Source organism: Bidens hawaiensis, unplaced genomic scaffold (assembly GCF_021521415.1).
Source record: "Bidens hawaiensis isolate Kalapana, Puna unplaced genomic scaffold, B.hawaiensis_p1.1 tig00006068_1, whole genome shotgun sequence".
In the NCBI taxonomy this organism is placed as follows: domain Eukaryota; kingdom Viridiplantae; phylum Streptophyta; class Magnoliopsida; order Asterales; family Asteraceae; genus Bidens; species Bidens hawaiensis.
In genome coordinates, this window is record NW_027491401.1 from 987,465 (window position 1) to 1,059,553 (window position 72,089).

General features: G+C 34.1%; 4 protein-coding genes and 1 pseudogene across 5 annotated transcripts; 2 read left to right on the top strand and 3 right to left on the bottom strand.

Moving 5' to 3' along the window:
* Window positions 1-2,702: 2,702 nt before the first annotated feature.
* LOC143631408 (kinesin-like protein KIN-12C) lies at window positions 2,703-15,495 on the top strand. The gene is made up of 28 exons (XM_077100177.1): window positions 2,703-2,870; window positions 4,798-5,464; window positions 5,559-5,798; window positions 5,876-5,995; window positions 6,087-6,200; window positions 6,281-6,373; window positions 6,444-6,604; window positions 6,694-6,768; window positions 7,379-7,466; window positions 7,547-7,605; window positions 7,686-7,749; window positions 7,833-7,898; window positions 8,005-8,133; window positions 8,718-9,058; window positions 9,131-9,200; window positions 9,286-9,336; window positions 9,434-9,478; window positions 10,052-10,131; window positions 10,220-10,301; window positions 10,400-10,987; window positions 11,088-11,468; window positions 11,575-12,360; window positions 13,212-13,709; window positions 14,212-14,538; window positions 14,618-14,716; window positions 14,840-14,959; window positions 15,222-15,383; window positions 15,420-15,495. The coding sequence occupies exons 2-28, from the start codon at window positions 4,826-4,828 to the stop codon at window positions 15,459-15,461; spliced, it is 5,520 nt and encodes a 1,839-aa protein (XP_076956292.1). The 5' UTR covers window positions 2,703-2,870; window positions 4,798-4,825; the 3' UTR covers window positions 15,462-15,495.
* A 1,248-nt stretch (window positions 15,496-16,743) lies between these two features.
* LOC143631393 (CCG-binding protein 1 pseudogene) lies at window positions 16,744-19,163 on the bottom strand (annotated as a pseudogene). The gene is made up of 3 exons (XR_013153345.1): window positions 18,974-19,163; window positions 17,817-17,890; window positions 16,744-17,262 (listed from the first exon to the last, which is right to left on the bottom strand). The product of XR_013153345.1 is annotated as a CCG-binding protein 1 pseudogene (transcript).
* A 1,728-nt stretch (window positions 19,164-20,891) lies between these two features.
* Window positions 20,892-31,174, bottom strand: LOC143631409 (uncharacterized). The gene is made up of 13 exons (XM_077100178.1): window positions 31,077-31,174; window positions 27,453-27,855; window positions 26,346-26,523; window positions 25,837-25,976; window positions 25,348-25,753; window positions 24,109-24,177; window positions 23,982-24,027; window positions 22,884-23,149; window positions 22,036-22,115; window positions 21,804-21,939; window positions 21,547-21,724; window positions 21,164-21,246; window positions 20,892-21,084 (listed from the first exon to the last, which is right to left on the bottom strand). Exons 1-13 carry the CDS (start codon window positions 31,165-31,167, stop codon window positions 20,962-20,964), a joined length of 2,199 nt encoding a protein of 732 aa, XP_076956293.1. The 5' UTR covers window positions 31,168-31,174; the 3' UTR covers window positions 20,892-20,961.
* A 3,866-nt stretch (window positions 31,175-35,040) lies between these two features.
* On the top strand, window positions 35,041-35,711 carry LOC143631394 (uncharacterized). Its single transcript, XM_077100168.1, has one exon. The coding sequence runs from the start codon at window positions 35,202-35,204 to the stop codon at window positions 35,562-35,564; it is 363 nt and encodes a 120-aa protein (XP_076956283.1). The 5' UTR covers window positions 35,041-35,201; the 3' UTR covers window positions 35,565-35,711.
* An 8,620-nt stretch (window positions 35,712-44,331) lies between these two features.
* LOC143631395 (uncharacterized) lies at window positions 44,332-45,416 on the bottom strand. The gene has a single exon (XM_077100169.1). The coding sequence runs from the start codon at window positions 45,331-45,333 to the stop codon at window positions 44,446-44,448; it is 888 nt and encodes a 295-aa protein (XP_076956284.1). The 5' UTR covers window positions 45,334-45,416; the 3' UTR covers window positions 44,332-44,445.
* Between the last annotated feature and the right edge of the window lie 26,673 nt (window positions 45,417-72,089).

Genomic DNA, 72,089 nt, shown 5'->3' on the forward strand with positions numbered 1-72,089 from the left:
AAAATTTCCCAAAAAGCACAAACCTCAAACATGCTGATCACTAAAAGTCCCTTATATAAATAAAGTCTGCAAAAAATATGTACAACTTAATCACCCCCTAATCATCAAAATACAGCCTAAAATCCCTTAGTAAATAAGAAATTATATCATGAAAGTTACAATAAAGCACAATCAACCTTGGGTTATAACATTATTAAGCAAAGACATGCATATTTGATAAAAATGGCTAGAGAAACAGTACTTACCATCAACTTCGGCGAAATGAAGCGAAGAAGAATAAATCGCCATACCAAATGAAAGGCAAATCATCACCGATCTAAACTGACAACTAAAGAGAAATCGCCGACCTCGGAACTGATTCGAAATCAAGATTTTTAATTTCACGAAATCTAAAGTACTTATTCTTCCTTGATTTTGATTGATATTTTAAAGATCCCAATTACAGCTTGTTGAAATACAAAGGTGTGAATGTCGATTGCAGTTTAGTTAAATTAATTATCCATATTTTTATATACTGTGGAAGTAAATTAACAATTTTAATAACAAACATTGAATTAAAAATAATAATGGTACCATGTTGGGACAATAGTGGACATACGTAAACGAACACGAAAATGAACATGTTTGTTTGTTAAAAAATCTAAACGAACGCAAACAAACACAAACATAGGAGCATAAACGAACGTAAACATACATAAACAAAGACGAAAATAGGAGTGTTTATATTTGTTCATTAAACTTTAACCGAACACGAACAACTAAGCAAATAAATTGTTTATTATAAAAGAAAATTACTTTTAAAATGACCCATTTTTTACATGTATTCAATCCTACCACTATGGGACTATCAAAATTAGTACATGGTTGACCCGACCCGCCTAACTTTTATTTTTCAGTTTGATTTTAATTAATTTGACTTTTAATTATCCATGCTTCATATGACCGGAAAACAAATTAGAAAACATAAAAAGCAAAAATTACAATAATCCTTCTAATATCTTAAATGAAATAATTTAGGAGACCGTTTGACCTGACCTGGCCTGGCCTGGCCCGTTTCATAGACCAACCGAACCCATCATTTCTTTTTAAAGCAAATTAAACTTGAATAATTAAGAACTTTTTATTTAAACAAAAAAATAAAGATTAATGGAGCTGCTAGGGAAAAAAGCTTCTCTAGCATCTCATTTAGTACTCAAATCAACTTCTTCTAGTAACAAAGAACAAACAAAATCATTAACAATGATTCAGTAGCGTGATTCGTTAACAATCGTGTGACCATAAAGAAAATACTAACCTTTGTAGATCATAACGGCGGATTTAAATCACTACCACACTTACAGACAGTGGCGGACCCAGGATTTTTTGCCAATGGGGTCCCATATTTTCGGTGTTCAAATTTTTCGGGTCGAGGCGAAGAACATAATAAAAAACAATATCATAATAAAACTTTCTTTTCAATCATCACTACCTGAACGGGTCAAAATGGGTCGGGTTGACACATAAACACTTTGTTTTCCCTTTCTTAAACATTTTTGAGATAGAACCTAGATCCACCCTTTCATAAGCATGTGTTGAGAACCATTAACTTAAACTAGTGAAAAATAAAACTGATATTTTAAAGTGTTTGAATGTTTCTAAAGAAAACCATGCATAAAGTTGAAAACAATGATATGTATTTTAGAGGTGTTTGAATGTTTCCAAAGTTATCATTGCAACATTAGCAATCAAATGATTGATTAACACTAAAAATTAACACAAAAAACCAAAAACTGAGCCTTGTAAGACTTGAACCCATGACCTTTCAAAGATAAAACAAGGGACTTTCCACCAGACCACATCAACATTAATAGTATGGGTTCCAAGTATTAAATCTTATGGGGTCCTCAAAAAATTTAATATACCGCTTCTAATAAATTTTTAAAAAACATTGGTGTCCCGGGACCCCGATCCACACTATGTGGGTCCGCCCCTGCTTACAGATGGAAGGCATCGGCTGGATTTAAACAGATCAGTCGTTGAACTGATAAAGATTAGGGTTAGAGAACGTTTATTCACTACATGTCATATAGTAGAATAGAGAGTTATCTCATCACATTATGAACATGTAGAACAGGAGCCGATTTGTGAAAGAAAAAGTTTGGCTGGAGAATAGGAATGTCGATAAATATTAATCACCCATCTAAACCCTAATTAAGTTTGAGCGGGAAAATAAAATTATGGGTGATATTAGATAAGATAAAAGATCTCAATACAAACAAATAAATTAACCCAAACAATGAAAGAAAATAAAATAATGTTGTACCTTTGCAATTCAACCTGAGTACACATGACGTAAACAAGGCACCACACCATATGAGCTACAAAAGATGTTTAATTTAGTTTAGTTTGCATATACTCTATCTATCGCACATCCCGAAAAATTGTCATTTGAGCCCTGAGCGGTTGGCCTCTGCATAATTAACAAATCTACTTTATGACAACTTTTCAGCCTATACGGCCCGTATAAACCGAGACACATGATGACATTATTCTGGCATATACAACTCGTATAAATCACCTGGTGGTGTTTGTATAACACTACAACCAATGAAAAAAAACATTTCATTAATATATTAATATATTCAATATATACATAGCCGTTAACATCTACATTCAAACTCACTAATTTCAAATTCCATCCACAAATCTCAGCCGTCCGATTCCAACTCATATCCCAATAAATCCAAATCATAAATAAAGTATTCAAAAACAACTTCTAGACGTTAATTCATTCATTCATTTTAACTGATTTGAATTTAATTTAACTCCATGGAACCAACAACAAGCATCAACCACAGCTTCATTCATTAGTGTTTTCTCGAAGCTTCGAAGTAAGTTTTCTATCGAAACCTTACGAATTAAGGCTCGTAATTGTTTACTGTTTGTTACGGATTGTTGATTAGTTGTTAGGTGTTGAACTGTAGTGAATTTGACTACGAATTAGGGCTCGTAATTGTCTACTGTTGTTACAGATTATTGATTATTTGTTAACTGTTACAAGTTAGGGCTTGTCTACTGGTGTTACAGATTGTTGATTAGTTGTTAGGTGTTAAACTGTAGTGAATTTGAGTATGAATTAGGGCTTGTAGTTATGTATTGTTTGTTACTGATTGTTGATTTACTGTTAGGTGCTGAACCGTAGTGATTTTGAGTACGGATTAGGGCTCGTAATTGTCTACTGTTGTTACGGATTGTTGATTAGTTGTCAGGTGTTAAACCGTAGCATATTTGAGTACGAATTAGGGCTCGTAATTGTGTAGTGAAACTGCGAAAGTTACTTGTTGTTAAACTGTAGTGAATTTGAGTATGAATTAGGGCTTGTAACTATGTACTTTTGTTCCGATTATTGATTTTATGTTAGCTGTTAAACCGTAGCGATCCTGATTACTAATTACAGCTCATAATTATCTAGTGAATGTTAGAGGTTGAACTCTAGCGAGTTTGATTACGAACTAGGGCTTGTAATTGTCTCGAAGCTTCAAAGTAAGTTTTCTCTCGAAACCTTGGGCTCGTAATTGTCTACTTTTGTTATGGATTGTTGATTAGTTGTTAGGTGTTAATTGTAGCGAATTTGAGTACGAATTAGGGCTCATAATTGTGTAGCGAATGTTAGTTGTTAAACTCTAGCGATTCTGATTATGAATTAGGGCTCATAGTTATCTGCTGTTGTTCCGATTAAGCCGTAGCGAGTCTGATTACTAATTACAGCTCATAATTATGTAGTGGATGTTAGCTGTTGAACTCTAGCGAGTCTGATTACGAATTAGGGCTCGTAATTATGTACTGTTGTTCAGATTATTGATTAATTGTTAGGTGTTAAACCGTAGCGGATTTGAGTATGAATTAGGGCTCGTAATTATGTATTGTTGTCACATAGTGTTGATTTTATGTTAGCTGTTGAACTCTAGCGAACTTGTGTAGGAATCAGGGCTCATAATTTGCGTACGAATTAGGGCTCATGATTATAGACTGTTGTTCCGATTATTGATTTTCTGTTAGTTAAACCGTAGCGGATTTGATTACGAATTACGGCTCATAATTATGTACTGTTGTTCCAGATTATTGATAATGTGTTAGCTGTTAAACCGTAGCAGATTTTATTATGAATTAGGGCTTATAGTTATCTGCTGTTGTTCCGATTATAGAGTTTTTGTTAGCTGTTAAATGTTATTATTAACTGTTGTTCCAGATTACCGCGTTTCTGCTAGCTGTTAATTATCTACTGCTGTTCCAGATTATCGTGTTTCTGATAGCTGTTAGTTATCTAGAGTTGTTCTAGACTACTGATTGTTTGTTAGTTGTTAAACTCTAGCGAATTTGATTGCTAATTATGGCTCATAATTACATATCGTTCCAGATTATTGAGTTTCTGTTAGCTGTTAATCATCTACTGTTGATCCAGATTATTAATTATTTGTTAGTTGTTAAAACCTTGCGAATCTGACTATGAATTAGGGCATAATGATCTACTGTTGTTCCAGGTTATTGATTTTGTGTTAGCTGTTACACCGTAGCATATCTGATTTTCTGTTACCCGTTAAACCCTAGCGAATATGATTATGAACTAGCGCTGATAGTTATCTACTGTTGTTCCAGATTATCTATTCTCTGTTAGCTGTTAAACCCTAACAAATTTGATTATAAATTAAGGCTCAAAGTTATCTAATGTTATTACATATTATTGATTTTCTGTTAGCTGTTAAACCCTAGCGAATCTGATTACGAATTAGGGCTCATATATATCTACTGTTGTTCCAGGTTATTGATTATTTTTTAGCTGTTTATAATGTCGAGAGATTTAAAGTTGTCGCGTCGAAATTCGGGTAAAAACTTGAAGTTTGAAGAAATTGAAAACCTGCCTGTTAATGTAAACCTTCGTGAGCCATCGATCGGTCGAGTGAGCATTGATTCTCATTCAAGGCCTCCATTAAACACAATTCAAGATCCACCTCAAAACCCTAGCAAATCTGATTATGAATCAGGTCTCAAAAGTAGCAAACTATTTCGAACACCTACCAAGCCGAAGGTAAGGAATCTAGAATCCGGAATGGCATTGAAAACTCCAGAAAAGCAAGGAGGATTGAATCGGAATCGGTATGGGTGGGGATTTGAGCCAAGGGATGAGGTGAGAATTGGGAATGGAAATACACCTAAACTGAGTAAATCAATTCCGAGGTGTTTGCAGGAGCCTAATTCTACACACAGTACACCTACAAAGAGTGTAGGTAAACCTCCAAATCTAGGATTTTTTAATGGAGGTAGTTCTAGGCCTCCTGTTAATGGAGGTGTTCGGACCGGGAACTTTGCTGCTTTATCTAAAGGAATTCCTGTAGCATTCAACACGTGTACAACTGTAAATACTGTTGAGGTTCCTCATTATGATCTTAGAGAAGATCCATCTTTCTGGATGGATCATAATGTTCAAGTAAGTTTCATTCTTATAACTGTATACATAAGTGTTTGATACTTTGATTTTGATTGGTGTTTGTGTTTGCTTATGGGGATGATATTTTTGCTAGGTTTTGATTCGAATCCGACCACTTAATGGTATGGAAATCGGCTCACAAGGCTACAATAGATGTTTAAAGCAAGAAAGTGCACAAACCTTAACATGGATTTCACAACCAGAAACACGCTTTACATTTGATCATGTTGCGTGTGAAACAATTGACCAGGAAACCCTTTTTAAGATGGTTGGTCAGCCAATGGTCGAGAATTGCTTATCTGGCTACAACAGTTGTATGTTTGCATATGGGCAGGTAACATACTTTTTGATAATAGTTTCAGTAATTTATATACAGATTTTGACCTAAATATGATCATGTGCTTATTACAGACAGGAAGTGGGAAGACACATACCATGCTTGGTGAAATCAATGATCTTGAAACAAAGCCAAGCCCAAATCGAGGAATGACACCAAGGATATTCGAGTTCTTATTTTCTAGAATCATTGTGGTATTGAACTAGACATAATAATGTCCAATATTATTCTCTAATCCAGCCCTTCGTAAGTAGTTTAATGCCCAAATCTTATGCCTTTTTACAGGAAGAGAAATGTCGAATGGACGAAAGACTAAAGTATACCTGCAAGTGTTCTTTCTTGGAGATTTACAATGAACAAATAACCGATCTACTTGATCCCTCATCCACAAATCTGCAGGTATGTTATGCGTTGTATGAATTATGACATATTTAGTATCATCGTAGTTCAATAGAATTTTGCTATTGTGTTTCTTGTAGCTGCGGGAAGATGTTAAAAAGGGTGTGTATGTTGAAAACCTCACAGAATATGAAGTTCATTCTGTGGGTGATATTCTTAAACTTCTTAGTCAGGTACTCTATGATTATGCTTTTATAACCTTAAGTGTCTTTTTTGTCATTTTCTTACTATATTTATGTTTAGGGTTCTGCAAATAGACGAGTTGCTGCTACAAATATGAATAGAGAAAGCAGTCGATCACACAGTGTTTTTACATGTGTTATTGAAAGTAGGTGGGAAAAAGATTCGACATCTAACTTAAGATTTGCAAGGCTAAATCTTGTTGATTTAGCTGGTTCAGAAAGGTGCTGAATGTAGATAATATTGTTTTTTTTGTCCTTCAGTATTTTGGTTTTGTTTTTAGAATTAGAATTCTGTGGTTTTCTCTTAACAGACAAAAAACTTCTGGTGCTGAAGGTGAACGATTAAAAGAAGCTGCAAATATAAACAAGTCATTATCCACACTCGGGTATGGGCATTTCATTTACGAATTATCTTCTCTTGTTTTTCACTGGCAAATAACTTTTATCAGAAAGTATGAACTTGGTTAAAACTGACGACGTGCCAGTTGACCTGTTGGTAACTTTGACCATGTTTTTTTGCTCATATGTTCAGTTACCCTAAATGACTTTTAAATAATACTTAATAATGTTTGAACCTCGTCAAACTGATGATTTGACTGTCAATAACTTTGATCATGCTGATGTTTTTCTGGCTCATGTGGTGATGGCGTGTCACCTTCTAAGCTGGCTAACTTAGAAGATCAACCAAAATGACATTTTTTTTGTTGAGCTTGTTTTGAGTGAAATGTGGCACTCAACAAGTTTGACAATGTTGACCTTTTTCTACCTCATTTGGTGATGACATGTCATCAGGAAAACTGGCTAACTTAAAAGTTCAACCAGAATGACCTTTATTTTTGAAATTTTGAGCCTGTTTTGTGTTCTGTGAATAGAGTGTGTTATCCAAAATAGAAAGCAGATCATTGTTGATACCTTGTTATGCAGTTCTTTTTATTAGTTTTCGTTTTGGACTTTTGATACTCTAATTAATGCTGCAAAAAATCTTTTTTTGCACAGTCATGTAATTATGGTTCTTGTTGATGGTGCTAATGCAAGAACAAGACATGTTCCCTATCGAGATTCCAGACTCACTTTTCTTCTTCAGGTGCTTAAAATTTTTCTAATTTAAGTTCATGAAAACTCCATTTTATTTATTTATTAATTTGTTATAAATGTGTGACACAGGATTCACTGGGTGGGAACTCGAAAACTATGATAATCGCTAATGTTAGCCCATCAACAGGGTATACTTTAACTATCAGAACTTCTGTGAAAGAAGCAGTTTAAACCAAAAAAATTAACTAACATTGCTTTCTGTTTCTAGTTCTGCTGTTGAGACCTTGAACACTTTAAAATTTGCTCAGCGTGCAAAGCTCATTCAAAACAATGTAAGAAAGTTTCTATATAACTTAAATCCTTCATATGCTATTCAAAACCTATAATATTTGTCTGTTTATTTCCCATTTCAAAGGCTGTGATAAATGAAGACGCGTCTGGAGATGTAGTGGCACTTCAACATCAGATACGACTTCTCAAGGTAATTTCTAAAAAAAGATAATAATACTTATTATAAAATAATAATAATAATAATAATAATGCTAGTAATTATAATAATATCTAATGTCCAGTTGTTATTTGCATAGGAGGAACTTGCTATCCTGAAACGCCAGAATACATCACGGTCTCTAACATTTAGTTCAAAAGATGAGAATTGTAGCAATGCAAGTTCATATGGAGATGAAGATGAAGATAAAAGGGTTTCATGTAACCAGGTATATACTAATAGGCTTGTAAAAGAACCAAACATTCAGTGAACCGTTTGACATGAGACTCGTTTATTTACTAAACGAATGGGCATGAACAAAACTTTTTGTTCTTTAAGTTAAAAGAACAAACACGGACACATTTCGTTCTTTTATTTATGTTCATGAACTTTTGTTTAAGTTTATTTATTTATATTAGTTAACGTTTGTTCGTTTAAATTCATTTATAAATTTATTCAAATCAATTAAGACATAAGAATTTAGTCTATTTTTATGAAATTAAATATCACCTAATACAATTTAGTCTATTATAATTACTTTTTCAGACCCAACAAATTGATGTTTGATAAATTATGTACGTTTATGTTTATTCGTCTATGTTTAGTTATATTCGTTCGTTTATGATGGTTTACGTTCGTGTTTGATCGATTGTCTGGTTAAATCAATGTAGACGAACAAACACATACGTGCCCTACTCGTGTTCGTTAGGTTTGTTTATAGGCCTATATACTAGCAGTCTGTTTCAATGACTGTCATCTGTTTTTTTTGTCAATTTAGTATAAGGCTGTATTTAATTATTTCTGTTATTATAGTTGAAATCGTTGGAGAGTTCATTAAATGGAGCTTTAAGGAGAGAAAAGTCAACAGAAAACTGTATTAAACAGCTCGAAGCAGAAATCGAACAGTTAAACTGTTTGGTTCGTCAGCGGGAAGAAGAAAACAGGTGCACTAAAATGATGTTGAAGTTTCGGGAAGCCAAAATTCAGAAAATGGAGTCAGTTTTTTCTGGATTAATATCTGCAGATTCTTATCTTATAGAAGAAAACAACACTCTCACTGAAGAAATTAAAATTCTTCGTGCAAAAGTTGATAAGAATCCTGAAGTAACACGATTCGCTGTCGATAATATTAGGCTTCAGGAACAACTTAAAAGGTAGTGTTAAATATATATTAATTAGATAATTAGTATTAGGGGTTAATCGTGAAATATTTTATGTTATTTTAGATTTCAAGATTTCTATGAAGAAGGGGAGAGAGAAATGCTGTTGGCTGAGGTGTCTGAATTGCGGGATCAGGTATTTATCTAAGTTATTTCATCAAGCACACTTCTGTCTTTTGGTCTTTTCTTTATAATTATACATTTGTAAATTTTTTTGACAGTTGGCTCTTTTACTTGATGAACATAATGATATGAATCTGAGAACGGAAAAGGTAATCTTCGATGATTGTTAGGTGTTAAGTGTATAATTCTCATATTTACCAGTCATTTAATAAAATAACTGAATAAATTATATGTAAATGATAACAGGAAGCTGCAAAAGACAAAAACGAAATCAGTTCTCTTCAATCCGAGGTTATTTTTTGGCCTTTTAAATATAATAAGGATAATGTATGTGCAGACCACCCAAGTATTCAACCTTTTAATATAATAAGGATAATGTATGTGCAGACCACCCAAGTATTCAACCTTTTCTATTGATACCACAAAGGACTTAAAAATCATGCCAAAACGTCTTTAAATCCAAAAATATACGGTCACATTTCATGTTTACCTCATCATCTGATATGATTTTGGCCAGAATCAGTATAAAACACGCCAAATGACGAAAATGCTCTACATATGTTGAAACATAATACTGCGATCTTAACCTACAAGATGTGTAGACCTCATTATCCAACATGACACCTCAAATGTAATTATGTCTTTACAAAATTTCAATGTCATTTTTTCCATGCAAAATGTTTCGGCCACAAGAACATAAATGTGTTCATTTACATACATGGATGGCCTGTGATGTAGTTGAATATCGGTGACCTGAATGCACCAAAGTTGAATCCTTAGGTGGCCTCTATATTCATTAACCCAATAGTAAATATCTCTTATGAGTTTATACGTTTTTTTGATTTTTTCTAAAATTTATTTCAGTTGTTAAAGAGCCAGGAAGAGTTGGAGAAGTGCAGGGATAACCTGAATTCTTGCATAGATGAAAATACAAAACTCTGCAGGTAACATAATCTGTTCCCATTAATTTTTTTTTTATTATTATTTTACTTTTTGTATATTTTTCATTTAACCGTTCTTCATTTTCTACAGGGAAATTTCTGACTTAAATGCTTTATTAGAAAGGCAAAAATCTTCACTGAATGATCAAGTAGGTGGCGTTGAGGTCATGAAGGTATATTCAGTTGCTTGTTAGTTATAATTGTATGATGTCATTGAGGCATAAAGGAAATGTCAGTTTTTATCAAAACTAACATTTTTTATTCTTTTCAGGAATCAATATCAGAATCTTCTTCGGCTGAAGATGAAAACGATGAATTTTTTAAAAAATACCCTGAAGAAGTAGTGGGTTTACAGTTGGAGCTAGAATTTCTCAAGACTATTTTCAAGGAAGAAAGATATGAAAACAATTTGAAAGAAAAAGAGATCCAACAAGAATTGACCCTTCTTAGAGAGATGTACGAAGAGAAAGATAGAAACTTTAACGGTTTATCTGAGGAGTTTGACTTTTTGACCAGAAAGATTGAAGAGGTTCTTGCTGTGGGACACAATGCACTTGATGATGCCTCAAACTTCATTGGTCACGGGAAACAAACTCGGGTTTGTGAGAATTTACAAGTTATTGCAAGAAAGATATCTGAAAAGGAATTAAGGATAGATGAACTTAACACGTGTTTGGAGGATGCGAAAGTACGAGGAAATGAAATGGAGACGATGTTGAGGTTGTTAAAAGGGGCAACTTTGGTATTGTCAGAAGCACACCAAAAAGATTGCATTAAAAAAGATGAAGAAATTGATAAAATATTATCAGAGTTAAAGGAGAAGAATTCTATCATAAATCTGATGGAAGAGCAACGAAAGGTGAATTTAATCCTCCAACTTTTTAACTGTTTAAAAATTTGAATTTCCAACTAAAGGTAAACTTGTAATTTCCGACTAACTTTGTTCTATAATTGTGTAGCAATATGAGGCTGAACTTATGGATGCAAAGATAAATGCAGCACATCAAGAAATGGAATCTTGTTGCTATCTTGATAAATTTGTTGAAATTCAAGACAGTATTCAAGAAGCAAATTTAATGATTAACAAACTGATGACTGAAAATGAAGCAATGAAGATGGAGATTAACCGCCAAAACCAAGAGATTAGTGACAAAGAAGAAAGGTTAAGATGTTTAGAAGCTTCAAAAAGTATTAATCTTGAGAATGAGAAAATTCACATGTCAACGGTTCTTGAAAAGTTGAAAGAACAAATAATTACTTCCTATGTGGATATGCAATTGAAGGATTGTATCTTGCTGGAAAAGGATGCCGAGGTTGGTCTTCTTCTGAAAGAGAAAGAGGTATTTTTTCTTTCTTTATTTAACATTATATATACACATACATATATATGTTGGGTCCGTATCATACTGATTCACTTTTTAAAATATCTGTTGCTTACTTGCATAGCTATTTGAGGTTCAGCTTATGGATGTAATTAAAAACACAACACAACATGCATTGGAATCTTGTTGCTATCTCGATAAATTTGAAGAAACGCAACACAAGATTAATGAAGCTGATTGTATGATCAACAACCTGGTGAATACAAATGAAGCAGTGAAGACTGAGATCAACGAGTTGAAGAGAAAAGAAATTAATTTTATAAAAGCGAGGGAAATCCTAGAGGACAGTTATTCTGCTCTTGAAAAACAGATTAACGAGAAAGATGAAAAGTTGAGATGTTTGGAAGAGAAGCTAGTGATTGATTTATCTGCCAAAGATATCGAATTATTTATGATGTCATCAACACTAGAACAAGTGGCTGCCGAGAATAATGATCTTGAGAAAGATAAAGTTAGTATGTCTGAAGTTTTTGAGAAGTTAAAGGAAGATATAATTATTTGCAATGTGGATTTGCACTTCAAAGATTTGATCTTGCTCGAACAAGAACTGAAAAGTAAAGATGAAACTGAAGAACTTGAAGCTTGTTTTGAATCTTTAGAATCTGAACATTGTGAAAACATTGTAAGAAGCCTGGTTATCGAAGCTCGGTTGACTGAAAACGCTGAAGATGCCATAAAAGCAAAAAGATTAGCTGAGGTGGATTTGGCAGAAATAAAGAAGGCCATGAAAATTATTGAATTGAAAACTGCTTTTGATGGAAACAATTTAATTGAATCATTGAAAGATGAGTTGGAAAGTGTTACTTGTGAAAGAGATGACCTCCATGTTGAGTTTAATAAAGCAAAAGAGGTATGATTTCTTCTTCACTTGACAATAGTTTTCCCATTTTACCCTTTTGTAACTTTGGTGTGAAGTTATTGTTTGTGTTTCGTTTAAATTTGGCCCAATATAATCATCGACTTCAAAAATTGAATACCTACTATTTTCTAAGTTTCCACAAGTCAATAGACTTCTTAAAAGCATAAGGGTAAAATTGGCATTGTGCTAGATAAACCACATTAATTTATTTTTAACTACATTTTAACTAGTTTTCCTGTTATTTTCTATTTGCTTGACAAAATAACAGGTCCTGCTGCAAAGCTATTGTCCACATTTCTAGTATAATTTGAATAGCTATTTTTAACTAATTTTCCCATTTATAAGGATGTGGCATTATTGAATCTTGTAAGTTTCCAAGTCAATTGACATCGTAATTGCACAAGGAAAAAATGGTATTGTGCTAAATAAAACCACATTAGTTATGAAAATGTCTTAATTGTCTTTTTTTTCTCCCGCGTGAACAACAATTAGCTATAAATAACAAACATATATAAAAGGTTAAGTTTTCGCTGTTGTTTACTAATTCGGTTATGAATAGCTATTATTTACTAATCTTCCCATTTTACCCTTTTGTAACCTTATTGTTAAATCTTGCAAGCTCCCAAGACGATTGACATCTTAAACGCATAAGGGTAAATTTGGCATTATACTAAGTAAAACCACATTGGTTATGAAAATTCTTATTTAAATCTGTAGGAAATTACAACCCTCTTGACATTTGATTATTAACTAAAATCAAGGCAAAATTTGTATAGTCAAACCACATTACTCGTATATTTGAACATTACTTTCCAACCATTTATATTTTTTAAACTTTGTAGTTATATGAACTTGAACTTACGGAGGCAATGATAAACGCATCACAACAAGCAGTGAAATCTTCTTGTTATCTGGCCAAATTTGTTGAAACGCAAAACAAAATTAAAGAAGCAGATTTTATTATCAACAATCTGCTGACAGATTTATCTGCAAAAGAGACCGAGTTATGCATGATGTCATCGCATTTAGAAATTAATATTTCTAAAGTTTTTGAGAAGTTGAAGGAAGATATAATTATTTCCCATGTGGATATGCACTTTAAAGACTTGATCTTGCTGGAAGTAGATGCCGAATTAAGGTTACATAAGGAGGATAACGAGACACTTGCGGCCAGAATAAATATTCAAAAAGATAAAGTTGCAGAAATGGAAGGTTTTTGTGAAGCTTTAGAGTGTGAGCTTTATGAAAATGTTGTGAAAAGCTCGGTTCTTGAATGTTGGTCGATCGAAAATGCTTTAAATGTGAAAAGGTCAATAGTGCAATTGACTCATTTTCAAGAGGTAAGCTGCCTAACTGCCTAAACCCCATTGAACTTTTCTTAATTTCTTAAAGTTAAAAAGTGAATATAACTGATGATTCATTGACATTTATTTGGTTTATATATTTTATATTATTTTAAGGTAGTTTCACCATTATTGTATGCAATTTTATATGTAAACTGCCTACCAATTTACATATATAATCACAAATTTACATATAATAAATGACGAAAGTACCTTCGTTTAATATTAAATATAATTAATAAATAAATGGTTGGTTGTGGAGAGTTCTTAAATAATTTCAAGGTTCTAAAATGATCCAGGAACATATCTCAATAATTTACGAGAAAAGATAAATTTTATTTATTTTTTAAGTATTTTTTTCTATGAAGTCTTAAGTTTTTTGGTAGGTTTAGGATTTTATTCCCATAGGAAAAAAATTTGTTAGATTGTTAGTTTTCTTCTCATTAGTCATTAGTACTTATTTATTTTCTAATTAATTTTTTTCTTAATCATTGCGTAGCGATATGAGATTCAGCTTAAAGAATCAAATATAAAACTACAAGAAGCAGTTTTAATGATCAGCAAGCTGGGAACCGAAAATGAAGCAATTAAAACTGAAATTAGCCACCAAAACCAAGTGATCAATGCAGAAGAAATCGAGCTATTTATCATATTATCAAGACTAGAACAAGCGGCTTCAGATTATAATGATCTCGAGAAGGAGAAAACTAATGCTTATTCAGTTTTAGAGAAGTTTAAGCAAGAGCGAATTATTTCATATGTAGATCAGCACTTTAAAGATTTGCTCTTGCTCGAAAATGATGCAGAGATTGCCGGTTTTCAAATGGTGAGTTTTTTTTTTTATTCATTAGCATAAACATAATGACTATATGTTTTATTAACCTTTTCTGCAAATCGAAAAAAAGGCGTGTGAAACCAGTAAACGTTATGATCAAGAGAAGTTGAAACTTTATGAGAAGTCGGTAGAAGAGTTGGAATCCACCGTAAATTTACTGGAAAACCAGGTATTTTTGCCATTATGAAATCCTTTTTTAATAATAATGTTATTTATCGATTTAAAAGTTTAATTGTTTAATTGTCCTTTAATATAAGTTGGCAAATCATGTTCTTTTTGTTGAATTTTTAAGGTTGACCTGGTCAAAGGAGAAGCCGAAAGTCAACGGTTGAAGAATGAGGAGCTAAAAGAAGAGGTGGAGAGAACTCAACAACAAAAACAGTTACTCGTAACCGAAAACGAAACCTTTAAGGTTTGTTTTGTTGACTATTTACTTGACTTTTTTCCAACTGCAGCGTAGAGTTTGAACTTTTTTTCACATAATAAAAGTTTAAACTTTTATAGATCGAAAACGAGGATTACAAGATAAAGGTGATTGGGCTTGAAGACGAAGTAAAGAAATTGTTGGGACAGCACGATCCTCGCCTTCCGCTTGCGAAAATTAAGGTTAGATTTTTATTTTATTTTTCTGAAGAAATGATAAAAACATATGTTAAATGCTAAACAAATGACAGGAGGAAAACGACATGTTAAAGGCCCGAAACGAAGAAAATAGTGGTAAGCTACGTGAAACCCAAGCGATAGTTGCCCGAGTAAGAGAAGGACTTGCTAACTTACGTGCACGAAAACAACTTCATGAAAAGGAAACCGACAAGAGCACGGACATTATCGTTCATGTAGAATGATGGTTTTCTTGAAACATAAACGTATAGGGATTAACGAAATACGAAGGAAGAAGAAATGTGATTATGTGAGCTCAAGCCCCTAACTATAAATGTTAATTGACGAGTAAACTGCCGGGTATTGAAGAATTCGTTTATTTTGATTTTGGATCGAGCCGACAACTTCAATTCAAGATTTCTTGAAATGAGATAGTTGTTGGCATAAGGTTAGTTTAGATTAGATGCTTAGGAGGTGTATATTATGAAGCATTGTTGCCTAGTTGTTTTTGTTTCTAGCTTCACTTGCAAACAAATGGGTATATGTTAATTGTTTTAATTCTATTTGTGCAATCTACTATTCAATTTCATATCATTTGATTGATTGTTGACAAGTGTTTTTAGAACTAAGGAAAATAATACATAATATAACCGAGTTCCCACCCACCATAACATGCGAGATCGATTATAGTTTTTTCAGAGTTTAGCGAGTATTCAAATACACAGATGGTCCATGTGGTATGTAAATTACAAATATAATTGCGGGCCCTTTGTTTCTGATATGGTTTAATGGTTTGGCTGCAACGGCAGGTTATAAATACTGATATATGTTTTTACAGTGCATTGGTAAATAAGTCATCAATGTGTTAATCATGATATGGACCATTTTACTCTTTTATTTGGAAGAAAGAATAAATCCCGAACCCAAGCGGCCAAGCATATCAGAGCGCTGTTAGTGCAATACAATATGTTGTATATGCGTAAGATTTCGTAAGTACTTTAAAAGTCTACCGACGGTTACTGAGTTGTTGTCAAACGTATTCTTCGATACTTGATTCTTAAAACCAAAATATAAGATTTTTATGATAAAAGTAACATGATTATGAAGAACAACTTAAGAGTCTACTCATTCGATAACTATATACACACTTGATATCTTGGTGTTTGATGCCTTGTAGACCCTGGCTAGACACGATTCTGTGTTTTATCTCTACCGCCGGGTGTGGAGTTCTAAGAATCAACACTCTGTTGCTCAGTTTACCATAAAAGCTGAGTATCGTGCACACGCTCATACTATTGAGCTTCGTATTCGAAATGTGTTTTTAATTCCAAAAAGGAGTACTGGTAATGTACCAATACGATGACATACCAAACCGATACCAACCAAATATCAATATTGGTGCCGGTATTATCAAAACTGATAAAAACATAAAATCTGAGTATCGTCCCCATGTTCATACTATTGAACTTCGTATTCGAAATGTGTTTTTAATTCCAGAAAGTATAGAGTACTGGTAATGCACCAATACGATGACATACCAAACCGATACCAACCAAACATCACTATTGGCGTCGGTATTATCAAAACCGGTATTGACAGTATTCATATTTATGACAGTAACATATTACACATAGAAAACAAGCAATATAGTAAACTAAACTTTCAACAAGATATATATATACATACATACATACATACCAAGCAAAACTCACTCACCATAATCATAAACAAAACTACATATATTTTCTTCTAGTAAAACCTAATTAAACAATCTTAATAATACCATTAAGTTTCGTGATCAGGCGCAGGGGAGTACCATGCCGGAAACCTTCCTTTAGCGCGAAGCAATCTCGTGAACGGAGAGTCTGGCATCTTCTCTTTCTCTTCTTCCTCCATCTCTTCATGACTCCTTGGCAGTCCGTCAGGTACTGGACATGCGCTTCCAGCTTTAACAGCGGGTGTGCTCTCCGAGCATGAACAATTCATGTTTGTTCCGTTTTGTAACTCCTTTTTTGCCTTGTGAATTTCGGATATACCGTGTAAACATCCAATTAATGATTTTACGCCTCCGGATTCGATTATCACTCGCTCTACCTCTTCCTTTGGCGCCTCTTTCTGTTCATAGGTGAATAAAATCAATTACTACGAAAACCTGAATCATGTAAAGTGCTTGAAACGAGTCTAGCAGGTCAAGAGCTACTCGATATTGGATCGGTGGAAAAGGTCTGAGCTTTTCCTAGCCTGAGCCTTAAATAAAACTCACTTAGTTATCGAGACTAGCTCAAGCCCTGTATGGGAAGCTCGTTTAGGCTTGTCTAGCCTTGTGTATATTTAATTCACAGCCAAGCTCGACTAGAGTTAATGCTTGCTTTAAGGTACTACTCGAGCTCAAGCCGAGCTTATGCTCATTTTAAAGTTTTCCCAAAATATATAAAGAATAAAAAAAATATATAAACTAACTAATGATTTCAAAATATATAAAGAAAATAATAAAAAGCATATATATATTAGCTAATGTTTATCAATGAGCTGAACCCAAGGTTGAAAAAACGTCTCATGAGCCGAGCTCAGGCTCTCGTATGTAAAAACAAGCCAAGCCTAGTCGAGTTCGGCTCGTTTACACCTTTAATTCAAAACATACGGTTGATATTCAGATAATATAGGTTTACCTCGAGTTCTTTGAGCTCAAAATACGCTCTCCAACAGCTATATGACGGATCTCCTTCCAGAGTTGAACAGTAATCTGATTAAAGAAACATAACTATTAGAAACTAAACAAAATTGTTCTATAATCAACTATATCATATCCTGTAGTTTTTAGGCTTAATCAGTGAACAGGAACAGATCTATCTGATTCAACAAAACCATTAGAAACGAAACTGATCTATAACCGATTGGATCCTGTGGTTTTTTAGGCTTAGTCCGCGAACAGGAACACGTCTATTTGATTAATTTAGCCTAATTATTAATTTTTAATCGACTGTATAATTATTGATTTTAGCATGAACACACCTCTGATTAAAAGAAACACCTAATTATTATCAGAAACGAAACCGATCCATAATCGATTAGATCCGGTAGTTTTTAGGCTTAATCACCTGTCATGAACACTTGAACACATATGCTTATTAACGATTCAATATCAACAACTATATAACTAACTAACTAACTAACTAAATAACTGATAGACTAGATCCAGTAGTTTTTAGGCTTAATCAGCGATTGTATGAACAGTTGAACACATTTATTTATATTATATGCTTGTTAACGATTCAACAGTTTTTAATTGGATCCAGTAGTTTTTAATCTTTAATTAATCACTCAGCATGAACAAATATGCAGGTTAACGATTCAATAGCAACAAAACCTAACTGATATCTATTACACTTAACAGTTGAACACGTACTTAACTACTTATGCTTATTAACGATTCAATTTCAAGTTATCAACAAATATAACTAACTAAAAACTAATTAGCGAGATTAATTATATTATAGAGTATAATACTAGTACTCTATAATTAATCACGCTAATTATAGATTAATTACTAAAAAAACCTAACCTAATTATTATTAAAAAACGTAACATAACTGATCTAATAATAATTACGCTAAATCACCGAGCATATAAAGAATCTTTAACGATTCAATATCAACAACTAGAACTAACTATAAACTGATTAGCGATTAATAGATAATTAATAGCTCAATACGCATATGCTTAATTATTATTATTAATTAACGATCAACAACTAGAAGTAACTAAATAGATTATTAATTATTAATGATTTAATTATAGAGTATTAATATAATAATACTGGTACTACCTGCTAAATCGTTCTCTGATTTCTGAATCAACGGTGGATCCTTGACGAGTCTATCAAGTTTACTTCGACTAAACGGTTCAAGCTTCGGTATATACGCATGGCTTCTCGAAGCACAACATATCGTTGTATTCGTCTTTAACGGCGGAGTTAACGGTGGAGATTGAAACGGAACTGATATTATTATTATCATTATCTTCTTCTTCTGGAATGCAAATGCAAACTGTGTGTGTGTGTGTATGTAACTGCCTAACTGGTTGTTATGATATAGATATTTATTAATATTAATAATAATAATAATAATAATAATAATAATAAAGAGTAATATTTGTATTTGGATAAGAATGAAGATATTTTTTAAAGAGACTGAGTGGTTGGTTTTGTCACGGTGAAGGCTGTGATCCTGGCCGTTGGATGATGGAGATTGGTTATTGAGATTGTGACACGTGTGGTGATATGGTATGGTGCGATGTATGGTTTTGTGGCCCACGGTTTCGCTTTTTCTTCGTGGAATATTTTATTAACTTTTAGGATAAGGTTTTGATATTTTAATATTTTTTGCCTTAAATATTATTCTCATAGATATCATAATGATACTTAATTTAAGTCCCAAATAAAGAAAGACTTTGTCCGTTGGTAATTAATCGAGTCGGACATGTCGAGTTTGAACCTAAGTGTCTCATTATAATGTATGATATGAAGAGACCATATGATAGTTGGTATTAACTAATGTAGTTGGCAATAAGTTTGGTGGTTGGACATTTATGTCAGTTAGTTGGACATAAAATGAATGTAGTGAACAAGTCGGCTAACTGTATAAATAAATCTACCATGTAAGGGTTTAGACATCACCCATCACTAGAACTATCACCGATGGCGTAACTTAGTTGGGGCCAGGGTGGCCCCGTCCTCTTCCGTTTTTTCGTTCGATATTGTAAATTTATCATTTTTCGATCGACAATGTTTATACATAGTGTAAATTTACCCGTTTCTGGCCGAAATTTGAGCTTGGCCCCCTCTGTTTTTCGCTCGGTAGGGTAAATTTATCATTTTTTCGGTCTGAAGATTTTTATACATAATGTAAATTTACTCGTTTCTGACCTAAATTTTGAGCCCGACCCCCTCCGTTTTTATGCTTGTTAGTGTATATTTATCCTTTTTTGGGCGAAAATAAATTTACTTGTTTCCGACCGAAATTTTGAGCCCGCCCCCCTCTAGTTTATGAATTTTTTTATATACATATTGGGGCCACCCCCCTCAACGTGTATGTTCAAGCTTCGTCACTGACTATCACAACCAAAAGTTATTGTAATCAGATTTAAGTTTGTTTCTGGTTATACATATATTATTCGTTAATTATCGTTTATCATCCTGAGACTCCAGCCTCTAGGACGTTTAGAAAATCAAGTATTAAATGTAAGCTTTAGCTGACTGGAAAAATTTTATATCCGGACACCATGTTTTATTAATACGTAGATAGGGATATCGAGTCGTATATTTTTAGCGTTTTTTGTCATACATTATTAACCATTAAAGATACAAGTTATATAAATGTATTTGAGTTGTATTGATCTATACAAAGTCATATAGCCTATGTGCCTTGTATAGGGCCTATTATACATTTATACAAGGCACATAGTTCATCCTCATGAATAATATGACGCATATATAGGGCATATATGAGACATATATGAGGTATATAGTTTTTCAGTGATGAACTATATATACGCATCTCTATTTGAGTTGTATGTGCCCTCACGAAAGGGTGTCTGCAAGACGAGGCTGGCGTGTGATTATTAGTCGTTAAATGTATTAGGATTCCGGTGTGTGAAACAATAACCAATCCTGTGAAACATCTATACAAACTCTTGCTACACTTTTGTGTACATGTGGAATATGATCAACAAAATACTGTTGCTCCAGTTATATACCAACCAACACTTAGCCACTTTGTCAATCAAAACTTTGTGATCTAAAGACGTTGCACATATCTAGACCGTCGGATCATTTTTCTTCTCATGGGCATCTGATATGATGTCTCGCAACTCTGGGAAAACCGTTATGACTACAAGTTCAAGTAAACCGTACCCAAGTTGCTTCAAACATACAGCCGACTGCAAAATGTACACATTTTTACACGCCTTTTACAATCAAACTGAATATGTTAGAAAAGGCGTAAAGTATATAAATCACCTGGCTAAAATAATATATGTCTATAGCACTTTGCTTGTATTGTTTTTGTCCGATCAAGCTGACCAATGTCGTCGGGGCTCCATCTAAAAAACAATATCTAACGTTTATAACAAAATAGAATAATAAATCCGAAAAGAAATGCATTATATATTTACCTAATATCATGTTTTTTATATCGTTAGGTTTACTACAAAAGAAAAAAAAAATAAAACCGAAAAGAAAAACATTATATATTTACCTAATATCATGTTTTTTATATTGTTAGGTTTAAAAAATAAATCGAAAAGAAAAACATTATATGTTTATCTAATATCATGTTTTTGATATCGTTAGGTTTACTACAAACGAAAAAAAAACCGAAAAGAAACACATTATCTATTTACCTAATATCATGTTTTTGATATCGTTAGCTCTACGCGCTGCCTCTAGCTGTTCTTCGAAAGACCCTTTATTGTTTTTACCGGCTGCCGATGGTGCTTTACAAGAACTCTCGTTTGACTGAGAAGACTCGGTTTGACTTTGTCTTAATTTCAGAAAAAATATACCTCCAGGCCAAAGAATCTAACAAAATGTATATTTTCGAATTAGTGAATATTTTTAAAGTACAAAAATATGTTTAACTGTTTAGTAACTAACTTACATTTTGGACCCAATGAATTCCTTGAGCAACAAGAGTATCTCTTCTGAGAAAACGGATTTGTCTTAAAAGACAGTCATCGATTGCATCTTCCATCATTAGTTGCAAGATTTGCTTCGATATCCAAAACACCTGTCGTCTGCATCATACGCAAACGTTGTATATTAACAAATAATATTAATCATACTAGGTTTTGAGTTTGATACAGAGATATGAAATAAATAGAATGACATACCTTAACCAGCCTCTTCTGTTGAGTTGAAATATATTGTCTACCAAATTTAGCAAGGGTACACTTACATTAGTTGGGGTCCACTGAAAAAAGAAATACAGAAAAGAAATAATATACTTTAAATTCTTTAATGAAAATGAAAATTCCACAAAGGGTTTATGTCGTTGCGAGTATCTTGCTTGTAATGATGTTTTTCTCGTAATAATGTTTTTTTGGTTGGCCGTTCAAAAAGAAAAAAACAAAGTGTTTAAAATGCCAACATAATAAATATGGATGTGAAAATTCCACAAAGACTCTAAACGGGTCCGGCCAGTTTCGAGTCGAGCAAACAACAGCTAAACTGGTCAAGTTTTGGTCAACCTGAATGATTGTGGGTTGACCGTTTAATTCTATAACTATTTTTAAATAGGTTGATGGCAACTGTACACCAGATCTGATTCCACATCATATGGGCCATACAATAAGCGAAAAATGGGACTTTGTCAGTAGTTATATCGGCCATTTATGTGTCAGTCAAACATATTATACGGGCCCGTGTTATCTGGCAAATGGGCCCTCATGCAGGTCCTCATACAATCCATATGACCATTTTTTGCATGTCATATGGCCCGAATGACGCGTCAGTGGTGTCTGGATAATGTGTTTATGGTGTTTGTATAGCCAAACGCTTTTAAAAGTTATTTTGCATACCTATGTATCATCTTGTTGAAAATTTGTAATTTTAGATTATTATTATGAAAAAAATAGTATAAAATATTCCGGGCTAAACGGCTATGTTCATGTCAATCCACAAACACGGCCCGTTTAACACACATAATACAGACGCATAATTTGGAGATAACTAATATCACCTCTGCTGGCACACCAAATGGATCTTCCTTAAGACCAGAAGTTGAAGGAATATTTGCAGCGGGCCCACCTCCTTTATTGTGAGAAAAACTGTTGGAGGTAGTTAGCTTTGTACCTGAATCAGTTAGCTCATCAGCCTTAAATGACACGTTTCTGTTAGCAAATGACGCGGAAGATTCAAAACCCGAGCCCACAGCTTTCTTCTTTAAACCACCCGAAACCCCTTTGATTTGTCGTACCATATCATCCACCGCTTCGTCCACATTCACTGATAACCGAAACATAAAGGCAAATTCGGTTAACTATAACCAGTTGAGATGGTTAGATTGCTCATGTGGCATTTTCTTTGAAAGTACTAAATGTTTCAGTCAGAATTCAAATGCCACATCGCATATACATATCAATATATCATACATTACAATGACAGGGTCAAGTTATTCTACAAAGGATATGTAGCAAAAAAAAACCCTCCAAAAGAATTATAAAAAATTAAATAAACAAATCATAACTCAAAATTTAATAAAAAAAATGAAAAAAGTAAAAACACAATATTTTTCCATCGTCTTTCTCATTTCTCAAAAAAAATAACTCAATGCTGAGTGAAAAAAGTCGTGTATTTTCGTTTATCATTGTGTTTTGTGTTTATTTTCGTCATTGATTGTGTCTTTCTTCATTGACATTGTGTTTTTTTTCTTTATATTGTGTTATATTACTTAACATTGTGTTATATTTTGTTCGGCATTGTGTTATATCTTGCGATATATTGTGTCTTTTTTTAGTTATACTTGTGTCTTTTATTCATTTTCGTCATTGTGTCTTTGATCTCGTTATTGTGTCTTTTCGTCAATTTTTTTATTTTTTTTTGAACGGAAATGATGGTGGAAACATTTTAGTTTTTAAATTTTTTTGTTTTTATTTATATTTTGAGTTATGATTTTTTATTTTTTTTTGAATTTATTTTTAAAGGGTTTTTTATGTGGTCACAAATTCTTCTCACACTTCTCATTTTTGTCTCCCTTTGTATTTTAACTTTACCCACAATGACAAATAATATGCCATGTCAGCAAAAAAAGCCTACTGCGGTTGGATAAATATTATACCTGCTAATTTTCTCACAACTGATGATGACCTTCCAAAACAGTAACTCTGAAGAGGTAAATTGGTAAATTTCTTTTAGAACTACACTTTCGAATATTAGCATAAGTTAATGTATACACAAACTAATACCTTTGAAGTCATGCTTAAGAAGTCCCACACTTCATGTTGCTCAGCAATATTAGCTATGGACAAAAGATCCTGCAAAAACAAAACTTTTTCAAATTTAATTCAACAGATTTTTTAAGTTTATGAAATCTTTATTAAAAAAAATATAGGACCATACTTGAAGATATTTATCAAGCTGTATACAACGTTGATGAACAAATGTGTCCTCTGTGCTAGACGAGAAAATTCTTTTAGGAGGCAACTGTAATGTGTAATTTGGAATGGCTTTAAGATGTCTATGCAATCTCTCAAAGTTCCTATATCTGCAAGCATAATAAATATTAAAAGCATAGTTATCAAAGGCGCATAGGCCTCGCCTGGGGCCTAGGCGTGAGGCGCAAAATAAGTGAGGCCTAAGACAAAAAAAGCGCACTTAAATAAAAAAAATAAATATAATTCTTCATATTATGCATTAGAAAAAAATATTATTCTTCATATATAATAAACAAAGGCTATTTGTACCAAAAGCTCTAAAAGAGTCGAGATTCAAATGTAATTCCAAAACTTGAATAAAAAAATGTTCAAAGTGAAGTACCAAAATGTTCAAAACATAAAAACCAAAAGGTCAAAAAGTAATAAATAGTAAACGTTCAAATGACTATTGTTCTTGATCCGTCATCAATGCCATTAGAGGTGTTGTCACCTTCAAAAAGCGAGGGCCTAGGAACTAGAAGCGCAGATATTGGGCCTGGCCTAGAAAATGGGCCTAGGCGCAAGAAGCAAGGCCTTTTAATAACTATGATTAAAAGTAAGTAATTAGTTTGTTGGTTAATTAAAGAACACTGGTTATTTAAAGAAGTTAGGAACAAGACCTTCTTTTCACTTGCCAAGCCTTGTTATCAGCATCTGTCACTGCAATTGAATACACTGCAAATGATTTTGAACTAATATTCTCAAAGTACGCTCCGAGAACCTGTAAAACACATGCACATAGATTAAAAAAATTGAAGTTTAATTAAAAGATCTTTAAAATAATCTTACCCGGCACCTGATCTTTGGAACTTGTCCTTCAGTACGTGTTACTTGATCATGACCAGTATTATTAACATTATGTACATCATTATCTCCACTAACATTCGCGCTATAAAACTCAGAAATTATCGGTCCACCAACTTGGTTTTGATCAGAAACATCGGAAATATTTCCATCTATTAAATCAGAAGAATTCGATATATTGCTTTGATCATTTTCATTTATTCCCGCATGATCTTTTCGCTTCTGTGATTTCTTTTTGTAGTTTCTTCCTTTGGTCCACATATTTTCGAGATTTTCAGGCTGAAGGACTTCTGTTCTTCTTTGTGTTTTAGCCTCAAGACCCCGGGCCCACGCAAAGGATCGCGGGTTCAACGGTCCATCTTGACCCGGCCCACTAATTATGAGTCCCGGTGGATTTAAATTTAAATTTATATTTAAACCCGTCCCATTTTGATCATTGTATGTATTATTCTTTTGACTAGTAGAAGAGTCGCGTTTCATATCATCCAAATCTTGACTTGTTTCATGATTCTGGTTTTGACCCGTGACACTAGTTGACGGATCATCGTCACCTGCCTCGCTTCGTTTCTTATCGTTGGCGAGGAGAAGACCCGCGATCAATTCATTGATAAAACTATAACAACATATCAGATAGAAGTACTGTTAAAACAAAACAGTCAAAGTCAAAGTGTCAAACATAAATTTTTACAAGCTCACCCGGGGCTTGCGAATCTCATAACGGGTTGCATTACCAAACAAGTTAAAAGCTCTCGTACAATGCACCGAACTAAAGGGCATTGCGCTTCACGAGTTCTAAGAACTGCAGCCAAAACCGCCCCCATAATCCGTTTAAGAAACTACAATATTAAGCACCATTAGATAATACTCACAAATCTATAGTCATTAATCATTACTGCTTCCTTCCCGGTCAAAGCGTCTTAGTTTGAAAAACACAAAGTTTAAGGTAGATTAAATTATTGTTTTTTTTGCTTACCAAATGACAATAATGCCATTGGAAATTGAGTCTATAGATATTGTTTATTAATGCTAGTTGTGTGTGTTTAAGGGTAAACTTGGAAATTCGCTAATAAAATTTGAAAGTGAACATTTATAATGGGAGAAATAAAAAAGGAAATGTGGACACTTTTAATGGGACGGAGGGAGTACTTCATTATATTAACTATTTCACATTAAAAGTATAAAACTCTCCGCTCAGTCGCTCACACCTTGTACTCACTCTCTGAAGATATCAAAGCTGGATGCAGCTCGTTAGACGCCATTAGATGATGTTTCAATCTTTCGTCTCGTTCTTCAGAAGATAATGTTACCATAACCTCTATCCCAATTGCAGCTTGATTTTTCCTAAAAAGTTCCAAATGATCACCTACTAGATCAACTAAATCCCTGAAAAAATTGAATACATATCTGAATAATAATCACAGCTTCTTTCGGTTTCGAATTGCCTACTTCGAAAGTGTAAAACTAGAGGTGGCAAATGGGTTGGGTTGGGTCGAAACGGATCATGGGTCGGAATGGGTCAACTAAAAAATGGTTGTTTTGGTTCGGGTTGGAACGGGTTAGGTTCAACAGGTTCGGGTCAGAATGGGTCCAGGTCGGAACGGGTCAAAACGGGTTTCGGGTCCGGTTTTTTTTTTTAACGAAGACAATAGACGAAACGTTTTAGTTTTTTTTACCTTTTTTGTTTTTATTTTATATTTTGAGTTATGATTTTTTTGACTTTTTTTAGCGTTTTTATTAAGATAAAAAACCCCTCAAAAATAAATTAAAAAAAAACAATAAAATAAATCAAAATATAAATAAAAAACGAAAAAAGTAAAAAATCTAAAATATTTTCGCCGTTTTCCTCGTTCATCAAAAAAAACCCGACAAATTAACTGTAACTGAAAAGTCGACGAAAACAAAACAAAAAACCGAAATCAACCCGTCCAGTGCGAAAACTTGAAAGAAACCGAAACCCAACCCGTCCAATGCTAAAATTCGTGTCGGCACGAAACCAGATCCGAGCCAAAACCTAAACCGATCTCGTTCCAATCCAAAACCCGTTTCATCCCGAACATGCCACTTTCCTTAAGACACTAACCCACATCGATCCATATATAAAAATTTGTCGACCCATTTTGACCCGAAAATAAGAATGTGAAATTTCAAGTGACCCATTTTGACCCATTTAATTAAAACCTATGACCCATTTAATTAAAACCTATGACCCAAGTCCCCAAACCAGCCCATATAAATTTTAAAACAACCCAAATTGACCCATTTGAAATGGCTTTGGTCAAGGTTGCCACCCCTACTGTAAAACACATACCGACCTGGTTAGCAAGTCAACGAGATTAATGTCTTTGACACGTATAGAAATTTCAGCAAAAATATCCATAATTATTGCATGAATCAGCTGCGGTGCTTCCTTATCAGGTGTTATATTTGCATACCACAAATCCAGCACAAAATCTTGCAGAATTTTATTAACAAAATCCTCCATTGCAGCCTCAACTACTGGAGAATCAATCTTTCTTTTCCATTTAGATTGCGTAGGCAATGTCGAAAGACGAGAATCATTCACAGATAACTGCTTTCTCTCTAAATGAGATAAGTATGATTGTTGATTAGGTTTTCTGGTCTTCCAGTGAAACTCCACTTCAGTAACAAATATATGAAGCCCGGATATTATAGCAATTGCTATAGGAATATTCATCCACATTGATTTGCTGGTATCTGTAGAAATTAGGCAATATAGTAATTAACATGAATGTTCAGATAAATTAGGACTGTAAACGAATGGAACAAGGCCTTGTTCATGTTAGTTTGTTAACTTTTATCGGACAAGCGAACATTTCACAAACAACTAAGGAACATTTCACAAACAACTAATTGAACAAAAGTTCGTGTCCGTGTTCGTTCATTAAGAAAATGAACTTGTTGGTGTACAGCTCACAAACAGAAATGAACAAAAACAATGTTTTAATTGATTTGGCTAACCAAGAATGGTCATTGTCAAAGGTTCAGTCCGGAGGAACTCCGGATACCAAGTTTGTGTTGATATTTTAACATTCATATGCATATGATGATTTTACATATAAACTAATAACATAATACTCATACATATTTTTTGTTTTATAGTTAATAATTTTACTTACATCTATAAATAAGATCAAAACCTAGTGAACAAACATTAACGAGCATACACAAATGTAAACGAACACATTATCTATTGTTAGCGAACACAATTGAACGGACATGGACTCTATTCATGTTCATTCAATTTTAAAAATCAGAACGAAATTCTTTGTTCAACATAAACAAACTTCCGGCTGAACAGTGCATACAATTGGTTATGCTCGCTTAGCAAACTAACAATGTTCTAAATCCAATATCTAAATAATTAGGGCAAAAAAACCATTAATAAACAAAACTAAACAAACAAACATTAACGAGCATAAATTGGTGTAAACGAACACATTATTGAACATTCACGAAACTAACTACAGGCCAACAATACACAGTTCATCAGTTCGGTGCATTTACAGCCTAGATACAATCGGTTTAACCTACATTCGCTTAGCAATCTAAACAACGTGTGTAATCCAACATCAAAACAATTCGGTTCTTTTACAGCCCTAGGCCAATCAATCAGTCAAACCTTTGTTCGCTTAAAAATCTAACAATTTGTTTAATTCATTATCCAAATAATTAGGCCAAAGTCCCAAAGAAACCTTTAATATACAAAAGTAGGGGAAAATTAACGTACAAATGAAATTAACGTGCTAAACGTGAGAATCAAGTAATTACTCTATGATGTAATTTAGAGGTGGCAAATGGGTTGGGTTGGGTCGAAACGGGTCATGGGTCAGAACGGGTTAGGGTTGAAACGGGTTAGGGTCGAAACGGGTCACTTATAAAAAGGGTTGTTTTGGTTCGGGTCGGAACGGGTTAGGGTCAACAAGTTCGGGTTAGAACGGGTCAAGGTTGGAACGTGTCAAAACGGGTTTGGTCAAAACACATTTAAGTGATTTTTCATTTCGTTTAAGCACGTAACAGCTCGTTTAAGCGATTTTTTAGTTCGTTTAAGCGATATTTTAGTTCGTTTAAGCGATTTTTCAGTTCGTTTCAGCGCGTAACAGCTCGTTTAAGCGATTTTTCAGTTCGTTTCAGCGCGTAACAGCTCGTTTAAGCGATTTTTCAGTTCGTTTCAGCGCGTAACAGCTCGTTTCAGCGATTTTTCAGTTCGTTTCAGCGCGTAACAGCTCGTTTAAGCGATTTTTCAGTTCGTTTCAGCGCGTAACAGCTCGTTTAAGCGTTTTTTCAGTTCGTTTCAGCGCGTAACAGCTCGTTTAAGCGTTTTTTCAGTTCGTTTCAGCGCGTAACAGCTCGTTTAAGCGATTTTTCAGTTCGTTTCAGCGCGTAACAGCTCGTTTAAACGATTTTTCAGCTCGTTTAAGAGATTTTACAGTTCGTTTCAGCACGTAACAGCTCGTTTAAGCGATTTTTCAGTTCGTTTCAGCGCGTAACAGCTCGTTTAAGCGATTTTTCAGTTCGTTTCAGCACGTAACAGCTCGTTTAAGCGATTTTTCAGTTCGTTTTAGCAATTAATAGCTCGTTTAAGCGATTTTTCAGTTCGTTTTAGCAATTAATAGCTCGTTTAAGCGATTTTTCAGTTCGTTTCAGCACTTAACAGCTTGCTTAAGCGATTTTTCAATTCGTTTCATCACTTAACAGCTTGTTTCAGCATGTTTTTGTTTCGTTTTTGTTTCGTTTTTGTCGACTTTTCAGTTTCGGTTAATTTTTCGATTTTTTTTTGAACGAGGACAACGGACGAAACGTTTTAGTTTTTTTTACATTTTTTGTTTTTGTTTTATTTTTTGAGTTATGATTTTTTTATTAATTTTTTTTGATGGTTTCTATTAAGATCGAAGTTCCTCAAAAACAAAAATAAAAAAATCATAACTCAAAATATAAACGAATAACGAAAAAAGTAAAAAAAGTAAAAAAACTAAAATAATTTCGCCGTCATCCTCGTTCATCAAAAAAAAATACCCGACAAATTAACCGAAACCGAAATGTCGACGAAAACGAATCAAAAACCAAAATCGACCCGTCTAGTGCGAAAACTCGAAAGAAACCGAAACCCAACCCGTCCAGTGCTAAAACTCGTGTCGGCACGAAAGCTGATCTGAGCCGAAACCTAAACCGATATCGTTCCAAACTAAAACCCGTTTCAACCCGAACATATCGCTTTTCTTTAAGACACTAACCCACATCGACCCATGTAGTTAAATTTGTCAACCCATTTTGACTAAAAAATAAGAATGTGAAATTTAAAGTGACCCATTTTGACCCATTTAATTAAAACCTATGACCCAAATCAACCCATTTGAATTTTAAAACAACCCAAATTGACCCATTTGAAATAGTTTGGGTCAAGTTTGCCGCCCCTAATGTAATTACATAATTACTCTACTTGATTCTCACGTTTAACATGTTAATCTCATTTGTATTTGATCCAAACCCTACAAAAGTAAACAAACAAACATAAACTGATGTAAACAAATGTAAACTAACACATTATCGAAAGTTCGCAAAAAAACTTTCTGCCTAACAGTTCGGTTCGATTACAGCCCTAGCATACAATCGGTCAAACAACCTACGTTCGCTTATCAATCTAACACTGCGTATATTCCAATATCCAAAACCGAGTTAAAACCGAATTAGATAAACAAACAAGCATAAACTGATGTAAACAAACGTAAACGAACACATTATCTAAAGTTAACGAAACGAACTTTCTGCCTAACAGTTCATGAACAGTTCTTCATCGGTAACCGGTTAACGCTACGTTCGGTTAGCTTAATCTAACAATATGTTTAACCTAATATCGAAAATCACAATTGAGAATTGACAATAACCGCATGGCAAGGGAATAAAATAAATAAACTTACGTGTTAAGAAGTAAGTAACGATGAATATACAAATCATCCACCACACTGTACGAAGCTTTGCTTCTTCGATCACATGCTGCAACCTATCCATCACGTATTCGTTGGTTCACGTATTTTACATTAATAATAATAATAATAATAATACATGCATCATGAATTGTAACGTGGAAATTGAAGATCGAAGTTGTAGGATTACAAACCCTAAGGTGAAATTAATTGATGCGATAATAATAATAATAATAATAATAATAAGAGTTTGCGGGAATTGTTGTGACGACGTATTTTCATTTGTGTTCGAAGTTGTGATATGACGTGGACGATGAGGACACGTGGCATGGTGAGATTATGAATGGTATGATGTTGGAATATCCATCGTGAGATGTTACTTTTAGGCCTTCTCTATTCAGACATCCCGTTTGTGTTTGTACACTTTGATCCATCTATATGAGTCATATAGCTCATACTACTCGTATAGATGATAGTTTTTTGACAGTATTTATTGACCAGTTAATATGAGAAGGCCTATACGAGTTGTATGAGCTATACGAGACAATTTGAATTGACTTTCAATCAAAAGGCCATTGGTTCTAGTCTCACTTTAAACATTTTACCTTTATTTATGTACAAAAATTTTACACACAGCCCAAATCACAATCAATTAAGTCCATTTAAAAATTAAATTGTTTAAACCCAACAAAAATACTATTTTCCTTAGACCATACGCTATGGGGCTTGGTGGAGGCGATTTTTAGGGCGCCGAGGGCGGCAAACACCACAGTGGGGCGCGGTTGGGGGTGGGCGCCGTGTGCTAGGTCTTTGCAACGGCCAGCGTGGACGGGAAAAATCATGTGGACCCTCTCTCTATCTCTCACACACACATACATACATATGTGTATGTGTGTGTGTATATTATATATATAATGGGCGCCCTTGGGCCATTAAACCATAGCGGGACATCTTTGGGGTGGGGCTTCGATGCCCTCAGTGCTTACGTGGCGCTGACGTGGCACGGTGGAGGGGCTTCGAAGCTCCCCACCATAGAGGATAGCCTTAAGGCCCAAGTTTTTTTTCGCCTTTGGCCCAATTTTTTTTTTACAATTATCGGAAACGACCCTCGGTGTATAAAGATCTAAAACGACTCGTATAGGCTATACTATTCGTCTAGTGGGTGTATGGGCAGTATACGAGTAGTATAGACTATACTACTCGTATAAATATCAACATTGTCTCGTATAAGACATACGACTCGTTTAAGAATCTGATTAAACACATTTTCCAAAAAGATGGTGGATGTCAGAGTACGGATGTCAGAGTACAGATGTCTATACGACTCGTATAAGCTATACGAGTCGTATGAATGGTGTTTGAATTTTGAAGGTGTGTGTCTTATTAGCAGGACCCTACTTTTATATATAATATTCTTTTTAAAAGTATTTAGAACTGCCCTCAATAACCAAGTATGTTTGTGGAGACCTAGATTTGATCCCTACTTACACAGAGAGTTCTGCTCTTGTGGTGGCGCAACGACTGACAACTGGCAACCGACGATATGATTTCTCAGATGAACGCCCAAGACAAACTCTGAAGCTAGTGTCGGCTCGGTTAAGACAACATGATTCGCCCGAAGTGGGACAACGAGGCTCTCCAAGTTGGAGAGTATGGTTACCTAAACAATAAAAGGAAAGTCCATGTTCTAAAAAAAACAACCATGTGAGCCTTCCTAAATCGAACTGTCAACCGTCTATATTGAATTTAAAGCTTCAGACCTGGTTTACCCAAAAACATCATAAAAAAGAAACCCATTACTATGAGAAAACATTAGTAAGTTAGATTTTGACTCAAATTTTGAGTCTTTGATGAAATGTAAAATAAAACAAGTTGAACTTATATAAGTTGGTCATTAAATCTACAACTTGGTCGCCCTCTTTCCCAAAGTGGCATGGTGAGTTTGGATGGATGAGCCCCGGGAACCATATATAGTTAAAGGCGTGTGCGTAGATGAGAGAGATTATAATTGTGATTTTCTATTTTTTTAATTGTTTATATTTAACTAATTGATTATATGAATTTCTTTTTTCTAAATCAACATACTTAATTGCTTTTTTTATCAACTCATAGCAGCTTTTCCTTATTTTATTGTAACTATATCAATAAAATAGAGAAAAATTGTTACTAATGTTATCTAAAAATATAACATGTAAACAAACCTAAAAAGAATAATTAGTACTTTTTTTTTTATTTGAACGGTGACATTATTACTATTAGTACTACCATAGGTACTTGTGGTCTTGTACTAGAAAAGCAAGAAGTACTAAATTTGTACTGCAAAACACTTCTAAAAAACTGCTATTACAATGTTGTTACAAAGCACTTTATTAACAGAAGTTAATCTTTTTATAAAACCTAGATATCAAAAGGAAGATTTGCTAAGATAAAAATTTAATAGTTGAGTATCAAGTCAAAATATGCCATGTTCTAAACTTCTCATAATAACCAACCAACAAAAATATGAATCAAAATAAAATTATTGTGAGTCAGAATTCAGAAATGGTTGGAGTGAAATAGTAGCAATTGTGTTAGAACATATAGCATACTTTGACTTGATAAAAGGAAGCATTTGTCATGTTTAACTATCTTACTATTTTACTAAACATTTTAAAATCCGATGATTCGATCATATGCTTAAAAGTTGACAGATTGTCAAGCAATACCGAACCTTAAACTAGTTACCAGTTTGGTTTAATTTTTCTAAAACCATACTTCGCGGTTCAACGCAAAAATTTTATCGAAATTGTCCGTACTAAACACTAAACACCCTAAAATGAAACACAAAAATAACAATCACAATAACTACTATTATTATTTCTATAATTTACTTTTTACATGGAAGAGTAGTAGCTAATCAAAGTTTGATGATCATAGTAACTAATTTTTCTTTATACACGTAACATTTTTCTATAGGCCACAAATTACTTTATTGGCTAATTACTCAAGGGACACCCAGATATCACCGGTATGCCCCGTATAATCATATACGAGACGTATAAATATTTTTTTTAGAAAATAGTGAATGTCTCTAGAAAATCCCTTACTTAGGCTATGTGTAGTGGGCGCAAAGAAGGGGCGATTTGGGGCGCGAACACCGCCCCTGGGCGAAATTGGGGCGAATTGGGCGGGGGCGTGGGTTATTTATCGCCTGGAGATGATGAAATTTATTATTATTATATTACTAGTGTGTATTATGTATATGTATATATGTTGTGTGTGATATATATATATATATATATATATATATATATATATATATATATATATGTATGTATGTATATGTATATGTATATATGTTGTGTGTGTGTATATATGTATATTCCCTCCTTTCGGTCAACACCATGGTTCGCAAAACCAACCGAACGTGAACTTACAGTGGAACCCGAAGAACCTAAACCAACCGAGAAATTCGTTTCAATTTCCCGACCCGAACCTAAACATGTACGCCAACCGAGCTATATGTTTTTTTTTATGTTTTTAGTTATGTATTTTTTTTGTATTTCTTTTTAATTTTAATGCATTTTTATTTAATTATTTAAATAAATTGGTTTTTATTTGATTAGTTTAATTATAAAAAGAAAATAATAAAAAAAGACACTGTGGGCCCAACTTGTAGCCCCTACACCATTACACCCCAAAAACAAATTTCCACTCCTTGCTAACTGGGCGCCACGTGTCATAATTCGCCCGTAATTGTAGCCTCTCCACTACACATGGCCTTAAAACCCAAGATTTAATGTTGAAGCAAGTAGTCAAAAGTATGTATACAACACAAGTTCAAATTTACACTCCTTACTGATTAGGCGTCACGTATCACAATTCGCCCCTAACTGTAGTCTCTCACTACACCCAAGATTTAATGTTGAAGAAGTAGGCAAAAGTATGTGTACAACACAAGTTCAAATCTTGTCATCTTCTTTTCAACCAACCATTCATCTTTCCACCTTATCCCAAATCTCTCTTTTCCTTTCTATTTCATATACATTTTATTTTTTATTTTATTTCATCACCCACTCATCATCTCAATATCCCAATAATCTTTTGTCTCAAACCTTTTCAACCCAATAACCACCATCAATGACAACCACCTCAGCCACCCTATCTCCTATCAACTTCACAATGGTTGCACCCACCCGAACCACCACCACCACCACCACTAAAGTAACCTACATTAAGGGACTCAACTCATATGGTGGACTCAAAGCACACAACACCAATGTGACATCACTAGGAACCATTGTTTCAACCGAACAACAATTTGCAAACATTGTTTGTTCATTAAAGAAAACATCAAAAGGTGGTGGTGCACTCACTGCCACGTGTAGTGCTGTGGGTGAGATATTTAGGATAGCTGCCATCATGAATGGGATCACTCTTGTTGGAGTTGCAATTGGTTTTGTTCTTTTAAGGATTGAAGCTTCGGTTGAGGAAGCAGGGTAAGATATGTTTTTTGTGGAGATTAATGATTAATGAACAAAAATATTGTATGTTTGTTTTGTTGTTGGATTCATGTAGAATCAATGGTAAAGATTCATGGACATATGTTATATATAATAATATCATTTATGGTTTAATATATTACTTTGTTATTGTGTTACAATGTTATGTATTGATAAGTTGATAGGGTGCACTTAGAAAATTGTAGTTTACAAAGTCAAAGATCGTATATTAAGTTGTTTGTTCATTTAGATAGTGTCATATAATAATGCATAACTTTTTTAACGGCTGATTTTATTAAAAATAATATACTAGCAAGGAGCTAGATCATAGACAACCGTGATACTCAATTACAACAACTCCATAAAATAAAATCATTAACAATCCATCTCTCCTAACTTCCCTATATTTTTAACTGAAAACCGAACCTCTTAATGTCATATAAACCATAATATGTACAAATATTCTTATTGTTTCTAATATTGTTACAAAGTTTAATGTTTATTTTTTTATAATCAAGTTAATAATAAGATATTATAGATCTTTATATAAACTATTCATTTAAAACTTAATATATTTTACAAAATATGAATACTTATATAATTATTAAAAGAATAAACAAATAAAAGAAAGTTGGGGTCCCCACACAAGTGACCATGGATGAAATAACCAAATAAATAATAATCATAATGCATATTAGAACTTACGTAGTATATGTATTAGTTTAAAATAGTAGTAATAATAATAATCATTAAATACTAATAAAACAATTTTATGTGTTACGTGAGCACACTTCAAAATACATAATATATTTTACTTACATAATATATTTTACTAAAATAATACTTGTATTGTAATAGAAGGAATGATTAGGAAATAGAAATTTGTAAATGAGTGTAAATTTTGATTCCTCAAACATCGTTTGTAAAACCCACGTTGCCTCAAGCTTCACCACACAATAATCATCTACACTCAACCATATCTATCTTATTTCCGACAACTTTTTAATCATCTCTGACCATGCGTAATCCGAAACCAACACCGCTACTCATATTCTTCACGGCCACTAACTTGTTTAGTGGCAGGGTGGGAACGTATGTCCCGTCTATTAGAGAATATTGTAGAATATATTATTAGAGTTTTAGTATTATAGTGTTACCATGATTAGGAGATTGTTTTTTAATATGTTTCCTTGTATTTATCTCATTGTACTCCTCTATATATAGTTGATCAATAATACATGACACCTTACGGGGTTTTCATTATTCTACAATATTCTCTAATATATTAGAGATATCATAGAAGAAAGATGATTAGAGTTTTAGTATTATAGTGTAACCATAATTAAGAGATTGTATTTGATTATGTTTCCTTGTATTTATCTCATTGTAACCCTATATATAGTTGATCAATAATACATTACACCTTACGGGGTTTTCATTATTGACTCCACTCCCCTGTGGACCATTAACTTTGCAGGTAACTTTCGTCAATTTGAATATGTAAATAACTTAGATGTATGTGTGTGTATACGAGAAACAATAGAATCCTTAACGGATTCTTTAAATATAACTTTATGTATCCTTACCCTCCTTCTTCATTGCTTTCATATTCAATTCATATATACCCATTAAGTTAATATATAACTCCTCATGTATTTGGATTATTAATTCATTTGGATGTTCGTTAGATTCCAATTTTGATTAAACATTGGATTTAACTTTCATGTCATGCGATATTATTATGTTTAATTATACTCATTATCGTATGTTCCGATATATGTTACGAAAATATATTTGCTATGAGTTATGTGAATAAGATCCATTGTATTCCGATACCCTGAGTGTCGCTTCTCGTGGAGTGTCCCACGAGCATGTTGTTGCGGCATCGACAACATGTGCACCAACCGTTACTTGTGAGGATGTTAGTTTTTAAGTACAAGTGTGGTACATATGGCTATTAGGAGGCGTATGGATCGATTCTAGGATTAATATTAAGGAGATGGATAACGGGTATGCCAACTCGCCATCTCGAGTGATAAATATCCAGGAGTAGCTACATGTATATTGTCACGTTTCATGTTCGCTCATGGATATATTCGTATGATACGTTTTAATTTATTTAATAAGGTTACTTTGCATCGTACATCAATCTAAATTACGTTTTACTAAATCATTAATTGTTTGAGCCCATTATTCCGTACTGAGCATTCGGCTCATTCCGTTATTTTTACTTTTGTATACAGGTCAACATGTTACTTTGGTCGGGATTAAGAGCGAGGATTAAAACATCAGGATCATTAATAAAATATCTTTTCAACCGTGCTAGTATGTAAACTAACCTTAAGTTTGCCTTGTCTAATGTGTTACACATTTGAAAAGTAAATATTTAAAACTATGTCTTTTGTTCAGAAACCATGTTATTGTGACACATCAGCCTTCTGGACCGGGGTGTTACAATGGACGACCCCATGCCGTGGTAAATTCGTTTGTTACCATTACTTCAACGCCCATGTAACTTTACAATGGGTTGTACGTTGTGAATCGCCTAAAGCATCTACATTAATGAACTCACTAACGTTTACAAACCTAACATATATTCTATTATCACTCACAAATTTTTCTCACGCAATACATATATCCCACAAACGCTTAAAAACACCATTATCTTTTCCATATTATCACTATCTTCTACCTTTATATTTTTCATAATCAAATTATATGTTATAAATTCGTAATAAACTATATTATAAATAAACATAAATTAATTACCATTACTTAAAGTAACCATAGTTTTTAAAAATTATAACTACTGTCATGTAACAATTTAACAAACCAATATAAAAAAAGAGAAACAAAACCTAACTAACCGTTTTATAGAAAACATGACATGTAAATAAACTCAAATAATAATAATAATAATAATAATAATAATAACTAAAAGTTTTAGTACTACCATAGCTACTTGTACTAGAAAAGCAAGCACTAAACTTGTACTACAAAACACTCACCAAAAGTTATAATATTCCTACACACGAATCTCTTCATCATTTTATACAAACTTGGCATCAACATATGATCGATGTGCTATAAACTAGAATGTCACATGTCCATGTTGTTCGTCCTCACCACAAACACCTACGGACATGTTTGTCTATTCCTCAATGGTGTTTTTGGCCGTCCATGAGAGTTTCATTATTGCTGGTATAAGTTAGGTAAAGTTATCATCAAATCTCATGTGTCGTTTTCCATTGTGTTACGCATTAATTATATGACGTGCCAAACAATTATTTGTACTTTATACTTTATAAAAGCCTTCCAGTTGAGAGCACGTATGTTTTTATGATGTATTCTTGGTGTTTGTAACACTTTAGAGGCTAGTTGCTTGCTAGTCTTTAATTTATATTGTTATTCGACATTGAGGGCACGTATGTCTAGACGTCACGCAACGTAATGTTGATTAAAACAATTTAAAAAGAAAAAAATAAACAAAATATTTTTTTTTTGAGATGATAGACTTACAATATGATATATTTTTTTCTCTTTTTTTGAACATTACAACATGATGTGTTTTAGATCTTAAATTATTATTATTATTATTATTATTGATAAAGTTATCATTACTTTTATTATCCTAATACAATTCTCATGTGTCGTTTTGCATTGTGACGCATTGTATGACGTGTCAAACAATTACTTGTGCTTTTTTTATTTTAGAAAAGCTTTTCAGTTGAGGGCACGAATGTTTCGATGATGTATTGTTGGTGCTTGTAACACTTTAAAGGCTAGTTACTTGCTAGTACTCGTCGTGTTTAAAAATAATTGAGGGCACGTATGCCTAGATGTCACGCATCACAATTCCGAATAAAGCAGTTTAAAAAGAAAAAAAAATAAAAATAAAGTTTTTTTTTCTAAGAAAGATGATAGATTTACAATATGGTGGGTTGTTTTTTTAACATTACAATATTATGTGTTTTAGATCTTTATTATTGTTGTTATTGTATTATTATTGTTATTATTATCATTATTATTTATTACTTTATTAGTATATAATTTTGTTAAACATACCTTAATTAATTTTACCAAATATAACTTTACTAACTTAGTTACAACGTCTCTCTTTTATCTTAAATGCGTTTAACCAATCTCCTTTCCTTTTTATTATTGAGATTGTAATTAGGTGGTAAATTAAAGTCTTATAAATGATAAGAAATTTTGAGTTTTTCCCCAAAAGAGTGTTGTGGGTGAAAGTATTTACTAAAATGGTGTTGCTTTAAAAATAATTATCAAAATGGTGTTTTTAGAATTAAATTTATGTTGAGTCGGTGGAGCACTTGTTTGTTTCTTGCCAATTTGCGCAATCGGTTTGGAGCATTATTGCTACTTGGTGTAAGGTTCCGTCTATCTATGCCTTTTCCACCCGTGATCTATTGGAATTGTATAAATACTCTTTACTACCGAAAATAGGCGAAAACATTCATGCGATTTGCTTGACGGCGATTTGGTGTATTTGGAAAGTGAGAAATCTCCCGGTGTTCGAAAGGAAGCCGGCAACTCAAAGTTGCGTGATTGGTGAGATAAAAGCGCTAAGTTTTTTTGTGGGTGAAAAATAGGTCCAAGTGGTCGGGGTTGACATGGGAAAGGTGGCGTGCGTTTAATTTTTTTTATAAAATGTAAGTGTGTAAATGGTGGGATAAAGTTATTGGGATTGGCGTGGTCATATTGTTTCATTGTTTCGGTGGACTTAGCGTTTCTAGCTTCTTGCTAGTTTGTGCTTTTTTTTGTAATAATAATATTTTTTGTTTGTCGTTCAAAAAAACTAATTTTTCTTCCTCCTAATTTATTAGTTAACCTCTCTCTCTCTCTCTATATATATTGATAAAATAAAGTATATTTTGGAAAGAAAATACACTAACATGCACTGTGTTAAGCTTTAATATCTATAAAAATATGTGTTTGATAACTTTACTAAATAGACTTGTATATTTAGTATATATTTTAATATATTTTTCTGAAATTGTAATAAATTAAGAAAACTTACGTGTAGAATTCCATTGTTATTTACCCTTGAAGCTTATATAAACCGAAGAATAGTTTATTTTTCAAATGCATTGTTATTCGAATCAATTTTGTTTGAACAAATACAAAATGTTCGATTTATTGACAAGTATATCAACTTTTATTATTTATCTATAATATTTATTCATGTTTATTTATTTAATGTAACTTTTATATTTTCATTGCATATAGATTAACATGCAATAAAAGTAAATTATTGTATAGAAAATCCTCTTATTTGAAAATTTATGGAATTCTACAGGTAAGTTTTCTTAAAAATATAAATTTATATAAATCTTACATGTTTTAATTTATTACAATTTCAGAAAGATATATTAAAATATATACCAAGCTAGTTTTTATCCCCCGTATTACGGGGGTTATTTTATATTGTTTGTTCTAATACTTATTTATTTTTTGAATTTATAACTTTTTTATTGTATGAAAGTTAATAATATACTTATGGTTTGATGATAAATTGTTTCACAAATAAATGAGATGTTATAACCCGGTTTAAAAGCTGTATGGTTTTGATGATACCTAAGACCTGTTTATTTGTTTTACTATAAAATTAGTTTTTTAATTATAAATAATATTTATGAAAGTTAATAATATACTTATGGTATGATGAAACCAAAGACCCGTTTATTTTTTACTATTAAATTGTTTTTTTAATTTAAATAATATATATATATATATGGTTGGTATTATTTAAGAACTCTAAAAAAGTTAAGAACTCTTAGGAACCCTTAACAACCAAACAATTTTTTAATTGTCTTTTATATATTAACACTAGTTTTTATCCCCCGTATTACGGGGGTTGTTTTATATTGTTTGTTTTAATATTTGTTTATTTTTTTAATTTATATTTTTTTTATTGTATGAAAGTTAATAATATACTTATGGTTTAATGATAAATTGTTTCACAAATAAATGAGATGTTATAACCCGGTTTAAAAGCAATATGGTTTAGATGAGACCCAAGACTCGTTTATTTTTTTTTACTATGAAATTGGTTTTTTAATTGTTAATAATATATATATGGTTTGATGAGACCCAATACCCGTTTATTTTTTTAGCATCAATTTTTAATTTAAATAATATATATATATATATATATATATATATACATAGGGGAGGGATATTTTGAGAACTTGATGAGTTGTAAGAACTTTAAGAACTCAATTTTAGACCACACATTTAATTAAATGAGTTAGAATATGTGGCTGAGATTAAATTTGATTAAAAAATAAATCAGGAGAGAGAATAAAGATTTTTGTTGATTACACAATTTAAACTTTAGTTACACATGTGTAAAAAGTAGATTCGGTGTGTAAAAAATTACGGTAATTTTTTGTACATTACTTACACTTACGTATTACACATGTGTAAAAAAAATTTAAAAAAAAAGTTATTACGTTGAGTTCTTTCGAGTTCTTAAAACTCAAAGCGGTTCTCAAAAGAAATCAATCATATATATATATATATATATATATATATATATATATATATATATCTTTTTAAAAATAAATAAGATATTATTTTTTATTATATCCTATTTTATAGGATTTTTACATAAATAATTTGGTATGATAAATTGTTTTACAAATAATTGAGATGTTATAACGCGGTTTAAAAGCTATATGGTTTTGATGAGACCCAAGACTCATTTATTTTTTTACTATGAAATTGGTTTTTTAATTATAAATAATATTTATAAAAATTAATAATATACATATGGTTTGATGAGACCCAAGTCCCGTTTATTTTTTTTACTATCAAATTGGTTTTTTAATTTTAAATAATATTTATGAAAGTTAATAATATACATATGGTTTAATGAGACTCAAGACCCGTTTATTTTTTTTTACTATCAAATTGGTTTTTTAATTTAAATAATATATATATATATATATATCTTTTTTAAAATAAATAAGATATTATTTTTTATTATATTCTATTTTATAGGATTTTTACATAAATAATTTGGTGAGAATATTTTTTAATTTAATGAGATGTTATAACCAGTTTAAGGGATATATGGGTTTGGTAAGATCCATACCCATGAATTCGGGTCAAATGCATGAGAAGCCTCCATTTAAAAATCAAGAAAATCTGGTGACTCCAAAAAAAGGGGGAGCGACCACATCGCGATACGTAAGATTTTTATGTCTTCGTTTATATATATTATAGATATACAAGTCTATTTAGTAAAATTATAAAATATATTTTTATAGATATTAAAGCTACTGTACTTTCTTTTCAAATTTCTTTCCAAAATATACTTTAGTTTATTAATATATATAGGTTAACCAATTAATTTAGGAGTGATAAAGATACATTTAATTCTAAGAACATCATTTTGGAAATTATTTTTAGAGCAACACTATTTTGGCAAATACTGTTGCCCACAACACTCTTTTAAGAAAAAACTCAAAAATTTGATACGTTTTGAATGAATAATAATAATAATTTTTTAACCTTAGAGTATATACACTTTTAATCATTTGACTTATAGAAGTTCCCAAATATTTGTTAGTATCTTTTTAAATAAGGGGGTGTTTGGTACAGAGAATGGAAAAGGAGAGAAAATAGAAATGGAAATGGAATTGTAGAGAAAGAGAATTGGTATGGAGAATGAGAATCATTTCTCTTGTTTGGTACACGAGAAAATAAACAGAGAACTCTTCCATACCCAACCCCACCTCCACCCAACCTGACACCACTCACCACCGCAGCCCCACCACCACCAGCACCACCACCACAGCCCCACCACCACCACCAGCCCCACACCACAGCCCCACACCACCAGCACCACCACCACAGCCCTTTCTTCAACCACAGCCCACCACCACCGGCTGCCGCCACCAAATCCCCTTCTTCAACCACAGTACACAAGAAATTAAAAAGATTCAAATTTTTGGAACATAAGATATAGAAAAAGGAGGCTCAGATCTGTCATCACTGCCTCTTTGGAGATTTTGTGGTGGTGGTTGTGGTGGCGATGATGATGATGATAATCAGAAGCCACCTGCGACCACCGCCGATTTCCACCACCACTGTCACCCACCTGCGACCACAATCACCCGACCATCTGAAAACCCTAACCTACCACGAACCACCACTTGAAACCCTAATCTCCGTTCACCCGTACCACCTGCAACCTACAACCGGTTACCATCTCTGTGTTCACCACTGCGAACGGCGGAGACGGGGTGGTGGTTGCAGACTTGGAGACGAGGTGGCGGTTGCAGACTTGGAGACGAGGTGGTGGCCGGAGACGAGGTGGTGACATGCTATGAGGAGGCTGCTGAGAAATGGATTTCTTTTTGTTTTAAAGAGAAATGGAATTCTCTAGTTTTAGAGAAATAGAAAGAGAAATAGAAATGAAAAGTGGAAAACAAACAAAAGAAATATTTCTAATTCCATTTCTCCCCAATCAAATCCCTCTACCAAACACCCCCTAAGTGTTTAGCAAAAATTTGAAACTGATTATTTGATGCTTAATTTAAATAATTATTATATAATGAGAATCAAATGATTTATAAAATTATTATTAGTTTAAAGTTTAATTCCTCGTAGATTAAATATGTAAACCAGACTTACCATAATTTTAACCGGAGTCCTGGAGTTGGTGGCTCAGTTGTAGAGACAAAATCTATAAAAAACTTAAGATACTAGGTTCGAGTTCATAAACTAATAAGAAATTTGCGTATCAAATTTTAACCGGACAATAAGAGGCAACATATATATTATAGTCTGGAAGCAATATATTGTCCGGTATACATAAGTTGCATAGTTTATATTACATAATAAACATGTACTTATTAGCAATTAACTTGCTTAAATCCAGCTACCGAAAGCGGGATCTCTGCAACTCGACTATTAAGCCGTTCATACTCGATCGCCTGAGCCCTAGGCGCAACCTTCTTGGGGAAAAACGAGCATATACATCCCACAAATATCAAAATCCCCGCAAGTATCCAACTAAATTGCAAGTTAGCAAGTGCCCGGGACCTCAACTCGGCCTCGTGGGTCCCACAAACGACCGCGCCATGCATGTCACTATCCCCACCATGACCCAACCTTAAGGTGCACCCTTTAGGGACAAGCTCAGGGACCCACAACAAGAATCCCATGTTAATGAACCACAACCCTTGAAACACAACCGAAATCGAAAGAACAAGTGATGAAGGAAAGCTTGATGGAAATATAGTGGTTGATATCGCGGATAGTAATGATACGAACACGATTAGTTGCATTAGCCAATGGTAGTAACCCTCGAGCCCATGATGGTCAGCCGAGTGATAATGAAGCAAGAACAACTCTTGACTGAAAACAGAAGCCACAAAGATCCCCGAAACCTCAAATAACATGTCGGATTTGTTAATGATTTCGGTTACTAGGGTGAACCCTGCGTATATGGCTAAGTGGAGAAACATAGTCACGTGCTCATAATTATTGAGCTTAAATGCGAACGAAAATAAAGGGTAGTCCAAAACTTGCATAACTATGGAGAATATTGAAAATGAAATGATTAAAAAAAGTTCCATGTATTTTAACTTAGAACCCGAGGTTGTGAACGGGTGCCAAAAGCTTGATCTGAACTGGTTCGGGCCTTTCAGGTGATAGGCCCGAACTGTGTTTATGGTGTGCCATAAGCCTAGGAGGGTTAGGGCCGAACCCGGGACTAGATGTCCGGCAAGTGTTCCCATGGAGTGTTGTTATGTTAATGTGATGTGTAGTTGTTGAGAAGAGATTGTTTGGGCATAAATATATGAAGGTTCAATCATGTAAAAAGAAGAAAAAAAGGTTGATAGCAATAACCTAAAGTACTAGTGCATGGTGATAAGTGAATGGTGCATGTGATTTCCACAAACACGTAATTAGAAAATGACATCCATATCTAGAGAAAAAGATTATAACAAATGTCCTATCATAATTTCTAAGGGGCATATGTGGGTAATAAGTTTAGTTATATATTTGTGTGTAATCCATTATTATTATTTAGTAATTTAATTTGATAAACAACCTTGTGAGGAAGAAAGATTTCATCCAACATGTGACAAAATAATCTTATAAAACTATTTTTAATAAGGTATAGCATTATTTATACAACCTTGTATTTTTTCTCTTCTAATTATAGTGTGTGTATATATTCATGAGTGATTATATTGTATATCAAATTATTATAGAAAAATTTATTTTGATATATATAAATATATATTCTATAATAATTTTATTTTGATAAACCACCTCGTGAGTAAGAAAGATATTTCATCCAACACGTGACAAAATAATCTTACAAAACTATTTTATATAAGGTATAGCATTATTTATACAATCTTGTATTTCTTTTTCCTTCTAATTATAGTGTGTGATGAGTGGTTATATTTTAGATCAAAATTTCCAGAATTTTGGTATCAATATTTTTGGTACGATACCAATAAAATATAGAGAGAGCATATTGTAATGGATATGGGTACTGTGACTATTGTTTCGGTACAATATTCAGCACCCATGATTTGAAAAATTTGGTATTGGTATTTTCGGTATTTAGGCCGGTTAGTTATCAAGTTATATTCCATATCAATGATGCAACCAAATTATTCATTTGAATTTGAATTTCGTATTATCTTTAGAAGATTTCACAGTAAAATTATTGTATATTGATTGATTGGTGATTCAAAGTAAGAGATATATCATTATCTTTGAATTCAAGTTTAATGTTTTGAAAAAGAAAAGAAAATCAATCACAACAACTTATGGCTAAAGATAAGGAGATAAGCTAGGAGAATAAGTTTTGAATGCCAATAAATTGCCAATAAAACCATACACAAATATATAAAATTCTATCGTAGTTCCCTGCATCAACATCAATTATTTGGAGGTATGTTTCTAACCCAAACTTAACATAAGTGATGAAAGAAGATCGATCTACCCCCCCCCCCCTTTTCTATGTTCCAATTTTACATTAAAATATTTAGGGGATTTTTGATGGTAGGAGGATCGTTATAGCGACAAAACTGTCGTGGCGTTGCCATACATTTCGTCACTATAAAATTTTCTATAGCGATGACATGCAGTCTCCATAAGGCTCACTTGGTTTATGTAGTTAAGCTAGTTAAGATCGGTTTTATTTTCCCATTAAGTAATTTATTGTTTTATGTATGCGTATATATAAAATTAATTGTTCATAAGGCTCACTTGGTTTATGTGGCTAAGCTAGTTAAGATCGGTTTTATTTTTCCATTTAGTAATTTATTGTTTTATGTATGCGTATATATAAAATTAAATTGAACTTCCTTTCGATTAGCTTTTATTATCTTGATGGTATTTCCAATCTAAGATCTAATTTGATTTTTGTTGTGCTATTATGTTTATCTTTTATACTCCAGATATATAATGGGATTAACTGTTACTACTATGCTTTGTTCCGGAGGCACATGGGAGCGAAATGGCGGAGTTATTGAGTATACACCGTTAGGATTCACGAGACGTTCCCTCGTGTTTTCAGATTTGATAACATATAAGGGATTTAAATCTAAAGTGGCTGCTAAGTTAAACCTAAAGAGCGATTTTAAGATTACTTATCAGTTTCCTTTTTCTTCATGGAATCAGAATAGATCTGCCGTTGAAATATCTGATAGCCAGGACCTTAAGGTATTTATCAAAGAGGCACTCAGACTTCAAATATCACATGGACCAGTTACATTGTATGTTGTCGAGCTTGGTCCGAGTGGTAAACTTGCTACTTAATGCTTAATCCTAGTAGGCTTGTCATCGTTTTTATGTTTTCCGTTGGTAAGTAAATTTTCAGTGATGCCGTGTCTTAGCATCGTTTGTTAGTAAACTATGTTTTGAGAATTTATCTTTAGTTTCTAAATTTATTTGATTGTGTTTGTTGGTGAACTATGTTTTGAGATTTATCTTTAGTTTTTAAATTTATTTGATTGTGTTGTTTAATTTTGAAAATATGCATAAATAGTTGTTACAAAACACACACCTAAACTAGTTTTATATCATAGTACTATGATATAAAATGTAGTGAAAAAAAAAAACAAATTATGAACATGTACAATGAACATAAATTTACACACCATTCTGTTTAGTGTATATGTCAAAGGCTATTGTGTTTAAGCTAAAATATTTTCAATACATAGTCATAGACTCATAGTGATTATAATATGTCTTTGTTGAAATATCGCAATTAAAACAAAGTTAAAAACTTAAAAATACACAAAATAGCTAAACCACTATTTTTGGCAGCATCACAAACTATAAAACAAGATGCTAAGACTAAAACACATTAAGTTGAGTCATTGATTCTGGTCACCACGATGAACAAAAATGGTCAAAAACACTTTTGTATGGTGAATATTAACTAGGTGAAAAGCCTACCGCAACGCGAGTTCGGTTGGTATTGGGTTAACACAGCGGAACTAAACCAAAAAATAAATCTATTAACATATAAACACAACCTGAACATTGAAGCGGCAAACCGACGCGAACTCAATCGATATCGAGTTATGGTACCAGAGCAAAACTTGAAAATAATTCGTTAACACCCAAACACAACAAATTAACATATTTAAAACAATAAAAACTTGCGTCTTGCACCGACAAACCGACACTAAATCGTAAACATAAATTAGTAACCCCCGCCCCTACCCACAAATAATAAATAACACAAAAAGGAAATCCGCTTTAACGATGAACTGATGTAAACTTAAATTAATAAGGTCATTGGCCCACAAATATATTTAAAATAAACGAAATAATAAGTCACCCACAATCATGAAAGAGTAGAGCCTACAAAAAGAAATCTAAACATATCTAGCATTTTACATCTAGCCATAAGTAACATTTGTTAAAGTCTGAAAGTAATTTCATTTAAAGTCTAGGTAAAGTTGACAGGAAAAAACTGTCACTAACAATCAACTATTTATCTTATATGTAATTTGCGAAGACCTTTGGGTTTTGAAGCTTTTGGTACATAAAAATGTTTTGAACTACTTTGATGGTTTAATTCGTTTCGTGTCAATTTTGTTCTAATTACAACACGAAACAATCTTACACAATTAACATTCTTTCAAAACAAAAAATATGTAAAACGAAAAGGTTTGTTTTTACTAATCAAGAAAACTAAATGAGGTAGCACGCTATGCAACTAGACAATCAAACTAAATATTTGTATTAGTACTAATCAGACAATGAATTAACAAGTGATTATGTACAAATAAAATATCAAACAAATTTTCTTGAAATGTATGATGTACTACCAATTGTTTGATTTTTCTTAAAATGTAACGTTTCATTATACATAACACCCTAAACGGGAAAATATCATATAAAAGAACTTTTTTAATGTAAACTAGGTTAAATACCCGTGTATAACATAGGTTGAAATAAATAAATTTATTCAAACAACACTATGTGAATTAAAAAACATATTTTAGTTTTTTTTATAAATTTGCATAATATGATGTAATAAATTACACAATAAAAACATGATTAAAAGAAATTACATGTTGATAATTCATGAATCTTTAAATAATTATGTGTATACAACATTGGCAGTACGTTACTTTTTCTTTTTTTTTTTTGGTAATCACCCTCTCTGTATATAGTTAAGTGATAGTTTTTCTTATATGTTGGCAAGATTTTAGGCGAACCAATTTCGGTAGGAAAACAGGTGAAGTTGGTGCATTCCAAGCTTAGTAATCTTGATTTTGATATAAATTGTGTGGTTTGTACACGTTGAAATAGCATATGAACAATGAGTGTAGATAGACACCTATTCAAACACTTTCTCTCCACAATTGTTTTATGTTAGTAGATAGATTTTCAATCTTAACTGTTAAAACTTGTATATCTTTAATTACAATTATAAAAGAAATATGTTAAGTCATGTTCAGGGTTTATAAGTTTATAAAGTGAGACACAAGATTATTTAATGTATTAGCTTAACAACATGTATTTTGAAATTTAAATATATATAATATATATAAACGAAAACATAAAAATCCTACGTGTCGCTATGTGGTTGCTCCCCATTTTATTGGAATTATCAGAATTGCTTGATTTTTAAATGAAGACTTCTAATGCATTTGACCCGAATTCACGGGTATAGGTCTTACCAAACCCATATATTCCTTAAACGGGTTATAACATCTCATTAAATTAAAAAATATTTTCACCAAATTATTGATGTGAAAATCTTATAAAATAGGATATACTAAAAATTAATATCTTTTTTATTTTAAAAAAGATATATATATATATATATATGTTATTTAAATTAAAAAACCAAATTTATAGTCTAAAAAATAAACGTGTCTTGGATCTCATTAAACCATAAGTATATTATTAACTTTCATAAATTTTATTTATAATTAAAAAAATCAATTTTATAGTAAAAAAAAATAAACGGGTCTTGGGTCTCATAAAACCATATAGCTTTTAAACCGGGTTATAACATCTCATTTATTTGTGAAACAATTTGTCATCAAATCATAAGTATATTATTAACTTTCATACAATAAAAAATATAAATTCAAAAAATAAATAAATATTAGAACAAACAATATAAAATAACCCCCGTAATACGGGGGATAAAAACTAGTGTTTATATATATACAAATATAAAGAAAAAAATTACACTAATCGGTGGTGATTGTTATAGAGAAAGAACATTATAAGTTGAAAAAAGTTAATAAGCTAGTAGGAAGTTGTACAAATTCAAAGTGATAAATTACGGTTCATATTGTATGATAAAACTCAGTTGCTAATACAAAACTATACTCTAACTTTATAAGAGAATTCATATCGGAACTCTTATTCTCGTATATAAAATTTAACTAAAAAAATATTATTTAATCGTTTTAACAACATACAATTCGAAATTTTAACAATATTATACGAAAAAAAGAGTACAAAAAAAATATTGAATAAAGTAGAAAGAAAAGAATAACTTTTGTAAGTTTATTAGAGAAATTAGAATGTTATAAAACTTGGAAAAGTTAATATAGAGTTTTGTATTGTATAATATTTAAAACTTGGTTGCTAACACAAAACTATAATCTATACTTTAATTAAGTTTCATAACTTTTGTGTGTTCCTTACAAAGGCCTATTGTTTGACCTAGACAAAACAATAATCATACATGGGTTGTTTATAAGGCTGAGGGGTGTGGGGGGCGCGAGAGGGGGCGCGAGTGGGGACTCCAGCCAATAATATTGTGACGTGTGGCAGAGAGAGAAACTTGATAAGATAGGTGTTGGTTGTGGTGCTCGCGCCCCTGGCCCTGGTGTGGAGGGGCGCGAGAGGGGGCGCGAGCGGTTTATTTTTTTATTTTTTTATAAATGTATTAAAAAAACGTATTATTAAAAAAACAAGAAATTATTTAAAAAAACACACATTTTTTTGAAAATTCATAATAAAAAAAAAACATACTAAAAATTAAACAAACAATAATATTTAATAATAAAACTAATCTAATACAAGATCATCTGGTCGCCTCGCCCACAAATGTTCAACCAACTCGTGTCGAAGCTGTGACATCTGACCCGATCCGACCCGACCCAGGTACCCGTTTCTCTGACCCGATCTCTTTCTTTTATGATTTAATATTTATTTATACTTATATTTTACTTTTAATAATAATAATATACTTTTCCTTCCCGCCTCTTTCTCTCTCTTTCTTTCCGCCGTTCCGTCCCTCTCCTCTCTTTCCGCCTTCTTTTCCCTCTTGTCGCCGTCCCGCCCTTACGCCTTGTTTCCCTCTTTCTTCTAACTCTTTGCTTGTCCTTTGTTCCTTCCCGCCTAAGGTTGTCTGCGCAGCTCCACGCGCCAGACTCCCTTACAAGGAATCCTGCGTGAAGACCACCTGTTTCAGCGATACGCGAGACGAACTCTTCTCGCAGCGCGTTAAGAATTGTAATTCTTCTCGCAGTGCGCGAAGGACGGAAGTTCTTCCCGCGACGCGCTAAGGATTTGTAGTTCTTCTCGCAGCGCGCTAAGAATCGTAGTTCATCCCTCGACGCGCGAAGAATTATAGTTCTTCCCGCGGCGCGCTAGGAATTTTAGTTCCTCCCGCGGCGCGCTAAGAAATGTGACTCTTCCCGCGGCGCGCTTAGAAATGGTAGTTCTTTCCGCGACGCGTTAAGGTTGGTTCCGTCTGCCTTCGCGCTCGCGCTCTCTTGACCTTCTGTGTCAGCCTTCTCGCGCTAAACCTTTGAGTTTTCTTCTGTTTAATCTAGCCGTTTGCTTTTGTGTTGTCTTATCTTCTGTGCTGTTGACCTAACCTATCTAATGTCTGAATAGTTACTTTCGGCGCAGCATGCGTACCAACCCCCATTGGTTGGTAGAAAAAGTGACTGACATTATCTTTTGAGATCTGCTTTTGCCATGCTTGACCAGTACCTTTATCTGATCCGCCCATGCTTTTTACTGTTCCCTGACAGCTTTATCTTGCCCCCTGCAGCTGCCATATCTTTTGATATCTTTTGCTTTTGGAATCTTTTGCTTTTTGAGATCTTTTCCCCTTTTCTAGGGATTATGTCTCCTAGGGTTTTTCTATAAATAATAATAATATTTCATAACACATCACACACAAAACACTTAATCTCTCCTGTTCTCTTGCTCCTTGCTCTCTCTGCCGTCTTCCTCTCTGCCTCCGTCTTCCTCCTTGTTCTTCCTGCTTTTCCGGTAATATATATTATATATAATAGTTTACTTATTAATTATGCCAACTTATAATCAAGACTTAAAACCAATCGTTAAAACAATAATCTTATTTATAGGTTAACTTGTGCTTGTTTAAAGTTGGTTCTTGCTTTATCTATCACCGCATCGTTTATCAAGTGAGTTATCTCGTATCTAATCCCTTTTTATTTTAAATGCTTTGGGATGTTCATGTGTTCATACAAAACTTGAGTCTTAAACTTGTTTATGAACTTTAGTCGCGCAGTATCCCATGTGTTGAGGACGTTTACTTGGCTGTTTATTTGTATGTGTGTATCATTAACCGCTTTGTTCGGCCTATTCCGCAGTTCCGTTGGTACCATTAGTTGAACACGGGAGACCTATCGTTTACGGTTTTCTTTGTTTACACTTGCACAGATGTTTTCTCGTTTTTATGCTCAATTGGGAGCATGGATTGAACTATGATCTATGAACTATCTTAGGCTTGATCACAATCTGATTACACCCTTGTTAAACTCTAAGACATACACGTGTTGCGCGCAGATTTACTGTGATTATCTATGATTATCTATTAAACTTGATTTCTCACCAACACGCAAGTGTTTGACGTTTATTTTAACACATGTTCAGGTTTGCAGTAGCTGTTTTGGAGCTTGTGGACACGTAGGACGTTTTTACTTTTGGACCTAGAATTAAAATGTATCAAGACAAGTTAATGTTGTTTGAATGTTATAATTTATAATATATTGATTTATGTTCTTTATTTTCCCCGCTGCGCGTGCGCGATAAAATGTGTATTAATAAATATTGACACCAATAGTGTCGCGAGTAATGAAGCAATATGTGGCGCCCCGATGTATAATCCGCCTTTGGTCGGGGTGTTACAGATTGGTATCAGAGCTCGTTGACTTTAGGATAGGTGGTTAGACGTAACGGCCTAGAATACCTAAGAGTCCCTTCTCGCGCATGAGAGAAATCTCATGTTTGCGCGCTTATTGTTAATTACTCGTTATTTATGAATATGCTCGCACTTGCGCAGTATATGATTTTATGTTCTATTTCGCGATATTTCGATTTTTGTGAATTTCGATTTTTATTGATTTTACTTACATATTCGTTTGTTGGGATTGAAAATCCGAAAAGTCATGGTGATACATGAATAGTTGATTTTCAATTTCCATTTACGATTATGTTCTGAGGTTGGAGACTTGAAAAGTCATGGTGATACATGAATTGTCAACCTCCAATACTCATTTTCTTGTATGTTTTATATTGAGGATTGAAAAGTCATGGTGATACATGAATCGTCAATCTCCAATACTCGTTTGCCCGTATATTTTAAATTGGGAATTCGGAAAGTCATGGTGATACATGAATTGTCGATTCTTGATTCGAATTTGTTACCTCTATTAAGTCTGCATTTAGGATCATTTATTTTACTTTAACTTTTGATAGTATCTAACTCCGTGAAACCAAGCTTTATAAGATTAAAACTTTGCGCTAAAACCAAGATATTAACTAAAATTAAAACTTTTATAGAATGCCTCCGCTATCTCGCCGATTTCAGAGAAGAGAAGCCTCGCGCATGCGTAGACAGCAACGTTCCCAGGAAATGGCCGCCGCAATAGCCCAAGCCTTGAGCCAAAACAATACCTCCAGTTATAACATTAAGTCCTTTAATGCGGGTAACCCTCCGAAGTTCACAGGTCTTGAAGGAGCCACCGTGATGCTCCAATGGCTTGAGAAGATTGAAAACACTTTCCTCCATACCCAATGCCCCTCAGAAAGACGAACCCTATATGCTTCCAGTGTCCTGAAATTCAGAGCGCTTACATGGTGGAATGGAGTAGCTCATGCGCGTGGCGCAGAGGCTGCTTCTAGCATGACATGGGAGGAATTCAAGGAAATTCTTACGCGAGAATTCTGCCCTCCCAACGAAGTTAAGCGCCTGGAGGAAGAATTCTGGAACTTGAAGCAATACAGCGGTGAAGCGCGCGAGTACGCGACGCGCTTCCACGAGCTAAGCTTACTGGTCCCTCACCTTGTTACCCCTTCACGCCGAGCTTTTAACATAACCGCGCACCAAGCGCAAGCAAATAACGACGTAGTTAATGGTACATTTTTGCTTAACGGATTTTATGCATCTATGCTTTTTGATACTGGCGCCGATAGAAGTTTTATCTCTCGCGCCTTTGAGCGGAAGCTTGCGCGACCGCGCGATAACTTAAAAGAAGATTTTTCAGTTGAATTGGCTAATGGCGAAACTGTTTTAATAAACTCGGTAATTAAAGATTGCACGCTTAACCTTAACGAAAACGATTTTCTGATCGACCTCATCCCTATGCCTCTTGGAAGCTTTGATGTTATTATTGGTATGGACTGGCTCTCGAAGAATCGCGCCGAAGTTATTTGCGCCAAGAAATTGATTCGCATACCTCGAGAAAATGGTGATATTCATATTTACGGCGAAAAACCCTCCAGTGGTCTTAAACTTATGTCTTGCGCCAAAGCCCAAAGACTCATGCGGAAGAAGTGTATTGCATTTCTAGCCCATGTGGTTAAACCCGATGAAGGAAAGAAGCTTCGCGATATCCCTGTTGTGCGTGATTTCCCTGAAGCTTTTCCTGATGATCTTCCTGGTATCCCTCCCGCTCGTGAAGTCGAGTTCCGTATTGATCTTGTCCCTGGTGCTTCCCCCGTGGCTAAATCTCCTTACCGTCTTGCACCCGCTGAGATGCAAGAATTGGCCAGCCAACTTCAAGAGTTGACTGCTAAAGGATTCATTCGCCCTAGCTCTTCGCCCTGGGGTGCTCCGGTGTTGTTCGTTAAAAAGAAAGATGGATCGTTCCGCATGTGTATTGATTACCGCGAGTTGAACAAACTCACCATTAAAAACCGGTATCCCTTACCGCGTATTGACGACCTCTTTGATCAACTCCAAGGTGCCTCTTGTTTCTCGAAGATTGATCTCCGCTCTGGCTATCACCAGTTGCGCATCCGCGATGAAGATGTTCCGAAGACTGCTTTTCGTACTCGTTATGGCCATTTTGAATTCTTGGTCATGTCCTTCGGTTTAACCAACGCACCCGCCGTTTTCATGGATCTTATGAATCGGGTGTGTAGGCCTTTCTTGGATAAATTCGTGATCGTGTTTATCGATGATGTTCTGGTGTATTCTAAGACCAAGGCCGAGCATGAGCAACATCTCCGATTGGTATTGCAAAAGCTTAGAGCCGAGCAACTCTATGCTAAGCTTTCCAAGTGTGAATTTTGGTCTGATGAAGTACAGTTTCTTGGTCATGTTGTAAACAAGATGGGTATTCATGTCGACCCATCCAAAATTGAAGCAATCAAGAACTGGATTACGCCATCCTCTCCTACCGAGATCCGTTCCTTTCTGGGCTTAGCTGGTTATTACCGGCGCTTCATTTCGAACTTCTCGAAAATCGCTTTGCCTTTAACAGCTCTAACGCACAAAGGTAAACCGTATATTTGGGGCTCGAAGCAAGAAGAAGCCTTTCTAACGCTCAAGCGTTTGTTGTGTGAAGCTCCTGTTCTTGCGCTACCTGAGGGTAATGATGATTTTGTCGTGTATTGCGATGCATCCAACCAAGGTCTTGGTTGTGTTCTTATGCAACGAGGCAAGGTTATCGCTTACGCATCAAGGCAACTCAAGGTTCATGAAAAGAATTATACAACTCACGACCTCGAGCTTGGTGCAGTTGTTTTTGCCTTGAAGATCTGGAGACACTACCTTTATGGTACTAAGTGTATCCTCTACACTGACCATAAAAGCCTTCAGCATATCTTTGATCAAAAGGAACTTAACATGAGGCAACGCCGATGGAACGAACTCATCAGCGATTACGATTGTGAGATCCGGTATCATCCTGGTAAGGCTAATGTGGTAGCCGATGCGCTCAGCCGAAAACCCTGCCAGCTTAACTGTATCTTGCCGCGCACCCAGCTTCACTTCGCGCCGATTCAAAGCAACCTTGAATCGCGTATTCGTGACGCGCAGCGCGCATCCATCAGTAATGGTGACCTTCGCGCCGAGTTAGCGTGTGGCGCGGAAGCACTTTTTGTCCCTAATCTGAGTGGAATTCTCTGCTATCTTAATCGCATCTGGATTCCCTTTGATGAGAATCTTCGCGCTGATATCCTGAGTGAAGCGCACAAATCTCGATATTCTATTCATCCTGGCGCTGATAAGATGTACAAGGATTTGCGCATTACTTATTGGTGGCCCGGTATGAAAAAGGATATTGCTGTGTTCGTAGCTAGATGCCTGACTTGTTCTAAAGTAAAAGCTGAACACCAACGCCCATCTGGTTTGCTCGAACAACCAGAAATTCCTACGTGGAAATGGGAATGTGTAGCGATGGACTTTATTACCAAGTTACCTTTGACAGCAAGCAAACATGATAGCATTTGGGTAATAGTGGATCGATTGACTAAGTCTGCTCACTTTCTGCCCATTCGTGAAAACTACCGTGTTGAGCAACTCGCGCAGCTTTATGTCAAAGAGATTGTCTGCCGCCATGGTACTCCTTTGAGCATCATATCCGATCGCGATGGCCGTTTTATATCTCGCTTTTGGAAATCTCTCCAATCTGCGCTAGGAACTCGCTTGGACATGAGTACGGCATATCATCCCCAGACTGACGGTCAGTCTGAGCGAACTATTCAAACTCTTGAGGATATGCTCCGATCTTGTGATCTTGATTTTGGAGGTAATTGGGATTCGCACCTGCCTTTGATCGAGTTCTCTTATAATAACAGCTATCATTCCAGTATTGGTATGGCCCCATTTGAAGCACTTTACGGTCGTAAGTGCCGCTCCCCGATTTGTTGGAGCGAAGTGGGTGAAACTCAAATCACAGGACCCGAACTTGTTCAAGAGACAACCGATAAAATCGCCAAGATCCGTGATCATCTGCTGACTGCCAGAAGCCGACAGAAGAGTTACGCAGATCGTAGGCGAAAGCCTCTCGAATTTCAAGTTGGTGATCTTGTTCTCCTCAAAGTGTCGCCCTGGAAGGGTGTTGTCCGCTTTGGGAAGAAAGGTAAGCTTGCTCCTCGTTATGTTGGTCCATTCAAGATTCTCGCGCGTGTGGGAAAAGTTGCCTACAGACTTGACCTGCCGCTCGCGCTCGGTAATGTGCATCCAACGTTCCATGTTTCCAATCTCAAGAAGTGTTTAGCTGACGAGAACCTTCACATTGCACTTGATGAAGTTCAAGTTGATGAATCCATGCATTTCATTGAGAAGCCTGTTGAGATTATGGATCGCGAGGTTAAGCAAACCAAGCGCAGTCGTATCCCTATCGTGAAAGTTCGCTGGGAGTCCAAGCGCGGAGCCGAGTTTACATGGGAAAGGGAAGATCAAATGAAGATCAAGTACCCGCACCTGTTCTCTGCGCAACCTACTTCGAGATAAATTTCGGGACGAAATTTCTTAAAGTAGGGGAGACTGTGACATCTGACCCGATCCGACCCGACCCAGGTACCCGTTTCTCTGACCCGATCTCTTTCTTTTATGATTTAATATTTATTTATACTTATATTTTACTTTTAATAATAATAATATACTTTTCCTTCCCGCCTCTTTCTCTCTCTTTCTTTCCGCCGTTCCGTCCCTCTCCTCTATTTCCGCCTTCTTTTCCCTCTTGTCGCCGTCCCGCCCTTACGCCTTGTTTCCCTCTTTCTTCTAACTCTTTGCTTGTCCTTTGTTCCTTCCCGCCTAAGGTTGTCTGCGCAGCTCCACGCGCCAGACTCCCTTACAAGGAATCCTGCGTGAAGACCACCTGTTTCAGCGATACGCGAGACGAACTCTTCTCGCAGCGCGTTAAGAATTGTAATTCTTCTCGCAGTGCGCGAAGGACGGAAGTTCTTCCCGCGACGCGCTAAGGATTTGTAGTTCTTCTCGCAGCGCGCTAAGAATCGTAGTTCATCCCTCGACGCGCGAAGAATTATAGTTCTTCCCGCGGCGCGCTAGGAATTTTAGTTCCTCCCGCGGCGCGCTAAGAAATGTGACTCTTCCCGCGGCGCGCTTAGAAATGGTAGTTCTTTCCGCGACGCGTTAAGGTTGGTTCCGTCTGCCTTCGCGCTCGCGCTCTCTTGACCTTCTGTGTCAGCCTTCTCGCGCTAAACCTTTGAGTTTTCTTCTGTTTAATCTAGCCGTTTGCTTTTGTGTTGTCTTATCTTCTGTGCTGTTGACCTAACCTATCTAATGTCTGAATAGTTACTTTCGGCGCAGCATGCGTACCAACCCCCATTGGTTGGTAGAAAAAGTGACTGACATTATCTTTTGAGATCTGCTTTTGCCATGCTTGACCAGTACCTTTATCTGATCCGCCCATGCTTTTTACTGTTCCCTGACAGCTTTATCTTGCCCCCTGCAGCTGCCATATCTTTTGATATCTTTTGCTTTTGAAATCTTTTGCTTTTTGAGATCTTTTCCCCTTTTCTAGGGATTATGTCTCCTAGGGTTTTTCTATAAATAATAATAATATTTCATAACACATCACACACAAAACACTTAATCTCTCCTGTTCTCTTGCTCCTTACTCTCTCTGCCGTCTTCCTCTCTGCCTCCGTCTTCCTCCTTGTTCTTCCTGCTTTTCCGGTAATATATATTATATATAATAGTTTACTTATTAATTATGCTAACTTATAATCAAGACTTAAAACCAATCGTTAAAACAATAATCTTATTTATAGGTTAACTTGTGCTTGTTTAAAGTTGGTTCTTGCTTTATCTATCACCGCATCGTTTATCAAGTGAGTTATCTCGTATCTAATCCCTTTTTATTTTAAATGCTTTGGGATGTTCATGTGTTCATACAAAACTTGAGTCTTAAACTTGTTTATGAACTTTAGTCGCGCAGTATCCCATGTGTTGAGGACGTTTACTTGGCTGTTTATTTGTATGTGTGTATCATTAACCGCTTTGTTCGGCCTATTCCGCAGTTCCGTTGGTACCATTAGTTGAACACGGGAGACCTATCGTTTACGGTTTTCTTTGTTTACACTTGCACAGATGTTTTCTCGTTTTTATGCTCAATTGGGAGCATGGATTGAACTATGATCTATGAACTATCTTAGGCTTGATCACAATCTGATTACACCCTTGTTAAACTCTAAGACATACACGTGTTGCGCGCAGATTTACTGTGATTATCTATGATTATCTATTAAACTTGATTTCTCACCAACACGCAAGTGTTTGACGTTTATTTTAACACATGTTCAGGTTTGCAGTAGCTGTTTTGGAGCTTGTGGACACGTAGGACGTTTTTACTTTTGGACCTAGAATTAAAATGTATCAAGACAAGTTAATGTTGTTTGAATGTTATAATTTATAATATATTGATTTATGTTTGATTTATGTTCTTTATTTTCCCCGCTGCGCGTGCGCGATAAAATGTGTATTAATAAATATTGACACCAATAGTGTCGCGAGTAATGAAGCAATATGTGGCGCCCCGATGTATAATCCGCCTTTGGTCGGGGTGTTACAGAAGCTCCCCGTGTATCTCATGGCTCTTGATATTTGCTATGTTATGAAGTTTTTGTTGATCACTGATTGTGAACGGTTGTGGCGGAATGTCACCTTGGTAGTTTTGGCATATAGCTTTGCCCTCGTCTTCTAACGTCATGTTGTGTAGTTTTGGCATATAGCTTTGATCACGAGGTGGTGCTCTAACCCTCGGGAGTCGGGGTTGATGGGCTTGATTTTGCAAGAGATTGACCACGGTTGCGGTCAAAACTCCCCCTACATGAAGAAGCAAATCATCCTCTTCGGAGGAGTCGGAATCAGACGAGTACGACGACATTATTTTAAAAAAAAAAATTGGGACGATGGGTTGTTTTTGGATTTTTATTTGAAGTTGTGGTAATTGATTGATATGAAATGGGTTATATATAGGAAAAAAATTTTGGGTTTTATAAAGGAGTTTGGGATATTATATATGAGTTTGGAGATTGAAGTTGTGTTTGATATGGTTAAAATGGGTTGATTTAGGGGTATTATATAGGATTTTGTAAATGTTTTTTTAAAAAAAACCCGAGCTCAACGGCTCTTTTGGGTGGGCCCACCAGCTTTTCCTCTCTCTTCTCCCGCGATCACCCTTGCGCCCGCCTGGAAATCCGCACTCGCGCCCCTCTCGCGCCTCAGTGGTGTGGTGCTCGCGCTCCGGGGCGCGAGCGGATGGCCTCACGCGCCCTTTCTCGCGCTCCACACCCCTCAGCCTAACAAGTGGACATTAGCATTCTCCACTAGGGTTGCAGTAGAAACAAGATGATCCTACGTGTACATAATAAACATATGAGAGGACAATGATTATGAAATTTAAAAAGATGTAGATAATGGAGTAGAATATTCACACCGATCAATCTCTATAAAGATAACATTATATACATGGTATTATGGTTTGCTTTAATTAAGAGGAGTAGAAGTACACGCATAAAACTAAACTTTAGATCATTGAACAATGAACAAAATATATCGTTTCATTTTTCCAAAATTTAAATAAAAGATAAATCAACTATTTAAATAAAATACTAGAAGTAAACTCGCACGATGTTGCGGCGATGACAAAGTTTTGAAAAAGATAACTAAAATTAAAGGGTAAAAATTAAAACTAATTTAAATAAAATAGAAAGACACGTGATATTTTTACAATATTCTTTTATTCCTCTTTAAGCTTGTACTATGTGCTCTATAAAGAATAAAACTATTAAAATCAACACTTTTACTTTTGTCTATCACTCCTGCATTATATATATATACTAAATGAGTGCTCGCGCGATGTCGTGGTGCATGCATGCAAACACGTCATCAAGCGCGTAATCGGTGTTAGTACGCGCCTGACCTCGCATCGGCATGCATGTAACCCAACGATTGTGTGTGTGTAACCTAACGATTGTGTGTGTGTAACATGACATCGAGCGTGCATCCAGTGTCGCGCGTCACGCAACGGTTGGACGTGCGCAATCCGGTGTCGGTACGCGCATCGTGTAACCGCTCTCAACCAGACCTGAATCAAATTAATTTTTTTTGTATCACGTGTTTTGTTCGTAAACATTTCTGACCCATGACCTAAACCCACCCGACCGGGTCTGTTTGTCATTCCTAACTGGTAATCACGTAGCACGTTAAGTTTTTAAAATTAAAAAAAATATAGCAATACCATACTCAAATTAAAGAGAATGAAATGCTCGTTTTTATGGTGTATTTTTTTCTAAAAAAATATTAACATGGAAAAAGCTATTGTCGTTTAAAAGTCGTAGGGGTAGTTAGTTTAAAAAAAGGAGTAAATCTGTAACTATTATATATACTGACAAAATGTAATTGAAGTTAAAGGACTATAATTGTAAATCTTTTTCAATCAAATATTGTTTGTTAACCGTAAAAAGATGGAAAGGTCCATATTGTCCCTAAAATCTCATAAATTTATGCATTGTGAGTTGTATATTGTGCATGGTTTTATGTATCTTTTAAAATTTAAAAGGTCCCTAACTCATGCTTTATATATAGTATAGATATATGCTTTTATCTACAAAAAGTAAAACATACATACAACTCGGGTACATTGAGTTTGAGCATTTTCATCACCACCCCCATCACGACTAATGGTTAAGACTTTGGGACCTTGAGGTCTTAGTGGTGGGTTTTCTCATTGATAATATTCCTGAGTGAGTCAGACATAAAGCGTCAAAATCTGTATAGACGGTTGACATCTCGTCTTAAGAAGACTCATTCGTGTATCGGGGAAACGATGTTTTAAGTGTTATGAAAAAAATTTATTATTAATTAGAAGTCAAGATTACAGATGAATTAGTGGACCTGTTCAATTGTAGAAATTTCGATCTGTTTGAATTTGGTGCAAGTTGTACTTTCTTTTTATTAGATTTGGTGTGCAATATTTGAATGCATGACTTTTATAACTAGGATTTTTTTTAAATAAATAAACGAGTACATTATATATGTGTATACATATACACACAAAATCATATTATGCAATTTGAGAAGATGAGATCAGACATAATTATTGGTTTCCTCTGGGCTATTTTCTTCACACTTTTACTCATTTCTTCTATGATGGCTAGTGCTCAAGAGCAATCACCCCCACCAACACCGACGCGAACCAGACCTGTGAGATCACCGAATGGAGGTGGTAATAGCGGCTGGGGCGGTTGGGGCTGCTGGGGTCAAGCCAACTGCCGAAAATGATGTATGGTTCTTGACAATAAAATGTCATGCATGGTGATTTATAAAAGCAAATGATCATTGTACTATGTTATATATTATACATTTATATACTTTGATTCCTACATATTTTGATCAATAAAGTTAGCAAAAGTATTTCAATAGTTGCATTTCTTTTTGTTCTGTATTTGTAACACCCTGATATCTATGGCTGAAATATCACTATTACAATCATCATCAATAATATTAAAATCAATGTTAATCATTTATTAGATATGCATTATATCTATATAACTATGTTAGAAATAAATTTACTCATTTAGCAATCTGATACATAATTGAGTCGCATGTTCAGTTATGCTCGAGTGTTAAACCTTATTTCCATCAATAACGACAACTTAATGTGACGAGTGACATCGTATCAAGTATTGATTTATTGATTCAAGTATGCATATTTATTGAGTATACAATGTAAATATTTTGGTTTTAAAAACCGGTATGTATAAAGCAACCTTATTATGGGCGGTTTTCTAGAACATCGTCTTGCTGTTTTTTTTTTATATAAATTATAGTTTAACCGGTAAACCGGTTTTAAACCCAAGAGATTTAGATATATTTTCGCGACCTGTTTTTTTAATAAAGACTTTTAACTTAGCCGATAAAATACAAACGAGTAAACACACTAATCAACAATTCGTTAATCAACCAATTTTGTATCCTACAAATCCAAGGTTGGTTCATTTACATCTTTTGTGATTGATTAATTTCTTATGCAAAGTACGAACTACATATTTGACACGACACGTCCCTGCTCAACCGGTTGTATCATTTTTGAACCAAATCTTGTATAAGTAAAAAACGATTTTTAAAACACTGGTTCCTTGGATATATTTTTACTCAATTCTCTATTAATATTTTAAGCAGTAACTTTATATGCTAAACCGTCATTAGTTTTGATTGAAACTTCCTGAAGAAACTACAAATATTAATGCAAAGTTTAATTCTGTAATGCATAATCATGATTAAACTTTCATAGCATGAAGTACAAAAAAACAAATATTATGCACCAACGTAAATAAATAAATAAAACAAAAGCATATATTATGTAAATAAATAAAAATATATAAATGGAGATGCGGGGAATCGAACCACGTGCCTCTCGCATGCGAAGCAAGCGCTCTACCATATGAGCTACATCCACTTAGAGCTTAGAAATTTTATATTATATTCATAATATTAGTTAAATAAAATATCTCTAAATTGAACAAGCATGGCAATATTATTCGAACATGAAGGAAAATTAAAAGTTACATAAGATGGTAGTTGAACACATGTTCATATCATTAAATATATTTCGGTTAGCATATAATATAGTAATTTTTTCTTATAACTTGACAACTTGTAACATGTACAATTTAATAAAACTATAAAATGTACAGTCTTGTTAAGTTTTTGTTTTCGTTTCAACATAATCTTCATTAAGATTGTGCTAAATTGTAAATGAAGTATGTTTTAAATGGTTATGGATTCGTCTCCTACGGATGGCGTCAATGAGGCTACAAAATTTGCATAGTTAGTGTCGGGACTTGAACAATAGTTCAAGAAGGAGGTGATTCGGGAACAAGATTTGTTATTGTGTTGTATTTTATTTTCCCGAGCCATATGCAAAACTATGAATATAATAAATCACTAGTTAGAAGATCCACTGGCCGAAATCCTACATTATTCAAACATTATGACGGCTAAGTCAGTAAATGTATATCGGAAGTCTTAAGCACCAATACATAAAGAAGTGGTTTCATGTTTGAGATGTCTTCTTAAGAAGAAATATTAGCTCAAAGAGATTAGACCTAACTATATTAAACCAAGAATGTTTACCCAATTATGACCTGAAACAAGATCATCGAATACACAACAAATAACTCAAACAAATAACTCTTAACAAAACACAAAGATTCAGATCATCACCGTGACAATATGATACAAGACTTTGTACAAAACCTATAGAGAAAACAACATAATCTAACCATAACTATGTAACCCTTGAGGGGCCTAATCAAAACGATACAAGAGAACCAGATTGATATGCATCGAAAACCTTCTCTTAAAACTCGGTGTAGAAAACCAGCACCAACTCATGTTCCCTTTTATGAAGAAACATAATATGGTCCACCACACAAACTCTTTATGCATAACTTCCAAGCCCATCAACTATAAGACCGGCTCCAAGCCTTCAACTCTTCAAGATCACTTGTCAATTAACCAACCCTCATTAACAATACAAGTATAAAGAGTTAAGGTATATTTGGTTGGAGGTAATGGAATGAAGGAGGAATGGAATGGAAGAATGAATGAATTAGATCACAACCATTCCTTTGTTTTCTTTGTTTAACCTATAAGAATGAAATGAATTATTAACTTATTTTGTTGGTATCCAAAACAATATGGGGATGAAGTATAAATGATATAATACTTCAATCTCAAAATAATGTTTTTACCAAAATAAAAAACAAATTCAATAACGGTGGTGGTAGCTTTGGCGACAACAATGATGGTGGCAGTGGCGGTCAGGCGGCATGGGCAGTGGTGGTAATGATGGTAGCATTGGTGGTCAGGTGGTGATGAAGATGGTAGGATGACATTGACGGTGGTGGCGGTCAGGCCGAGGTGACAATGGTTGTGGTGATGGTAGCATTGGTAGTAAGGTGGTGGCGGTGATGTTGGCAGTGGCGGCAAAGGTGGTGGCAGAGGCAGTTGATAACGGTAAAGTGGTGGGGGTGGGAGTCAGGTGGCGGTTGTGGTTGTTGTCAGGTAGTGTTGTTAAGAAAGTAAGATGTAAAAGAAACGACATGAGAAAAAATAAGAATTGTAAAAATTAATGGTTTTAATGAAATGAAAAAATAAGGACGATGATAAATACTGATTTCATGGATTCCATGAAACAACCAAAAAAACTATTTTTTTTTCATTCTCTTACAATAAATCATTTAATTTTTCCTCTAATTCCGACATACCAAACAACCTTTTTTTATTATTTGGACTTAAAAGACATATTTCAATGATATTTAATATGTAAAAAAATTAATATAAAACAAAAGCTTATATATACAAATATAAAAGAAAAGAAAAATATATACATAATAATAATAATTACAAGAAGTGGGACATGACACGACCACAGTTTATGGTCCATATGTTGCCGTGGTTTGTCTTCGTGTCCTGTTTCACATTTTGATTCTGTACTAAAGTATATCCAATCTTTATTCTTTAATAATATTCGCATCCCATGAATCACCACTAAATCAATGGGCGCACGCCACAACACCACCACCTCTATATTAATATTATTATTATAAATACACACACATATATTAATAAAATCATTCATTCATCAAATATATTTCAAAAAATATAAGCTTCAAAATATGGCAACAATGGTGAACATATGGTTCAATGAGCTCACAAAGCTTCGCCAAACGATCCAAATGGAGAAATCGACTACGAAAAAGTCGAGTTTAGTTTTAAAATCCAGAGCAACTCGAATTCTGGAAGAAGAATCCAGAACCGGTTGCTCGAATTCGAAACCTGGTTCTACGTTGCCAGTGACTGGACTGGCAACGAAGAACCAGGTGTCGGAGGAGACGATATTTTGGCTTATGGATCGGTTTGCACCTTGTTAGGTACTTTGATTTATAGTGGTTGTTTGGTATGTGAAATATGTGTGTTGTTTATATTAAGTGGTTGGTTTTTTTATTTTGATGTAAAGAGTGTTTTGTAACAATATGTATATATTAATATTATGAAGTACTCGTAACTTCGATGTTGCATATTTGGTATTATGATTTGTTGTTATTAATGTGTTGAAAACAAGAACTATCGGTTGGTGAGGTAACACAAGTTTTGGTAATTTCCGGTCTATTAGGGCCGTCACGAGTAGGTGATAGATTTCCGGTCTATTAGGCCCGGCCCGTCACGAGTAGGTGATAGGTCGAGACCTATTTCAATATTTGGGCTAGCGGAACTCGTTAAAGTTGTAATGGATTTATAATTATAGGGTTGGTAATTTCCGGTATATTAGCCTGTCACGAGTATTAGGCCCGTCACGAGTAGGTGATAGATTTTCGGTTTATTAGGGCCGTCACGAGTAGGTGATAGGGCGAGACCTATTTGGGCTAGTGGAACCCGTTAAAGCTGTAATGGGTTTATAGGGTTGGTAATTTCCAGTATATTAGCATGTCACGAGTATTAGACCTGTCACGAGTAGGTGATAAATTTCCGGTCTATTAGACTCGTCACGAGTAGGTGATAGGGCGAGACCTATTTGGGCTAGTAGAACTCGTTAAAGCTGTAATGGATTTATAGGGTTGGTAATTTCCGGTTTATTTGGCCCGTCACGAGTAGGTGACAGGACGAGGACAATTTGGGCCAGTGGAACCTGTTAAAGTTGTAATGAGTTTACAGGGTTGCAAATTTGTAATTAAGGTCTATTTAAATTTGGTATTACTTGTACTTATTGACCAAATAGGTTATGGTGTTATAAGTATGATTTGTTGTTAATTTATTGAATAACGTCACAAATTGTATTCAGTTTATTCACCCAACCTTAAAATGTAATATACCCAAATAATCGGCTAAGGACAAGAACACGAGCCAAAGTGAATAATACGGATGACGGTCTTGAAATTAGCCGAGGCGGTATTAAATAGCCTATATGAGGAGCGGAGACGTCGGATCTTCCAAAAACAGCATTAAATAGCCTGTGTGAGGAGCGAAGACGTCGGATCTTCCAAAACCAGCATCGGCGTTTCCAACCCGGGAGATAAAACACAGTGATGCCAATGAGGAGCAACGATAGTTCGTATAATTCAGACGAAGTGATTCGTGGGGCTACTAGGACTTAGGTGTCTCTCTTGCACGGGGCATCTAGGCCAATTCGTAGAATTCAAATGAAGGGATTCGCTAACGTGATCAGAGTTAGAGATACCGATTCAACATAAAAAACAACAAAAGCTAGAGCAAATATATTTGGAAGAGGAATATGGGATTAAAGGTAGAAGTGAAAAAACCGGTTTGGATTTAAATCGGTTTCACCCAAACCGGTTCCCAAACCGTCAATTTCAGGACCGGTTCCTCTTAAGATCTATCAAATCGGTTTTTACACCGAACCGGTTTGAGGAAATCGGTTTATAAACCGAACCGGAACGACATGACCATGCCGGCTTATCTTGCTTCTAAACTGGTTTATAAATCGAACCAGTTGAGTCATACCGGTTTTGACCTGTCTTTGACCAAACCGGTTTGGTTTGGGTTTAAAACCGGTTTTGTACACCTTTAATTAAAGGTAGCAACAAAGAAGCCCAAGTCCATAAGCCCAATAACTCAAGTTCAGTATGCATATAAAAGAAGCCCAAATAATAAGTAGAACTAGTACACAATAGTATATAATACATACATTTTTTTAACAAAAACATTAGTAAACCATATCAAATTACGAATCATTATTTCATGTCCGAGTGGTCCTTTATGATTGATCTTTTATGATTGATCTAACACCATCTAGACCAACAAGGTTAGGACTTTATAACACGTTTTTGAGCTTAAATCAACAATCATCCAAAGGGGGTTTGTTGAGCCCTGGTTACCAGAGTTTGTTGGATTTTTAACATTAACAACATTTGAGTAATTATAAGAATAATATGAGTTTTAACTACTTAGATGTAATTAGTAGATGTAGATGTTAATGTTGATCCCGACCAATAAGTTCCGCAAATGATCCACAGATTATAAACATTAAATTGGTGGACATTCGCCAATTTGGATGATGATTACCATCAGTAAAATTAAGTGTGTATGGTCGTCGATTGGTCCATTTGGTCACACCCGTTACTCAAGCGGGTCAACTCAAAATCGTACGCGTCGATTATCTAATCTATCTTGTAATTTATGAAAATAGGATTGTAATTTTGTATCCAAGACCAAAGTTTGATACATTCTTGCACGTCAGATTGTGAAATATATACAACAAAAATTATGTGAAGGGTCTGCAAGTTTAAATACACAGAGTACAACATACAATGCATGAAATAAATTAAAACAATAAAAAGTGGAGATGCGGGGAATCTAACACCGTGCCTCTCGCATGCGAAGCGAGCGCTCTACTATATGGGCTACATCCCGGTTATCTTTCTGGTTTATATAAATTTAATATATTTGCATTTAGGATATATAGATATATGTAGTGAGTACTCTAACCTGATGGCAAATTATATAAACTTATGATATATATCATAATATCTTTCTTCAATTTTTCATCATTGTTTTAATATTACTATGTAAATAGTATATCTAATACTATATGTTTATGTACACATTTAAATATTATACATATAAATGGCGTAAGCTATCACACCGCATTGTTTTTTGGGAGACCGTTCTTTATCTTGCCGTTGTCGGGAGTTTGTTGTCGAGTGGGTCGACAAACAAGAGTATATGCGACTTTTAAGAAGTTATGATAGGAAACCAATTGAAACAAGTATTGAATCTTTAAGAAGTTTTTTTTATATTACATGCTTCTAGAATATCACACTTGGATCTCTTATGTTCTAACATACCTGAAAGACACAATTGGTATATAGACTAAACTTCTTCATGACATTATTAGTCATCAACATATGATGTGCTGATTATGTGTTGTTTAAGGTTAATTGTAGGGTGCCTTTCACTTTCATTGTATCAAACTTCATATATTTCTCGGTAGCTCAATGGTCATGTACTTGATTATCCTGATACTTAGCTTGGAACCGGAATTTTGGTGTTCAATGGAGTGAAATTTTCGAAGAAAAAATGAAAGTAAAATAAAAAAAATAGGAGAAGAGAGTGTATGTTTAGATTAAAAAATTGATAAGAAATGTTTTAGTTAACTTAATTTATAGCATTTTTTTTTAATCTTTACTTTTCATTTTTATTTTGTTAATGGTCATATGACCGTCAAGTGTTGACCAACGTATATACCACAAGTTCTTCGGCTACACTAACAAGAATTCCTTACCCGATTTCGCTATTTGAAGAAGGGTTGGCGTTTGTGTTGCCGACCAACTTGACTAAATCAAAGCCAAACCCGAGCTCCAACCCTAAAAAAATCTTTTACGTTATACCGATAGTATAATTTTTATCTATAGGTTTATAAGTTAGGGGCTGTTTGTTTACATCTGAATGTGTTTGTTTACATCTGAATGGAACGATTTAGATATAAACATTTGATTCATTCAGACTTCAGACTGTTTGGTTCCAAACAGAAAAAACAGCTTAATGGTTAAAATTAGGTCTGAATTATTCAGACTTATTGTTGTTGCTGAATAGGATATAGGCTCATTCAGACGTGACTCATTCATATATGAATGAACCAAACAACTCCTTAGTAAATTCTTAACACGTGTTACCAATAATATGGATGTATAGAAGACCAAATCACATGATACTGGTGGACTAAGGTTGAAAACTATTTAATTTATTTTAAAACATTTAACATAAAAAAAAAAAGAAAATGCCACATAGACAAGTTTGTAAGAGAGGGAACAATTATTAGGATTTATTACTATGTTTTAAAGATATAATTAAAAACATAAACTGACTAGTATCTTATGATCTTATCGTATCATCACCAAATAAAATATTAAACAGTAATACGTGGCATCATACGTTTATACATACGTATAAATTGCTTATCCGAAATGTCAAAAGGATTTGTCAAGAGTTGGTTGACATGTTCAAACAATCAAACTGAGATATTATTATATTCTGAATAATTTGATATTAATTAAATTACCATTTTTCTTCTTTTTATAACCTACCAATTAAGTTAATTTCAGCTTGACTAAAGAAATAGTAATATTATAACTTAGGGGGTGTTTGGGTGAGCTTTTAAAACTGCCTTTTTGCTTATATGTTTTTCGAAAAGTAAAAGCAACTTTTGAAAAGCTTGAATTTAAAGCTTTTTGAAAAGTTTTGTCAAACACATTTTGCTTTTAAACAACCAGAGAAGCAAATAAGCAAGTTTTGAAAGCACACCCAAACACCCCCTTATAAGCTTCATTATCAATACTGAATTTATTTTTCCATTAGAAAAGGCAGGCGCTGTATATGTTATTCACTGTGAATACATGTATGAAGAGTTATTAATGTTAATTGAGTGTCTTATTCTCTCGATAGATTGATCAACAATAATATCTATAACTTCTCTCAATTAGACAATTCAATATCTTCTTACAACTCTACAAGTCATGAAGTTAAAGATTGGTTGTGCTCTACATGTTATGAGTCTAATGACACGTCCAACCCTAACATCACAATTTCATGTAAACAGTGTAATACGGACCTACATGTATCATCTAATAATACACAGTCAATTAATGTACGGATAAAAATCCTGTCCCATCCTAATATCTTAATTTCATGTAAGCAATGCATCTTGCGGACCTACATATATCATCTACTAATACACGGTCAATTAATGTTTAGATAAAAATCATCTTGTGGCAAATATTCACTTGTGTGTTTCAAGGGGCACCTACTGAAATGATTAATGGACACATAACATACATCATATACATTATATGTAAAGTAAAGTAAAGTAAATAAATAGATTATTTATAAGTCGGGCTGGCCTGTTAAGACATGTTAGCCTATCAACCCATATACACCATGAACCTATTTAGTCATTTACACATGAATTATTTTCATTTCTTATTATTTTTAGCAACGTTTTCATTTCTTATTCAAATCAGATTGAGTATCCATCGGGTAATTACCGGCCGTCTGGTATCGAGCTAAAGGCGTAACTTATTGTTTTTACCTTAGATTTTGATGTAAACACAACTTTTTAATGAATGTGACTTCAACCTCATAGTCGATTATAAAAGCTTGTCTAAAACTCAACCTAAAACTTATTGGGTAATTAGTAATTACCTGTCTGATATGTTTGTGTTCCATTTTGATGTAAAAACCACTCTCTAATAATATTGACTATTAAAGAGAATGCCCAAAATATAAAGATTATAAAAAAAATATATCGGGCATACCTGCGGGTTCTAGGTCTGTTATCGGGCATATTGTATACCGTGTATACGTAATATAAATCTGGTATATTAAATTCCATATATACTAAAATAAATTGGGTTGGTAGGAACTAGGAATATAATCGGATATATACATTGTATATATGTAGAAAAATAAAAAATAAAGAAAATCATGTCGGGTAGACTTGCATGTCAACAAATCTCATACCCGTCTCAAATTCATGAAAATTATCAAAAGTAATTGCATACCCGATTTCATTGTTATTCCTTTAAAAGAAATTTATTCTTTTTCATCTACTTTCTTATTAATAAGTATCAAAATTAGCCTCCTTGATCATACTTAAAAGTTAAGTTTCCTTTTTATGTTATGCACTTTTGTAGGCATGTGGTGTGAATACGGGTTAGAGACCGGTGTTTGCAATCATAATACATATGAGGCATAGCCAATATCTTTGGTAATAATGATGGTTTAACGGTA

Bases quoted from the DNA above. Each gene is read 5' to 3' on its own strand.
- LOC143631395 (XM_077100169.1), bottom strand. From the start codon at position 45,333: ATGGGAACACTTGCCGGACATCTAGTCCCGGGTTCGGCCCTAACCCTC.
- LOC143631394 (XM_077100168.1), top strand. From the start codon at position 35,202: ATGACAACCACCTCAGCCACCCTATCTCCTATCAACTTCACAATGGTT.
- LOC143631408 (XM_077100177.1), top strand. From the start codon at position 4,826: ATGTCGAGAGATTTAAAGTTGTCGCGTCGAAATTCGGGTAAAAACTTG. The intron at 7,467-7,546 runs GTGCTTAAAATT...TGTGTGACACAG, and splicing joins GACTCACTTTTCTTCTTCAG to GATTCACTGGGTGGGAACTC. The intron at 9,201-9,285 runs GTATTTATCTAA...TTTTTTTGACAG, and splicing joins TGTCTGAATTGCGGGATCAG to TTGGCTCTTTTACTTGATGA.
- LOC143631409 (XM_077100178.1), bottom strand. From the start codon at position 31,167: ATGGATAGGTTGCAGCATGTGATCGAAGAAGCAAAGCTTCGTACAGTG. The intron at 26,524-27,452 runs GTCGGTATGTGT...CAATTTTTTCAG, and splicing joins CTCGTTGACTTGCTAACCAG to GGATTTAGTTGATCTAGTAG. The intron at 25,977-26,345 runs GTGTGAGCGACT...TTAATATTGTAG, and splicing joins CTTCAGAGAGTGAGTACAAG to TTTCTTAAACGGATTATGGG.